This window comes from Lathyrus oleraceus, chromosome 6 (assembly GCF_024323335.1).
Source record: "Lathyrus oleraceus cultivar Zhongwan6 chromosome 6, CAAS_Psat_ZW6_1.0, whole genome shotgun sequence".
NCBI classification, from domain to species: Eukaryota; Viridiplantae; Streptophyta; class Magnoliopsida; order Fabales; family Fabaceae; genus Lathyrus; species Lathyrus oleraceus.
The window spans coordinates 405,513,144-405,585,232 of NC_066584.1; the positions used below are offsets into that span (position 1 = coordinate 405,513,144).

General features: G+C 38.5%; 1 protein-coding gene across 1 annotated transcript; it reads left to right on the forward strand.

Annotated features, from left to right (window-relative positions):
* The first annotated feature begins 4,132 nt into the window (after positions 1-4,132).
* On the forward strand, positions 4,133-17,205 carry LOC127097974 (uncharacterized). Its single transcript, XM_051036473.1, has 16 exons — positions 4,133-4,643; positions 5,629-5,804; positions 10,738-10,903; positions 11,108-11,160; positions 11,520-11,663; positions 11,778-11,882; positions 11,974-12,099; positions 12,293-12,481; positions 12,920-13,026; positions 13,123-13,285; positions 13,447-13,512; positions 14,604-14,697; positions 14,857-14,969; positions 15,262-15,332; positions 16,082-16,232; positions 16,412-17,205. Exons 1-16 carry the CDS (start codon positions 4,337-4,339, stop codon positions 16,856-16,858), a joined length of 2,478 nt encoding a protein of 825 aa, XP_050892430.1. The 5' UTR covers positions 4,133-4,336; the 3' UTR covers positions 16,859-17,205.
* Positions 17,206-72,089: the final 54,884 nt, after the last annotated feature.

Genomic DNA, 72,089 nt, shown 5'->3' on the forward strand with positions numbered 1-72,089 from the left:
CTAATGCAGTAGACATGCGTCGACGGAGGATCCTGCCAGCCATTATCAATATTTTTGTAGGCACTCATTATTGAAGGGTGTCGGTCTGAGATCAAATATAAGTTAGGCTTAGGAGCAACGTGCAATTGGAGATTTTTTAGGAAAAAACTCCATCCTTCAGCAGTCTCCCCTTCAACTAGGGCAAAGGCGATTGGAAAAATGTTGTTGTTGCCATCTTGTGCCACTATCATCAGTAGCGTTCCTTTATATTTCTCGTACAACCATGTACCATCAATTTGTATAATAGGTTTACAAAAAGCAAAACCTTTGATGCATGTTTGATACGCCCAGAAGAGTCGGTGGAATATTCCATTACCAATAACACAAGTCCCGTCTGGGGTATACATTGATAACATTTCCAAATTGACAATAGTCCCTGGAGCATATTGTTTAAGAGACACCAAGTATTTTGAAAGTTGTTTGTAAGACTCCTCCCAATTGCCAAACACTTTTTCAATCACCTTAGTCCTAGCTATCCAAGCCTTCCTGTATGATGGAGTATAGTTGTATTATGTTACAATATGTGAGATTATTATACTCACCTTTAACGATGGATTGTTGCTAATGACAGACAAAATTTCATCACATATTAACTGAGAGTTGAGTTTTCAATGGTCTTGCATTGGGTTCGTGATTAAGCATGTGTGAACTGGAGCCATAGAACCAATCTCCCAAGAATCACTCCTCTTCTGGTAAGATGCTGACAACCGGAACATGCAGAGCTCATTTTGACCATAATTCTTATATCTCGTTGCATTAGTTTCATCAACCCTATAATCAGCTGATAATTCCATATGATACTTTTTAATGGCTCTGACACAATCTTCTTTTGTGCGAAATTGTCTCCTTCTTTCAATGATCTTTGAATTTGCACATAAGGATTGTAAAATATATCTGACGAAGGTTCATCTGCACCCAAGTTCAAGCTTGTCATGTGTTGAGGTGGACAATATACATGACTAGCTGGCAATGACTCTTCTATTTCATCATTATTCACCATTTCATCAACCAATAACTCAACTTCTTCTTCTTCCGCGTCAACAACATTGACTTCAGCTTGTTCATCATAATTAGTTTCACAAAACACTTGTGACGGATCAACAAACTGAGACACTTGATATTGTTGTGTTAATATATATATATATATATATATATATATATATAATATATATATATATATTATATATATATATATATATATATATATATATATATATATATATATATATATATATATATATATATATATATATATAATAAATATTGTTGCAACTTACAACACTCAACATCTTCAACACTCAATATCTGTCTCATCGGATCACATGCTTCACCTTGCAAACCTATCTCATCTATAAATATTGCTGCAACTTACAACACTCAACATCTTCAACACTCAATATCTGTAACACTCAATACCTGCAACACTCAACCTCTACAATACTCAACCTCTGCAACACTCAACCTCTGTAACACTCAATCTCTCTGCCAAGGTCAATCTCTCTGCAACATTATGTCTCTATTGACTATGGATGATGAACATCGAGGAACAATCAATAATATTGTGACATTTGTATGTTATTACTTATTCTTATTCTTATTTCGCAACAAAATGTCTCCATTGTTTATTACTTCTTCTTACTAATTTCTTACTTATGTTTTATTAGGACTTAAAGAGATTTCAATGTCGTGTACATGAATATGTACCATACGATCCTTTGATAGAACCATATATTCGAGGATGCAATTTTGGTAATCTAGTCAACATAGTCTCATACTCGGTTGACTACAAATTTATTCTTGCTTTGTTAGAGAGATGGAGACCCGAGACCCACACATTTCACCTTCTTTTCGGTGAGTGTACGTCACACTTGAGGACGTCTATATGTTGTTAGGTCTACGTATCAATGGTAAGGCCGTAAATGGTAGAGTTAACAAAGATAACTCTATATGCGATGAATTGTTGGGTGCCCCTTTATGTGAAGACACAACTACGAGAGAGATTTATGGTCAAGTTAGGGGTCAAGGTATTAATTTAAAATATCTTAAACAATATTATGCAACTATAACATTAAACAAAGAATCTACCGAGTATGAAAAGATAATTAAAGCTCGATGTTATATTATGATTCTATTTGATAATTTTTTATTTCCTGAAAGTACTGGTAATACGGTAAATATTATGCATTTGTCATTGTTACGAAACATAAATAAGGTAAGCACATATAGTTGAAGTTCGGCTGTTTTGTCTCATCTATATAGTTCCTTGTGTAAAAATGCTAAAAAAAATACTCGTACGTTTTATTCTTTCGCCTATTTGCTACAAGCATGGGGTTGGTCAAGACTGTCGTCACTCACTCCGGTCAACAAGAAGTCATTCATATTCCCCTTTGCAACAAAGTAAGTTTTAAATTGCACCATCTAATTTATTAGACTTTATACTACAACTAACTGTAAATAATATTTTTCAAATCTTTTCAATCTAGGTGGTCAGTTAAAGGGATGAACTATAACAGGTGTCTGAAACACGCTGTAATAGTCTATCACAATCTTTTAGACCACATTGGACCAAACAATGTAATACTACTACACAACCCAATATTTGATTAAAAAAATTACCCAATTACATATCATCTAATCGTGTTATATTCTTGTATAGTTTATCTGGAGGCCATATCTAGGTATTGATCATCAGGTTAAGCATGATGATGCATTTTGGACAACAAAAATACCAATTATCCGGTTCACTACTGTGGAGATGCACCAGAGTAACCGTGTAAAATTGCAGTTCAGCATGCAACAATAAATTCCAGAATCTCCGACGTATTTGGGAGATTGGCATCAAAAAAGAGTTGGTGACCAATGGGATTATTCTGACTGGAGAGACTTCGCAAAAGAGATGTGTTGTCATTGGAGGAATCGACAACAACACATCTTAAACAAACCAGTCATACATGGTGTTAGATCAACTCAACATTATATGACATGATTTAGGTCGGTTACAACGCCACAATTTGTGTCTGAGCCAAGATATTTGATTGATCCACGCCAACGAGCTTCGTCATCAAACGTCCAACAACAAATCCCCGCCCAAAAACAATATCAATCCACCCAAACCCAACGACCAAACTCACACATCACCCTACCATATACACCAAATCACCAAATACCCAACCTCACAACCAATTCATGCCACACACCTAAACTTAAAATCAGGAATCAAACCCTAACCACCAACAGCCATATGTAGCCACCACAACAGTCTATAACCTAGATGATTCATACGATTCAACGTCATGTCATCGTAGCCCCCCGCCAATGAACGCTTAAACATCCTATCGCCACAACACCCAACCATTGTTTGACTTTAGTACACCACATGAACCATTGCTTCGTTTCTAAAATGATTCAATGTCCCAATTCGGACAATCATACCGTCCACAATCCACCCAACCACAATTACCCAACTACGATAACATGGGCATCAAACTCAATTACGGAAGCGTCGTTGGCGACAACCCCCAGCTATTGGGGACAAATGATGACAAATCTATCAAATACCGGTGGACCTTTCATCGGACCTTCACACCAGCCACCATTGCATCATGTCAGCACTCAAATACCCTAAACACCTTAGGAAAATCGTAGGAGATCTCGAAGATAGACTAATGCACCTAGATGTGGAACATGGGGATGTTTCAATCAGACGAGTCATTGATGGTTTGATTGAGATAAAATCCATTCTTCTCTATGAAAATAGCCACTTTTTAAACTTTGCAAAGAGTTTTTTGTTCTTTGAGAGCAAATCCGTCTCAAACCATTAGAAAATCCAAAACCCGCGTAATCCATAAATCGCACAATTCGTTGAAAATAATGGGCGAAAATGAGTCTATGATTACAATCCACGATTTGAGTCGGATAAGAATTTTGGACCCAAACCCGCTGTCCACCCCTACTTAAGACGGTCCACGTATAAATCATATTTGTTGGATAAAAATTAAACTTGTGTTTTTGTTTCAAACAAGTTTGTCTTAGAAAGATTAAATTAAAATTAAAAGAGATTAATAGCACAAACTCTTATGATCACCAAGTTTTGACTTAAGAGTAAGTCCATAGCATTAGCGTGACTTCAATATCATCGTCGTCGCATCGTAACTTTACCCCACAGCCACACATCAACGCACCACTCCACTTCTACCAATCTCTTCTTTTCACTATCACCAATTTCACATGCAACAACATCAACAATAAATGCATCTTCTTCTTCAATTCGCTTTTTGATTCTTCTCTCTCTCCGTCCATGGCGACGCTCACACCACCTCCGTTACTTCCCTTTGCAAGGACCGCAACGACGTCCTCCACCAAGAAGAAGAAGAATCATCAGAAGCATCGAGCACTCGGAAATTTCGGTCACTTCGGGCAAGTCGTTCGCAAGGATATGGATTTCCTCAAAAGAGGGTTTAACAATGGCGTTGCGTGGGCTAACGACGCCTTCCGTATTCCTCAAATTACGAAGAAAATTGATGAAGTTGTTTGGCTTCGCAATCTCGAAGATCCTCTTGCTTCTAACTTTTCCACCCCTTCTTGGCCAGAGCCTTGGTACCCAGGTACAATACCAATTCATATGGTAATTTTGTGGTTGATGCTAATAGGTAATGTGTAATTGGCTTGAAATATTTGTGGGTCACTGTTCCGTTTTTTTGATCTGGCCTAATTCTCTGTGAGTTGGGTATTGGATATTGCTATACTTGATGCATAGCTGCTACAGATTTCAGGGTATTGTTGGGTTTGTTTGGTTGATTAATGGTGATAGCGAGATTAACTGTGTTGGAAATTTTGGGCTGAGAAGGTGCTGTGTGCTAGTGACATGGCTGTAAAGCGAAAAATGTGGTGTTTCTATACTTGCTATCAATTAGCTTATTTGAGTTTATCTATTGACATAAGCACTTGTGGGGCTTTACGAGAAATCATATGGAAACAGTTATGATGTGTCTATAAGTTGTTTTTAACTAGTTGCTATAAGCTCCAAAGGGTAGCTTATACATAAACTGATAACTTATACATAAACTGATAACTTATATGTAAACAGTTTTACTTTGTTTTATCTTTTTTTCTCATACAAGCGCTTAACGAAGATGTTTATCCAAACAGAGCCTTATGCATGTTCTAGGTTACTTGGTGGAGGTTAATGAGGATGATTCCTGTGAGAATGTGATGCTCTTGTGTGAGTTGATCTGATTTTTCTTCTTCTTTCTTTTGTAAATTAGCTTGAACCTGTTCTGCTGGCTGTCCTTTCATTTTATAGGGAAAACGTTGAGTCTCAATATTATGTGAGTGTTGCCTTATATAGTATTTTGCTGTCTACTCATTAGAAGATGACTTCTTTTTTGAACTTTTGGAGAATGAGTTTGAATTTGGAAGGGAGGTGCCAATGTAAATCAAATTACTTTTGTAGATGTCTTCATTGAGTGTAGATTATGGGGTTTCCAATTGCGCTCTTGTAAATTAAGATAATGAAAATATAATGCATTGAACTGGATAATAGCACCACAATCAGAGATATGATTTACTTAATTCTTCTTTGGCTTCCAGGACTGTCTGGAGTAGATTTGCTTATGTCTGATCTGAAGGCCTTAGAAGTATATGCTAGTTACTTCTATCATTCATCTAAGATTTGGTCAAAGCCACTGCCTGAAGCTTATGATCCCCAGGATGTTGCTCACTATTTCAATGCCAGGCCCCATGTTGTGGCCCTTCGTATGCTTGAGGTAATTGGATTGATAATTTGAACAAAAACTTGTTATGTATCCATTTATGAATCTGCCCTTTTCCTTTTTAAATAATTCGGTTAAGTTGTGAAAAATTCCCTCTTAATAGCTTAAAATATTCCTTTTATCAACTTTTCCTTTTAGCTTAAGTCACAATACCTCTATTCTATGTAACCTACTTACTTAAAAATGATTTTTTTTCCTGTAATTTGTTTTACATATCAGCAGAAGATAATTGTGTCCTGCAGATAAAATGGCATAATTATATATAGGGACAAAGGCTCAGGAAGAATTGTAGGACCAAAGTGTCTCATACAGGCAGTCAGTGTTTCTTTATTTTCTTTGTTTCATAAGAACTATACATTAGCCTAAATTGACACTACTTAATGCTTGCCTTTTTCTTTTATTTTAAAAAAAATAATTTGTATATAAAAAGTTTCAAGATTTTGTTTTCTGGGGGTCAACAATTGCAAGTTGAGATGAGTTTGAGCACTTGCATAATAAGAATTGATCTTTTACAATATGCATCTGTTTCAAATGTTGCAATACAGGAAAGGTTTTAATCGGTGTATGAATTATTGGCAAGTGTGATAGATAGGCTCTAGTTGCCCCACTTATAGGATATGCTAAATTAAAGGTTGAATGTTTTCTGATGTATTCAACTCAATTGCATCTTCATATGGTATGATCTTTGTACATGTCTGCATCTATATGACTAATCTTATTTGAATGCATGTAATCATTTTATACTTTTTTTACTCATGTATTTTCTTTTATGGATAAGGTTTAAAGTTTTTAATTTAAAATTGTCTTCGTTATTCAAGGAGACACGCTAAAGATATTCCCTGTGCTATATTGCATGTGTACTGAATGTCTCATATCAGCTGGATATAGGTTAAGTATGCTTTTAATAATTTTGCCAATCCTCCTGTAGTAATGTTCATTAACCAATTCAACACAATGCAAAGTGCAAATATTGAAAACAAAATCAGAAAAATGGAAAAGCCAAATTTTTTTAGTTGGATTGGATTTGTTTTCATATCTAATTTTGAAAACTGATCCTGTCTTGTCAACATATAAATTAAACTCTAACTTATAAAATTTCCATGTTGCCATACCTGCATACAATCAACAACAACCAAACTTTTTTCACTAAACGATATGACTAAATGAGTTAGTCAATGCCATAAACTCTTGTCTGTATTAGGGCCGCAAATAGACATTTGCTTCAAAATCTTTCTTAATGGTTTGACCTATAGTTTTCCTTCGTCTCCCTCTACCTCTAAATATTTGACTATCCTCCATTTGCACTACTATTGTTAGACCTCTCATTAAGGAAGAATGACTTTGGTTGGTTTTGTAGCTACTTATGTTTTTAAGTAGCAATTATCATATTATTATGAGCAGTTACTATTTATTAATTTTGTGTGTTTATGTATAGAATAAATAAGGGAAGATAGGAGAGAGTTTATTATATTGGAATTATTGAGTGGTTAGTGGGAGAGACCCAATTCTTGAACATTTGGGAAAGGGAGAGGTCAAGGTCAAGGCTCTCTAAACCGTGGAGAACAGTTATCCTAGTGTTATTATGTTGTAATTGTATGTACTGAAATTCTTTTTGTATCAATAAAAATCAGAAATTGACCCTATTCTATTTTGAGAAGAACTAGTTTTTATCCATTGGTATCAGAGCCATTCTAATCCAGGAAGATTTTACGGGTGTGCTGGAAATTTTGGCATGATGCTGCAGATTTGATTCCAAGATTTGATGGAAGGGAGGCCTATTGGTGGCTAATCCCGGCAGAGCAATATTTTAGGGCAAGAAGGGTGAAGAGATAGAACTTTGGTGGATTGTTACATTTGCATTTAAAGAGGATGCTCTTGATTGGTGGATTTCTTGGAAAGAGAGCAATCCAAATACTTGTTGGTGGGATTTTTCAAAGAATGAAGAATAAGAAAACCATGGCATATATGAAATTCAAGATGAAAAGCAAGAACCAATAGCATCCCAAACTGAAGAAAACATTTGTGCTGAAGTTGATGGCACACATCCAAAAATACCGTGAAAAAGAAGATTGTACGGTGGATACAAATTTGATCAAGAGGGTGGCAAATTGAAGAGTATGGATTCATTGGCGGGTGCCACTGAAGTAAAGGTCTGGAGAAGTGATGGAGAGTTAGGCATTCCATCACAGGCATTAGACTTGCTACCACGAACAAAAACCTTCAAATGATGGCTTAGCAATTTACTCAAAGAAAAGGCTGGTGATGAAGGCAGAAGGACCTCGTGAGAGAGGTGAGGGACAAGGAAGGAGTACATGGTACAGATGTCGTGCAGATGCCGGTTCCTTTGATGTTAGGCTATTGGTCGACGTCGTCGTTGTCATCACACTTAGGAAATTCCACAACTGCGAAATTAAGAGAAATGAGATTAGGAGATGGACCAAATGAGCGGCCACTGCCAGAATGGTTAGACAACCAGCCATAATTGCCAAAATCGCCCATACGCCGGGTCTCACACAGGGGTTGCTGCTATTCCTAAGATAAATTCTAGAAACGAGAAAGTTCCACGGTTTGCTGCTATTCCATACATAGAGTCTAGGAACGAGAAAGTTCCACTACCGACGTTGCCATCATCCCAACAACCAGTTACTAGAGGATTGACATTAGCGAGCAAATTTGATCCGGGAGAAAATTACCCTATTTCTTGCACAACCCAATCTTTCGGTTTCAAGTTATGGCATCCGGGATCATCTATTTTTTCTTCGGTGTATTTCTTTCACCTTGAGGGCAAGGTGAAACTTTAGGAGGGAGTATTGTTAGACCTCTCATTAAAGACAACTGAAGAAACTGACTGTGGTCAGTTTTGTAGCAGTTATGTTTTTAAGTGGCATTATTATATTATTAGAAGCAATTTAGTGGCATTTATTATATTATTAGGAGTAATTATGTAATATTAAGTCTTTATGTTTTTATGTTTAGAATAAATTGAGGAAGATAGGGGAGATTTGATTACATTGGGAGTGGTTAGTGGGAGAGACACAACTCTAGAATATTTGGGAAAGGGAGAGGCAAGGCTCTCGCAACCTTGGAGAACAATTATCCTAGTTTTATTATGTGTGGTTGTGTTCAATTCTCTGTACTGTAATTCTGTCTGTATCAATAAAAATATGAATTGTCCCAATTCTATTTTGTAAAGAGCTGGTTTCTATCATATTCTTACTTATGCTTCTACTTGTCTTCTCCATGCATGCCTAAACTGCCCAAACACATGATTCTATTATCTTCTCCACTGTGGCCTCTTGGGGATCCTTTAGTTTTCTCTCTAATAGTTGTATTTCTAATTTTTCTCTCTTTGTTGTACCCACTATCATCGTAACATTTTCATCTTTGCAAGACTGCAACACAAGTTTATCTTCTTCTTCTCTTTTTATTGCTCAATAGGTAGTTCCGTGCAACATTGCTGGTCTTATAGGATTCTTGTATTTCATCCAGCCTATGCTTTACATCTCGTCAATTTGTATGGTGGACCTAGGTACCTAAAACGTGAAACTTGTGTGGTATAATGTCATCTAATTTCCACCTTGACATTAGAATTTGTTTGTCCTTTTCTAAACTTACATTCGATATACTTTGTTTCACATCTACACACATTCAAACACTAATATAAGTGTATATGGTATGAGATAAATCCAAATAAGTTCTAAATTAACTTTTACATTTGCCTCCCATTTATTGTAAGATTCTAGCAATTGATTATGGAATAAGGTGTTTACTGTCGGAATTTCCACCTTCATTGCGGTCCGCTCCTAGTCGCCTAAATTGCGGCATTTGACTTGCCTTCATTGCAGTCTCCAACACCTTCACTGTGTTGGGATTGAAGGGGGTGAATTTAGTCCTGCATTACTTAGAGATATGGCCTGTGTTGTACTCCCTCCGGTCCTTTTTATAAGAGAATCTAGAAAGGTGAAGTGTCTCTTATAAAAAGGACCCGATCGAGTATTTATAAGTGGGGTCAATCCTCACCTTACAAGCCGGTTTTATAAGGATGAGTTAGGTCTAACCCAGACATTCTAAGATCACCTGTAGATTTTATTTGAATTAAATTTAGAACAAAACTGATTGAATGGTAAAATAAGAAAGCTGGTGGGATTGGACGAAATCGATTTTCCTCTCAATATTGATCCATTCAAATCCTTGTACAATTTTCCGAAAACTTTTGGAATCAAGTTTGATGAATTCCATTCTCAATTCTAATACGGCATCCAAGTCTATCTGATTCCAGGTTCTCAAATTTCATACTCCAAATGTCTAATTTTGGGTGAGGTGAATGTGTCAAAATCTCACATCAGTTGGGTTTATAGTCAAAGCACCCCTGATAATGACTTTTACAATCTGATGATAGGGACTTGGGTATAGTGGGGATGCCCAAGTCCCACATCAAGTAGTAAGGGATGGTTCCTCAAGTCCTTAGATACTTATCAATTGATATTAGAGTTGACTGTCAATGGCTCAAAAAGGGTTACCTACGGAAGGCTGAGTAAAGCATAGTAGAGTGTAGCCTCTAAAACGTTGGCTCTCAGGGGTGGTGCTATGGTAGGGACTTGAGTGTTATAGGATGTCCAAGTCCTACATTGGGTAGTATGGCATGATTAGTGGAGTATTTAAGTGCCTTGGTTCTTCCCTCTTGATAGCTAGCTTATAAGGGAGGGTTCTCCATGTGCTTGAATAATTTTTCCCCACGAGTAAGCATTTTGTGGTTGAGTTAGACTAAGTATTTTTCTCAATTCTTATTTATCATAATTAACTTTACACAATGCAAAAATTGAGCCTATATTTCATTTTTGATAGATGCGTTTGAAACTGATGATAAGATGCTTTCTTGACTCTTCCTTGAACCCCATCCTAATTGAATTATTTTTCATTTTGGAAGGTATTTTCGTCCTTTGCCTCTGCTGCGGTCAGTATTCGAGCTTCAGGGCTTAGAAAGTTTCTACCTATAAATGCAGAAGGGGATGTGGATGATAAAACATCTGAATATAATTTTGGGTTGGTGTTAAAGGAAACAATGCTTAATCTCGGCCCCACCTTTATAAAAGGTAAGGACTCTGATCTATTTGACATATTGATTGATATTAGTATAAATGTTAAGTTATTTAGTATCATCATTTCAATATTATTCTTTATTTTTCACATTTTGTAATATCTATCATTTCAAGGATTTTTTGTTGGGGCTTTCATTTCTCTTATGCAGTAACAAGATTTCCAATATCCTTTTTACATTCATTTGATTGACGATGCAGTTGGTCAGTCGCTTTCCACAAGGCCAGATATCATCGGTGTTGAGATGTCCAAGGTTAGATTAAACTGTATCTTTATTGCCACTTCTTTAGTGCTGAACATTTTTTTTCTTGTGGTGACCTTGGAAAGGTATTGGCAGTTATTTGTCATGGTAGGGATGTTTTCTTATTAGAGGATGATAAAATGTGGTTGTGTATCAAATTTATTGGTGACTGCTGCTCTTCAAATATGTTCTTTAGCTAGCTTTATACTGATTTGCACAGAAAAATGTATTTGTGTTCCTTTCATGTGGATTCTATCTGAATTTTAAATGAAACTTTCAGTGTCCGGATGGTACATTGATTGTAATGCCGCTTAAGTTTGAATAACTTGATTGACAATGTATGTATATATAATTTGATTGCGTTCTTGTAGGCATTGTCAGAATTGCACGATCAAATCCCTCCTTTTCCCAGGACCGTTGCTATGAAGATTCTTGAGGAAGAATTAGGAGCTCCTCTGGAATCATTTTTCAGTTACATTTCTGAGGAACCTATAGCCGCTGCATCATTTGGTCAGGTACTTTTTGTTATGACAATATAAAATTCTTATTGGATGCATGTGACTCCATTTATTTATAAGTGTTTATATGTTGGTTTATGTCTTGCTCACTATTTTGATTACAATTCATAGGTTTATTTTGCCCGTACTATTGAGGGTGTTAATGTTGCTGTAAAAGTTCAGCGTCCTAATTTGCGTCATGTGGTGGTGCGGGATATCTACATTCTTCGTCTTGGGGTTCGTAGTTACTATATATCTCTATTGGATTTTTAATACATTATTCTATACTACATGGAATTCTTAAATGATTGTATATTAACCATCTCAGTTGGGGCTTCTGCAAAAGATTGCCAAGAGAAAGAGTGACCCTCGCCTTTATGCTGATGAGCTCGGGAAAGGTTTTGTTGGTGAATTGGATTACACTTTAGAGGCTGCAAATGCATTGAAGTTTCGGGTAATAGCTGACATATCAGTTGGAGCTTATAATGTTTACATTTTGATGAGTTCTAGAAATTGGGAAATATGGCACATTGATGAAATCTTTTATTAGTGGTTAAACTTATATTGTGATTCTATGTTGAATTGGTGTCTGATGACAGTGGTTAACATTTTGCTCTTTCAAATGGACTTGTTATTGCTGCATGCAGGAAGTTCACTCATCATTTTCTTTCATGCACGTGCCAAAAATATTTTTACATTTAAGTAGAAAGAGAGTTCTGACCATGGAGTGGATGGTTGGTGAAAGTCCAACTGATTTGTTCTCTGTATCTACCGGAAAGGTCTCTGAATATTCAGATAGGCAAAGAGTAGATGCAAAAAGGCGTCTTCTTGATATGGTACATAAACATAAATGCAATTATCCATTTTTGTATTTACTTAAATATCTTAGATGTTTGATTTTGATAACCTCCTGGCAATTGGATTATGGTAGGAGTCAATGGTATTATTGAATAGGATTGCTATTTTTCCAATATAATCACTAGTATTACATGAAAAAAAACACTTTTGACTTTCTCATACTAGAGTTTCAATTACAGAACAATATGACTCTGGATCTAGATTGAGGTAGTCGTAAACTTTCTTCAGAAACTTCATTAGCTTATTTAACCATTATTATTCAACTGAAAATTGTTCAATCAAGAGTTTCCGATTCTACTAATACATCACGCTGTCTAGTCACTAGTTTATCCGTGTATGATAATCTGAATGTTTCACTATTATGAGAGCATCATATTTGATGAATGTTTACTTCTATTACACATTGGTTGATTCAGGTCAGTAAAGGTGTCGAAGCAACATTAGTGCAACTTCTTGAAACAGGCTTATTACATGCTGATCCACATCCTGGCAACTTACGCTACACTTCGTCAGGACAAATAGGGTTTGTGTCCTTCCTTTTCTTATCCAATCTGAATAAATTATGCTTTCCTTAGCTAACAAAATATAAAAGATTTTTTCAAACTTATGTGTGTGATAGGTTTCTGGATTTTGGGTTGCTCTGTCAAATGGAAAAAAGACATCAATTTGCTATGCTGGCTTCAATAGTTCACATAGTAAATGGTGACTGGGCTTCCCTTGTCCGAGCTCTGATTGATATGGATGTTGTGAGGCCAGGGACAAATATCCGGCTTGTTACCATGGTATAATACTCGTATCTAGGATTTGGTTATCTTGCAATCTAATAATTGAACCAAATAATAACATTCTTATATAAACAGTTTTTGTTGTATAGACTCCATCCTTCTGAAACATATGCTCTCGCAATAACTTTCTAAATCTCTATTCTCTATTTTATTTTCAGGAACTGGAACATGCCTTGGGGGAAGTAGAATTTAAGGATGGAATTCCTGATGTGAAGTTCAGCAGGGTGAGAATTGTCTTTAACAAGATATGTAGTAACTGAATGTTGATGTTAGATTCTTAGAGTATGGGTTTGACCTAAATTAATCATATAAAACTGACTTGTAAAGTGAGGGCTTCCCAAGCTTTATAAATACCACACATACTCTATCTCTAGGCAATGTGAGACTAAATTTACCATTTCATGCCCAACAAAATTAAGGTGTTGAAGGTTGCAATGAAAGCAACCCAAATGCCACAATTAGGCGGCTAAGAGCAAGCTGCAATGAAGGTGAAAATTTCAACATAGATGAAAGTGCAAACCACCGTATGTGAGTGTGGACAAATGGATTGAAAGGACTCTTAATGATTTTGAACTAATCTTGACTAAAATAAAATGCATTATCCTCAACTAGAAATTAGCCCTAATTATAAAATTAGGGCTAGCAACACTCACTTTAACACTCTTTTCAATACTCGCTCACATGCATTTCACCAAATGAGAGAGTGAGTGTTGAAAAGACGGTGTTAGAGTGGATGTTGCTAGCACTAACTCAAGTCTTACAAAACTGACTTGTAAACATATTTTGAGGTCCTATCTCATCTCTAGAAAGTAATAGAATAATATTTTCTTACTTTATTTCTACATTCTGAAATTGCATATATAGGAAAAGGGAGCTTCAATAGAAATAATGTCTCATAATGACTAAAAAAGACAATAAAAAACAAAATAAAATCAAAGAGAATCAATTTTGATTTCCTTTGATTCTTCTAATCCATCCAATGTGGGACTCTCAACCCAAATCCTTCCTCACGCCATGACTGGACATCTGGAGCCTGATCCGATAGCAGCAGTAACTCAACGGATCTTAAACTAAACTCTTAAGACTATATTAAATTTTTACATTGGACTCAACTCAACCCTTATTAAACCAGGTTGTAAGGTGAGAGCTGCCTTCCATTTATTAACATTTTTTCAACCCTATCTCACCAATGTAAAGTGTGGGATGCTTCTCACTTATTAACATTTTTTCAGGCCCTATCTCATGGACAATGAAAATTAGATAGATGATTGTCTTATTCTCTTCAGTTGCTGAATTTTTCTGAATTTTCCTCAAGGTTCTGGGAAAGATTTGGTCTGTAGCATTCAAGTATCATTTCCGTATGCCAGCATATTATACACTTGTCTTAAGATCCTTAGCCTCCTTCGAAGGTAAACTGTCTCAGTAACATCTAACTTATTTCTTAGATTCTCATATCTGTTTTCTTACGCATACTTATATTCAACATGTAGTAGTTTGAAATATTTATATTCATTTTTTGTTTTTTGTTCCCTGTCTTCCACTCATAACTTGCTTTGGAACAATTTCAGGTTTGGCTCTAGCTGCAGATAGAAACTTCAAAACTTTTGAAGCTGCCTACCCGTACGTTGTTCGGAAACTTCTAACAGAAAACTCATCTGCAACAAGGAAAATATTGCATTCGGTATTGTACATTTATACTCATAACAGTGGCCTTGGTGACAATAGTCCATAGAACAGAACTGTAACATATTATCAATATCTGCAGTTCGCTGTTGGTGATAAAACACCAGGAAATAAAATAGATCCTGCGCCCTTTTTCACAAAAAGTGAGGAGGGAAAATATTTTTCATACAAAATTCTTGTTTTTTTTTTCATCGCACCAATCTTTGTAGTTTTTCATATTTATCAATATTTCAATAGCTGAAGTATCATATATTATTCACTTTTTTTAAAACTCTGTTTCTCCTGTTCAGGTTCTTCTAAATCAAAAAAAGGAGTTCCAATGGAAAAGGCTTTCCGTATTCTTGAGGGTGGGGGCAACTAGGTATGTCATGGAGTTTTCCCTGCATGAAGTAGCTATTTTTATTTCTTATCTACTATATTTTATGTTATCCATATATTTAGAATTTTAATCCAAACTCTCCAACCTATATTATCCTTTTAATAGGATCTATCTAACTTGGTGTTTTCAGTTTCATCTGCAGACTACGTCTACTGTGTAATGAACATCAAGAATCTTACTTATTATTATTTTTTTAAAGAAGTGTCACTTGCTATTTGATTAAAGCCAATAAATGCTCGATAACCATAATGATTGATTGTTTCCCAGTTACGGTAAACATTTTGGTCAAAGAGCTTAGTTACTTGTAGGCTTGGTAGAAGGTTTTGATATATCGGGTCACTGTTACAACAGAGAACATAAGTTTTTTACAAAATTGCCTTGGTATTTGGATTTAGTTTTTTTCATTCTGGAGCTCATCAATAATATTTATGCAACTTACTAGGATATAGTATTTTGGGGGATATTAGGTTCAGTTCACTCAATTAGGAAGAACAGAAAAAGTCAGAACTCATATCATATGTCAATATGTACTACTCATCTAAAAATCATCTACACTAACTCTCACAATTATGTGAAGCTAAATTCACTAACATGGTCAAAGATTCAAATATCTATTGCACCAAAATATACTGAAAATTTTCAAGATTTTCATAAAATTACCTCTTTTTATCATGAAAGTTCTCTAACCTGTATTAGTAATACATCATCTCTTACTTCTAATACCTTGTCAGGAAAGCCTTGCAATTAGCAGCTTCAAATAGCGTGACTTCCTCTAAACATTCACCAAATAAGGCCACTGGTACATTTGATATTGCATACTTGATCTTGAAGCTTTTACCATCCAAAGATGGTGCTGCTATAAGAAGGCTTCTCATGACTGCTGTGAGTTCCTATAAACTCTTAATCTTGCTTCATTTTTGTTCTTCAAGATTATGTCACCATTCCTCTTGATTATTTATGTTGTTCTTTTCTGTTTGGCCTTTTCAAAACGAAAGATATGAATGTATGATTTGTTTATTTGTTGTTTTATGGTCAATACTTAATTTGCATGGAATGAACAGGATGGAGCATCATTAATCAAAGCAATGGTTTCAAAGGAGGGAAAGACCATCCGCCAACAACTTTGCAAGGTCATAGCCGATGCGCTGTGCCAATGGATGATTAAATTTTTTGGACAAGGAGTTACAGACACTCAGTATCCCAGGGTGATGTTGGCCAATGGACCTAGCAACAAAGAGTCTACTCGATCTGCTCGATCATCCGCACCTTCATATGATGATTATAACTCCATCTTAAGAGATCGGCGGCTTCGGGTGATATTTTCAAAGGTTGTGAAATCTGCAAGCAGTAGTAAAGTATTGATGCTGCGGTTCTTTTGGTCTTCCCTTGTTATAATCATTACAGCTTCGGCTTTGGCTTGCCATAGGGTTGTTCTGTCTCTCTCTGAGGCTTACTTGGGCCCGATATTCGATGCACCTGAACGTAAAAGATATGCAGTCAGGGCATGATATGTATTAAGAATATTGTCAGTTTTCCTACTGAAAGAGAGAACGTTATTATCAGACAATTTTCAAAGAAAAGAAAGGTGTTATAGCTTTGGAGTCAATTTAGTGCCAGGAAGGTGAAATATGAGTATAGGATAACATTAGGGGATCTTTTGGTTACAATTACAGTTTGTATATGGGGGTACTCTGTATTAAGTGGGCTGATATTGTTGCAGTTCAGATCCAGGTACCCTATAAGTATGTACAGTTTCATGTAAAGTGCTACATATATTTATCTATTTTAGAATAAAGATAGATGTATCATGTAATAAGTTATTAATATTTAAATTGATGAATTTTATTCAACTAAACTGAGTAGCGAGTAAAGTGAGAAAAATCTAGAGTTAATATGATTTAATTTAATTTGTATGTGGGTATAATATCAACCATTGATTTCTTTGTTTGGCAAAAGGTAATAATAATACATAGTCTACATGTTAGCTAGTAACAAATGAACTTAGTGTCCTAAGTGAACAAATCATGATAAAGTGACATGTGACGCTTCAAATGTTTGATACATTTTGGTGATTTAAAATGCTATGTTAATTTATAAACTCTACCAGACAAGTTGCTCGTTTGTGTTATTATTATTTGGTATCAGATTTAATATTTTTATAAATACTATTGTTTACCTGTTACGGTCAGTAGTTTCAATATTGTTGACACGATCGTGTATATCACAGTTTAAATTAACAATGCAAAAGGCAGAACCAAGTAATTTTAGAAGAGTTGGACACCATGATTCTCTATAAAAAAAAGTTAAACTTATAAGAGGAACTCACCGATATGAAATCAAACAAAGTTAAGGCTCGAGGTGAAAACGTAAAGTTTAGTTAAATGGTTGTGTAAAAATTAGTGTTTTAAAAAATTGAAACGAACCGGCCGATTGAATCAGAATCGGAGGGACTATCGGTCTAATCTGATTATTGAATCGAGTAAGCTATTGAACTATTAGAACCGATCAAAATTGATAAAAATAGTTGATTTTAGAAAACCAGCAGATTACATGCTTGTTTTTTTTTCCGACCAATGACTCAGTGATTTGACTGATCAATAAACCAGTGACCCAATACTTTCACTGGTTTGATTACCACTTCTATTTTTAAAACATGTGTAAAAACAAATAAATTTAAATAAAATTTTGTAAGAGGCTAAATTAAACGAATCTTTAAAATTAAATAAAATAAATGTCGCACTATTAATTAAATGATACTATGGGATGTCTATTAAACGAACGTTTGTGGGAAAAAAATATTTTTAGTAAATTGTTTATCTAAAATTAATTAATAATTAAAAGTAAATTGAATTGAATGTAAATTGATTTATTTCAAAATTTTAATATAAAAATCACATTTAAATTTAAAAATTACAAATTTTAATTTTAAATAAAATCAATTCAGGAAGGCCGGAAAAATTCGAATTAAAAAGAATCATACACATTATATCATCTCAAAATTAATTCTACACCTTTCAAATTGTTTTTGCCTCTTTTAAAAATTAAACCAAATATACACTAAATCAAAAGATCTCAAGAAAAAAGAAGAAGAAAAAGCGAGAGGTAGAAAGTAGTAATTTAATGGATGGAAGTGAGAGGTAAGAAAATTAACTTACTTTCATCAAAACACAAGTTAAGAATAATATTATCTATGTTTATTAATATACGTTGTTTTGTCACTTTTATGGATATTAAGAAAGATGAATGTTAAGAACACTCTCTTTAAAAATAAAAGAAAAAAGTTTTAAATTATTTTTATAAAATTATTTTTTATTAATGATATTACATTATTATGAGAATTTTATTTGTCACGCTCTATTTGAACCTGACACCCCCTTCCGCTCCCCCCATTTTATATGAATAGACAATATTGTCCCTGCAATAATTTTCACTCATTTTCTCCAAATTCACCTCTCACACGTGCATTTTTGAATTCTCTGGGGCGATATTAGAAATTTTGATTTACCTATCGGGAGTTTAAAAAATAGTAGGTTTTTTATCGAAAATTATGAAATTTGCACGATTATGAACTGTAAATTTCAAAATTTCCAGTAATTTACCACGAAAATTTTACAATTTGCGATACAAAATGACTTGCAAATTTCCGAAAATTTCAGAATTTCTAATAGTTATAAAAACTTTGTTTTTTTCCCGAAAATTTCAGGCATATCAACTATGGCAGAGAGAGGTATATATATTTTATGTTTAAGTTTAATTTATTTTTCATTGTACCATGAAAGTTAACTGCTAATTTTTTAAAATTTATTTGTTACAAAACCGTCTCCCACTGAAGGTGACATCGCATGGGTCGAAGCTGAAGGGTCTCCCGAAGACTCCGATGCGTGAGGAGGTCATCTGTATTGTACGTGAGTTTGAGCTTTTTGATTTTTCCCACTGCTCCCTCCACATGCTCAACGCTTCACTACTTTTTACTTTTGTTGAGAGATGACACAAAGAGACATCTTCATTTCATCTTCCGTTTGGGGAGGGGACTATCACTCTGAATGATGTCTCTTTATTGTTCCTTCTCCCCATCGTCGATAGATTCTGGATGACTCCTGTTATTAGACAGTCGCTTGCATGTTTGACAACTGTACGAGATTTGGGAGTTTCTGAGGCGGTTGTGCTGGAAGAGTTTGGCTTTAACATGGGAGTTCACCTTCATATGTCCTGACTTCGGGATATGTACAAGGAGCTTGTTGATGCTACATCTAGTAGTATGTACTCTTTTTGCGGATAAGTCAGGTGTTTATATCAACGTCCTGTACATGTGTTTTCCAGTAGCCTCGATATTACCAGTTGGGCTTAGGGTTATGTTATGTGGACCATCCTCTATACAACACTTGGACTGGCGACATTATTTGAGACTAGACAACTTGCTGGTTATTTGAGTATATTACAGGTATACTTGAAATTATCATTTATTGTTGATTTCTTATTTAATTGTTACGAATAACATTTCTTAATTATTATTTGTTGTCTCTATGTTATGATATCAGGTTTGGATATACGAGCATTTTCCCAACATCTGTGATATGATGGTGCAACATTTCCTAGTGGGGCCCACGAGTGAGGAGATAGAGGGCCAGACAGTCACATCTCGATGGTGTTGTTGAGTACATGAGAAGGCTAGATGCGCTGACTATATATGATGTCATCTGGACATCATACACTGATCATAAACTCCACTGCGAGTTTGATGACTCTTCTTTGTATTCGGGTTATATACAGGGGAGACCATGGTCGCTAGACAATTGTCTGAGAGGTGTCTGCGACAATATGGTTATGTTCTGAGTATTCCATAACCAGTTCCGAATATACCATCTGTGGGCATTGACATGTGATTTCAGAGTAACATCATCATCTCTGGTCGTTCCATTAGAGATCGGCAGTTTTGGTTCAGCATGCATCGTAGTGTAATGATGGTTACTTAGAGTGGAACCTCACTGTATCACACCCACACATCATCACACATGTCGAACATATAAATGATGTTGAACCTTCAGATGCTAGGGTACTTGTCGATGACGTGTCTCCGCCTCCTACAACTGACGTTGATAACCAGTAGCACCTCTAGATGATTGCAGTTATTATGGATAACCTCATGGGTTTGGTAAACCCAGATGACGAGGTTTATACTGGATCATCTCATGCTGCACACATAGCCCGTGGGAGGCCTATTTAGACATTATTATTATCTTTATGTATTATTTGTATATTACATGTAACATTATTCATACATCTTCATCAAAACTTTTTATTAGATAATATTTTTTATCTTCCATTGACACAACATCAACATAAACCAACATTTGACAATGGATTACATAACTTAAACATAACTTAAAAAAACGATGATAAATAAGAAAATCTAGACACTACCAAATGATTCTGGACGTTTCATCATCTTAATAATGTCGTCAACAGACCTTAAAATCTTAGCATCTAACTCAATCAACCCCTTTGTTAACCTACAGCGAAATGATCTCTATATTTTTTTCACATCTTTATCGGTCTTCAACTCAATAAGGTTGTATTTCACCCTTCTGTTAGTACCAATCCAATCTTCATGAAACTCAATTTTTCTCACTTTTTTATTTTCTATATCAAACAACAATTCATTCAACTTGGACGTCAAGGCGACAAGAGATGTGATGCTATCCGGAAGCTGGAACTCTACATGAGGTGAAACTCCATTGAAGTACACTTCTGCCTTAATAAAAAATTAAGAAAAAATGCATTTCAGATGTTTTTATCAAACAACAACCGATCCCCCTATTTATACAACTTTGCATTTATTCTGGACCATACAAAATTATTAGTGCAATCACAACCGTCCAAAACCGTCAACAAAATCCCGAGCGTTTCAAATTTCAAACAAATAACATTACCGTAAATTTAATCTTGATTGAAATTTCCGATATAAAATGGTAATTTTAGAATTTCCGGTATTATTTGTAAATGCTCAGAAATTTCATAAATTCTAGTATACCAGAAATTTAAAATACACTACCAAAAATTCAGTTTGTACTAGAAATTTTGATTTGCCTACCGAAAATTTTGCATGGAAATTTGATTCAGTTTTTTGATAGACAGTTTTGGAATTTTGAAACTATTGGGGTGCCAAGTATAACTGAGGGGTGACAAGTTAAATTCTCGACTATTATGAACATTGCAACACATTGGCCACATGTTAAAACAATCTTAGCCCAATATCCTAAAATCATGTGGGACAAATAAAAGGTCTTAAATAAGAGGAAGCGAAATGATCATAATGAAAAGATGAATACATCACGACACTTTCACAGAAGCATGCCACATACCACTATCCTTGATGAAGCAGAGTCAAGGTGACTGAATTTGATGTAATATCCTGAATGCATGGTACATTTCACTAAGTCTAAAAGGTCATATATATATATATATATATATATATATATATATATATATATATATATATATATATATATATATATATATATATATATATATATATATATATATATATATATATATATTGTTTGATAGAAATAGCGACCCTTAAAAGAAAGTCACATTCTTCAACATAAATATGACGATTATAGGTGTGACAAACTCACTCAAATGCATGTTCTTCTCTAGAACCTTGAAGGAGAAGACCTTGCATTGGAACATGAGTATTCCAAGATTTTTTGTGACTAGTTACTAGTACCTAGCTAGGAAACTAATCCACAGATTCTTGACAACAAAACATAGAAATGTTTCCACCACAAGCCTTTTCAACGTGATACAAGGGAATTCCGAGCCATTACATGAGTATTTAACACGTTTCAATGAGGTTTCCATAAAAATGGTAAATCTTAACCAATATATGTAAGTAAGAGCCTTTCACAATGGGTAAAAAGTGGAACACTTCAACGAGCCCCTACCTAAAAACCCATAGATTCAATGGTAGATATAATAACAAGGGAATAGTTCCACATAAAAGGTAAGAATTGTAAATAAGAAAAAGGGCCATATATTCCAAGGAAACAAACATCAGAATGCCAAACTCCTTCACTAAGTGCAAGAGCAACTACCTTTAACTAACCACAAAGAAAGGAACCTTCGAACCACCACTCATAAGGCATATGGAAAATCAAACGCCACTAAATACAAAATGAGAACAATTATGGTAGAGGGTTTATCACATAAGAGCCACTCTTAAACCCCTAGGCTAAAGATGAGAGACTATGGAAATGAGTCAAACAAATGGTGTAAGTCCCAAAAGGTGAAAGGTCATCATACAAATCACTTAAACCATCTAAAAAAATTGATAAAATGCCTCATTCAAGAAGAACACCTTTAGAAAACACGTTCAGGGCATACCAATTCAATCTAGAATAGACAGAGAAATTGAAATAAATAATAGAAATGGGTTGGTACACCATTCCCTTAATACCATAGCAAGAGGATTCACTAGGGGAGGCAAGGTGAGTTCCTTACGTAAAATATACACTCTATAGGTGACGCACATCAATTACTCGCTCGCAAAATCCCATTCATCTTTTTCTCTCAAGGCCACTTTCTCACATATGGATATGTTGGGGATCTTACCCCACGAAGATGACCCCATGGTCATTAACTTTCAAATGTTTATCTAGAACATAAAGTGAGTCCTCATAGACCCAAACAACTATATTCACATTCTTTACTAGGATGCTTTTGAATGGTTGGAGTTATACCTTGAACGCATACATCCCTTTATATGAGGGCAAAAATCCTTTGTCCTTATTTTAATGATGCCAAACCTTTTTAGTTGCTCATAATGTGTGCTTTGGACGGTGTCATCATATCAGAGAATACATTCATCCTCCAACATGCTCAAAGTATAAGTGAAATGAGTCCATGCATATAGGAGCATTTCATAGATGTGAATAATGCACTTGATCATCATTGGTACCTTAGCTTCTTAAGAAAATGGTTTGAATTGACCAAAATATCAAAAACTCATTTTTGACAATTTAAGAATTTTGAGTTGACTCATGACTTGGAGCGTAACTCTCAGGTCTGGACAGGTCGAGTCAATGAGTCGACTCATGACTTGGAGCAGTAGAACTGTGAGTCGACTCATGACTAGGAGCGTAACTCTAGGGTCTGAACAGGTCGAGTCATGAGTCGACTCAACTCTGGAAAAACCTGTTTGAGTTGACTCATCCCCTATTTGAGTCGACTCATTGGCTGTTTGAGTCGACTCATTGGCTGTTTCATTTGAACCATGTTGCCACGGGTCTGAACAGGTCGAGTCATGGGTCGACTCAACTCTGGAAAAACCTTGTTTGAGTCAACTCAACTGTGTGAACAGGTCGATTAATCGCTGTTGGCACTCAATTTTCTGTTGTGCATTTTTGCAAAATTATTCTGTAATGTCTGTTACTTAGTCCATGCATCATATAAATATTCTAGAGTCTTTTCTTCAACATTTAACAATAAAAGTGAAATATATACACCAAAGTGCTCATCATCTTCATTCTTCATTGCATTTCTCAATAATCACACATAATAATCTTTGTTGAGTATTGTGCATTGTTGTTGTGATAACGTCCAAATAAGATTGGATTATCTTAGTTTGGGTTGAGGCTTTGTGTGGGTTTTTCTTGAATAAAACCATTGGGGGTATTCTCCTCCAAGAATTTGGGGTTTTTGCACTAACCTTTGCTTCGCAGATTCAGCCAAGTGAAAAGTTTGAAGAACGGAAGGTTCGGTCAAACAAGTAACGGTAACCGGAGGATTGTGAAGAAAGCTTAGGGTTCAAGCTACTTGCGTACGAAATCAGCCGAGTGTAGCAACCTGAAAAATACAGTGCGCGAAAAAACAACCGGCGAAAGAAAATGACAGAAGAGTCGCCACCGTGCGTTATTCATCTCAAAGGAGGGAAAGGAAACGCTCGAAGTAAAACTGAAAAAGGAAAGGACAAGACGGGGTCTCGCAACCAAATCTTGGGTTCGGGAGTCGGTTATGCGAAGGGAAGGTATTAGCACCCCTACGCATCCGTAGTACTCTACGGGATCCACTTTTGTAGTTCTTGTCTAAAGGGTGTGAGTTTATCTTGTGCTGTTTACAAAAAAAAAAGGGTTAAATGAAAATGACTCGCGCGGTCCACTGCATACGTATCTCATATGAATATGAGAATCAGAGTCTTCGTAGCTCGGCTGACCTATGGGTTGGGGGGATGTGTGCTCGCTAAGACATCACGTCTTATGCCTACGTATCTCATCTGGAATGAGAATCAGAGCAAGCCGTAGTTCGGCTGACTACGGGGTTATGGAGTGGGTTTTGGACGAACGACGTTACTACGCAATCTACCGGATTCTCGACCTTTGGAGACTTACTCACCTGTAGTAGAAGGAGTAAACGTATGTTTAGGAGAAGAAAAATCAATGAAGGGTTAGGGTTTGGTGAACTCATGCAAAAAGGCAATCCTTGACGAAGGAACCTGTAAAAAACACACACAAAAACATTGCCTCCTATCGAGGTCTTCCAGCTAGGAAAGCAGTAAAATGCGGGAAAAATCTAAAAGTACCACGCGGATAAAGATCCGAAGTAACAACAGTTAGAGGAATGGGAAACCCAGGGATCCTTCCAAGCTAAACACCATCAAAGAAAGTGAGTCAGTACAGGTAATCGGAATGAAACCTCCAGGGGGTATCCCACAAATAAAGTGGAAAACCACGCAAGTTATCCCTGCAAAAGTCATGTGAGCCCTCACAAAAACTCAACAAACAGGTTAAAAAAAAAGGGTAATCAAGGGTTGCCCCCAAATCAAAATGTAATCACATGAATCATGCCATTAAAATTCACAAAAAAGACATGCATCAAAAGGGTATCAAATTCACCCATAATACCTCATACATTTAGAGCATTCAAATTAAAGGCATAAAGATGATGGATATAGGGCAAACCTAATTGGAGAGCTTGATTGAAATTGAGTTGCACCCGTGAGGTTTACAAAACAATCTTTAGGGTTTATGTGAGGCAGAGGTGATTCTGTGCAGTTGAGTTCCCTTCAGGGTTTGGAGGCTGCTCTGAACTCTGTTAGCTCTTCTCTCACTATCTTTTTCCTCAGGGTAATAGGAATAGAAATCTTTGTTTCACTGAAACTCTAGTATTTATAGCCTAATATTGGTAGCTTAGTGGGTTTTTGAGAGAGGTCCAAGTCTGAGATTTTTTCTTTTATTTATTTATTTATTTATTTTTATTTATTTATTTATTTATTTTATTTTTATTTTTTTATTTTATTTTTCGTTTTTTATTTATTTTATTTTATTTTTATAAATAAAGCTTCTTGGATCTAATTCTGATTGACATGATGAAATGCAATGTATCTAATGTTAAATGACCTAAAAATGAATGCATGCATGAGGTGTAAAGCGTATGCTTCCAGGAAAAATGAAGGATAAATTTTGGGGCATTACACCGAGCTGAAGTTTTGGAGAACGTGGCGCTCTTGCAATAAGGTAGAGATAACAGGAGGTTTGTTCGAAGCGCTTGAATGACTTGGTTCAAGTCGAATCAATGGGAGAGAATAAAATAGGATCTGCAACAACTCTAAGGGTTGATTGGTGGTGATCATTTGTTCTCTTGTATTGACTTTGCTACGTGTTAATAAAAACATCTCAATTCTAGATTTAGAATTGAGGGCAGACGTACCCTAAGCAAGGACGATATGGGAACTACCTCAACAAATTCGGTCTTGTTCTCTCTATCTCTTAACTCTTTAAATTCAGTATTAATTAATAGTAAAATCAATATCGCTTGATTGTTGTGCATAGTAACTGTTCGATAAATTGTTGTTATCACTTTGATTGCAACTGAGCAAAATTCTGCACATTCAATTTGAGTGAAATTGAAACTTGGTGTGGAGTGCACACCAAGTGTTCGATAAAATTAATCTCACACAAACATAGTAATATTTTACTTGATCTCTTATTGTGTTTAAGAATTATTAGAGGTAACGATATCAAGGATTATAGTGGTTAATCGATTGATTTAGATAGTGGTTGATAATCTCTATCTTAGTAATTCCATTCGGTTTCACGCATATATGATCTTTCCATTAACGCATCATTTAGACGATTATAATCTAGGGTGCTTCCGCAATCGTTGAAAACAATTTTAAAAAGCTCTAAATTTCAAAACTGATTTATTCAACCCCCCCTTCTAGATCGATACTATCGTCTAACAAGTGGTATCATGAGCGTCGGTTCCTCTAGTGCTTCGCATATAACTTTTTAGAAAATGAGTAACGATCCTAGAGGAGCGTACAATAGGGCACCTATTTTTACCGATGAAAACTATAGTTATTGGAAAGATTGTATGCATATCCATATCAACTCTATTGATAGGAAAGTATGGAAAGTCATCCAAGATGGTCCTATGGAAATAACCATGACCAATGCGGATGGTTTTGTTATACCTAAACCTGAAGCACAATGGAATGAAGAAGATGAGAAAAAGTATAGCTATGATTGGAAATCCAGAAATATGCTCATTGCCACCTTAGGTGTTGATGAGTATTATAGGGTTTCCCATTGTACTAGTGCTAAAGCTATGTGGGTTTCATTGCAAATTACCCATGAGGGAACCAATGTTGTCAAACTAGCTATAATCAACACTTTAACTCAAGAATTTGACCTTTTCCATATGGAGGATGGTGAAACCATTTTCGATATGCAAAAGCGATTTTCTCATCTAATCAATCGGTTAAATTATCTTGGTAGAACTACCCCTAATGATGTTGCTACTAATAAAATCTTAAGATGTCTTAACAGGGATTGGCTACCAAAGGTCACCACGATTAAGGAAGCCAATAATCTAAGAACATTGGACATGACTGAAGGAGAATTTCCATCCAAGGCGCAGCGGAATTTAAAAATTTCTCCATTTATTGATCCTTACGAATGGGCATGATCAGTGATAGAATCGTTACCTCTTGTGATGATTGAAACCTTTGGTGCAGATCTCTTGTAACGATCAAAACCTTTGATACAGATCCACATAGCGACCACAAACGTTTAACGATGACAACGTCTCTACTCAGTCCACACGAACGGATTCCTTCAATCTCAGTGCTAGCTGGTCCGAATGAAGGCTTTGAGTGAGAGAGAGAGAGGGAAACGAAATTCCAAGTCTTCACTTGAGTTTTAGTCTGAGTTACAATGCTTCTACCCAAGGGTTCTATTTATAGAACCACTTATGTGGGCTTCAAGCTAAAAATCCCACTTAAGTGTATTTTGGCCCATATCTTATAATATGCCAAAATCACTTAAGTATTTGGTACCTTACAATATTTCGTATTCCACTTAAGTGCATCGTACCTTATGGTGTTCCTTAGTTACTCTATCTCTCATCAATCCGCCCTTTGTGTGTGACCTTGTAGGTTTTCACGACGTTGGCAATTATATTAAATCACGCATTTAACATAATAAACAGTAAGCGGTATCTAGCAACACATCACTGCTACCCAAGACACGAAAATATCATGTGATCTGACAAAACCTCCTGTGATAATAATTATGTGTATAATTACCCCTTTGCCCTTATGTCTATATTGAACACAAGGTATAGACCGTGTCATCCTTGTCCAGTTCAATATTGGGCCCATAGACATTTATCCTGTTACGCAGGATGGGCAAATTCCATCTAGGTCACTCATGTCCCTCAACATGCTTTGTGGAGTAACCATCAACTGTCTTTATGGTCATCCAGTTACGGATAACATTGGATCAGCAATAAAGCACTCGACTCTACATCTAGGGTCCATAGTGGTTTCAGGTCGAAGAGTGGTATACACCATTATCACCATGAGAATAACTTATGACACTTTGCATAACTTTCTATATAGTATTCTCATAGCGGGTCAATCCGGTATAAATATTACTCTTAATATTCATACCTATGTTTAAGACTTGATAACTCTTTATCCATGATCCATGAGATGTGATCATCAGTCTACAAACATAATAGTCTTAATGCTTTAATGTTATCCCACTTCACAATAAAGCTCAACTACGGATACTTTAAGAATAGTGTCCTTATGTTTAATGTGATCTCATGATTAAGTCATACTTGATACATTAAACGGACTAGCTATTCTAGGGACTTTATTAAATAACCATAATAAAGAAAAAGCCTTAAATGATTCGATACAAGTACCAAAAGTATTGGCCTCTAGGGCTTACACCAACAATGACAACATTGTTTGGCAAGCTTCAAGAGCATGAGCAAGAGCTCATGAACCTTGAGAAACATGAGAAGAGTTAAAAGAAGGAAAAGAAGGAGAAAGCTAAGGACACCTAAAGGAAGTATATCACTTTAAAGACTTCAAGATATAAGTCATCCACCAATGATGCGTGTGAGAGTGAATCAAGTGATGACGATAAAGATTTGAATGAAGACATGAGGTTGTTCGTAAGGAGGTATAACTGATACCTTAGAAAAAATGAAGTCCAACATTCGGATGAAAATCTTATCAACTATAGAAGACAATCAAAATTCCCAAATCAAGAGGAAGGTAAGACAACTAAGTCAAAAGGATCATGCTTTAATTGCGGAAAGGCCGGTCATTATAAGCCGGATTGTCCCTTGCTGAAGAAAGACAAAGGAAAAGACAAACGTCACAATAAATCTAGCAAAGCTAGAAGAGCATACATTGCATGGGAGAGCGATAGTGAGTCCTCAAGCAATGATAACTCAAGTGATGAAGAAGAAAACACCAATATTTGTTTTACAGCTCGTCGAAAGAAGAAGAAGAATGTAAGTCATTCTAAATATGATCATGTTGATAAAATGTCTTATTGTGATTTGCAAAAAGCCTTTAGTACTCTACACAATGAGGCCAAGGAAGCTTTCAAACTCATAGCCTCAAATAAGAAAATTTTCTGTTATTTAGAAAAGAAGATTTCTGATTCCAAAAAGGAATTAGAAAGTCTCAAGAAATCTATGATAGAGGTTACTAAAGGCAAAATAGAAGATGATAAGGGATTTTGGTTTGGATGGTCTGGATGTGAAACTTGTCACATTTGGCAAAGATAGGTTAGAACTCTTCAAGCCAAATAAGACAAGGCTTTATAACCTAAAGTTACCTTTGCTATTGATCAATCACATTTTAGAAGTAACATGAATAATCCTTATAAAAAATACACTTATGTGGTAAAGGATCAAGTTAGCAAAACCAACACTCATCCTAACTTAAATTGTTTATATTGTTTGCAAAATGGGACATACTATTGCTAAATGTCAACTTAGGAGATTTCTAGTCCATAAAGGCATTTTAAATGGTTGCCCAAATACAACCAAAGTTTCACTCACACACTAGGACCCAATGAAAATTGGGTACCTCCTTCCCTTGTTTAAATTTTTAGGTGGAATGTTTTGAGGATACGGAGAGAACATGGGTTCTCGATAATGGATGCTCAAGACACATGACGGGTGACACTTCCTTGTGCTTTGACTTTGTGGCTAATAAGAAAGGGTTTGTAACCTACGGTGATAATTGAAGCTAACGGAAATATATCTGAATGTATCATACGCCCAAACATACAACAAAGTCACCATCAAACTTTATTTATTCCAGAAGGAAAGGGAAAACATCGATAAAACTCGGGGAAAGAGATATGATGGGTAAGGAAGTCGGTTATGCAAGAGGAAGGTATTAGCACACCAAACATCCATGGTACTCCATGGGAACCGTTTTAATTGTTCTCACTCGAAAAGGTGTGATATCTAAGATTACTCACAAAGGAATGAGAAAGGAAGATAAATAGATAAAGTGCTCGGTGAGGATTGGGGCCCTCATGCCTACGTATCCTCATAGTGCAATGAGGAATTCAGAGCTTCGTAGTTCAAGGAACTAGAAGTTAGAGATGAAAAGAATTGTGATAAAGGTATGGTCTGTGTAAGACCCCAATTTTGGCCCTAAGATCCCTCATGGCATCATAACATTGCATTTGCAAAGCCTCAAGAATCATAAGCATCTTGGTTCCCTTTGCCTTTGGGTGGGACCTCTTGTGAGTGGTTTGAGATCACCAAGCATGCTTGAATTGTATATCATTGATTTTTCTCATTTATTACTAACCAAAAGCACAAAAATATGTCACTAACATCTTTTGTTTGTAGCTTGAGCAGTCACAAGATCTAAAAGCTTCTAGGTGATCCTTTGTGCAAAGATGTGGCCAAGAGAAGATGAAGGCAAGCATGTCAATGATTCCCAAAGCTCTCATCCATTAAATATGCCTCCCTAGTGTCTCAATTTATCATTTTGATCAAAGCAAGTCAAAGGCTTTGAGGTTTTGTTTCTCAGGGAAACCCTAATTCATCTGATCATCAACAATGCCTTGCTCATGAAGCAACCTCAGCCCATGGTCAAATACCATCAAGGGAAGTTCTTTAATTCATCATCCCATGCATATTTGAACTTATTTGAGTGTCCTCAATCATCAATTCATCAAGATATGAGAGGTGGACTTGAGAAGTTGATCAGTTAATTCATCTAACTATGTTGAAATGCACTAAGACCTAACTTTTTATGTGTTGGTAAAATGGAGATGACCCCAAGAGAAAAACTGTTCTTAAGAACAATATGAACAACTTTAATGTTCATCAAAAATTAATTTGAAGCTTGGAAGATCATCATCCATTCCAAAACATTATAGGTCATTTTGACTAAAACCTTAATTTTGGGTCAACTTCCCAAGAACATAACTCATTCATTTTTTATGATTTTGAGGTGGGACCAAATGAATTGGAAATATTATTATGTCTACTTCAAATGTTATGTTGAGAAAAATTTCAAAATCTAAAAATAAATACATGTGATAATGCAAAACATTATAGGTCACTTTGGGCCAAATGCATTGAAATGGAAAAAAGTCCAACTTCAAGTGCCCATAACTTCTTCCTCAAAAATCCAAATGATGAAAACGTTAGGTCCAAATTTATTGTCTTGGAAATATATACAATTTTCATGTTTAAGGTTTTATCATTTGGAGCTTGCATCATTGAAACAGAAGGACTTGAACATTGGCCAAATTTGGAAACTTCACTTATCCATGTTTTGCACCTTATACTTTAAACTCAAAATTCACTATTTTCCAAGGCCCAATTGAAATTTTGGTCAACATATCATTTGTTTCTTATGCAACAAGCTTTCTAACCATTACTCATGAGGTAGCATTTGGAGTTGGGAAGCACCATTTTTGAAGGCATGAAGATTTAATGCATTTTGTAAAATTCAATTCAAATTGCCATGCATAAGCTGTTTATACTCAATGTACACGTTCATATGCAATTCACATGAGTTCAGTAGGTCATTGCAATCCTCATTTGGCCTTCCATATGATCATACAAGCCCATGCAAGAAAAATCCATTTGCCATGCACACGAGTAAACTCATTTGCTCAGCCAATTCCAGCTATAAATACATGTGCTATGCTTCATAATGAATCAACCTAAGGGCGTCTGAAATGCTGCAAGAGTGAATTCCCAACCATACCAAAGGAACTAAATCCATTTTCTTCAAAAAATTCAGATCTGAAATTCAATTGAATTTGGTTGAATCTTCACATCTAAAGTTCCTAAACCTTCATCATTTGATCCATAGAAGTTCTGTTTTGCAAAAGGAGCCAAGGAAAGGGACTCAAAGCTTCACTATCCAAAGGTTTTGGTCAACTGTTTTTTGCTTCGAATCTCCTATTTCTTTGATCTATTGAACTGGATATTGTGTTGTCTGAAGTCCTCTCTATAGAGGCATCATTGCTGTGTGTTTAATTTTTGAAATCGAGCAAGTTCATGATGAACACCATCAAGCTTCCATCTCTGATTTCTCCATTTATAGGAATCTAGAGTGGAAGTGAGTGGTACAGGAGTGATGTACATCACTTCCTCTTTCGAACGGTACCTAGATCGTCCATTTTGATGAACATTTGCATCTCTGCATTTTTTGAGCCTCGCCGGAGCTCATCGGAGAAGACGGTGGCGCTGGCCACCGTCTCTTTGCCAGATCAAATCTGAGCCATTGGATGCATTTTCAAGATCTAATCGTGGCCATCAATTGTTATGACTTATTTTAATGCCTTGTGTGTCTCATTGACTAAGGCTTATGGTGAGCGCGCGCATGTGGAGCGTTTGATCCTCCACGTCAATTAATGAAATCACATCCAATGCCTCCTGATTTTTGCTATTTTTCATTTTCTGATTTTATTTTTCTTTATTTCCTCAAAAATTCATATCTCTTTTATAATTGGTCCAAAAAATATGGGACCAATTGCATTATTTCTCTTTTTAATTCTAGTTTCTAAAAATGATTTTTAATATTTTTTATTTTATCATTTGATATTTTTTGTGATTTTTTTCTTTTCTGGTTATTTTAAATTCATTTTAAATAGTTTTTGATATTCAAAAAATACAAAAATATTTTCTCAACCTATTTGAATGATGATGGATCTATTAAAAATATTCTCATCAATTTTTAATTGATTTGAGATTTATTTGAGATTTTAGTTCAAATTAGGTTATTTTTATTCATTTTTAATTGATTAAAAATAGTTTCTGACTTTTAAAAATGCTGAAATTTTTTGTCAAACTTTGTTTGACCTTGTTAAGCTTAGGATAAATCACTTGGACTTTTCAAAGTTGATTTGAAGTGATTTTGAAGTTTGACCTCTCTTTAATATTTTAATTCAAGTTTATTTTCAAATATTAAAAATGCCAAAAAATATTTTGTTCATTTTTTTAACTTCCAATCTTCATCCCACTTCTATTTTTGATAGTTTGACCATGATCCTCAATATCATTGGTCAACATTTGTTGATTGGTATATTCCATTCCACTTAATACATCTTATGTTCTTCATTTCCATTCTCCATCTCCTTTTTCTTCTTCTTCTTCTTCTTTTCTTTTTGATCAATGAGTTAAAGGTTGATCAGTTAGCATTGATTAGGAAGGTTTAATCTTCCTTGATTCAAATCTAATTCATCTTGATCAAATGATCAAGTGAATGACTTTGCATTAAGGATAGGTTGTCTTCTAAATCATGCAAAGAACTTAAACCAATACAAGATCATTTCTCTTCTTCTTTTTGGCATGGCAAGTTGTTGGAACTTGGTTCACTAATCAAGACTTCTAACTTATGTTGTTGCCTATATTATTATTGACCGGCCTCAGATAGTTGTGACTTCTACATAAGTCCAATTACGATTGCTTAACATACCGCTAAATTTGCCTTATGGCACACTAACTACTAACATTAACCATTAACAATTAACATTTACTTATTGCTCTTTACTTTTATGCAATTTACTATTCTTGTACATATTATTCATTTGCTTTTCCCTTTGCTCACTTGAGCCCATGTTTATGTTAATGCAATTTGCCTTTTGCTCACTTGAGCACATTATTGTATATATATTATTGTGCTTGTGCTTTTGTTTTGATTGTTGTGGACCAAAATGCAAAGAAATGGACAAATGGACTTAGTTTCTAGGACTTTCCCTATGCAAATTGGAGTAAAAGGACCCTAATGTTGAAGATGGATTAGAAGGACCAAACCTCTAAACTCACTCTTGTCCATTCTTGATTTGTTTCATAAAACTTTTGATGTGTGTGCTCTTGTGCTAGGGGACTCTATGAGAGCTCAAATTGAAGAACCATTGTCATGTTCATCCAAAGTGAAAGATACAAGATGCATTGAGGATCTCTTAAGAGACTTGTTTGATTGTTGCTTGAGCTCACTATTATTTTGCTTGCATATTCCAAAGGATGAGAGCTACTTGGATCATCAATATGATCTCAAGAGAGGAACTCCATTTGTGGTCTTGTTCTCTTATCCCTTATCTCTTGTATGATTAGGACCTTAGCCATTCTTCTTCTTCCCTCCACTCTAACCCAAGCCAAAACTTTATTTGCAAACATTTAACACTTCTTTTCAAACATTAGAAACCTAAGCCTTATGCTTTTGATTTTCAAACTTTCTTTTCATAACACTTATTTTTTAATTGAACTTCTAACTCAACTTTGACCATATTTTGTAAATACTCTTCATTGGTAAATATAACTCATTCAAATGCTTTTTTATGGTTTCAATGGCCACTTCCTTGATCAAATTTTTCATAACCTTTAGCTATTAGGTTTGAGTTATCCTTGAGGTAGATGTAATACTCACCTATATCCTTAGTGATGGACAATGAGTCTTCCATGCTTATTATAGGGTTAACCCCTCACTAGCATGTTGAAGCTATCCTCACATGGTGGATTTGTGGTTTTAGGTTGAGTTTTCTCCCTTTGATAACAAAAGACCTTAAGGATTTTGGACCAATCAATTCACCAACTCATTTTTGAGATTTTTACCCCGAACTACGAGGTTTTGATCCTAATCTTTTTTAAGATGGTACGTAGGCAATGGGTTTATCCATCCAAACACAAAATGTAAATAAACTTGTATATTCTCTCCTCATCTCTTCAATCATGTTTGCACAAATAAATTTTCACAAAATACCAACTTTACAACAAATATGAAAAGGGCTCCTTAGGAGTACCTAGGATGTTTTGGGTGCTTAAAACCTTCCCATTGCATAACCAACCCCCTTACCCAGATCTCTGGCATTTTTACTAGTTTTTGATTTGATAAAACTTTTAGGTTTTTGTTCGCTTTCTAACCATTCCTTTGGATAAATAGAAGTGCGGTGGCGACTCGACTTGTATGGTTTACCTTGGATTTAGTCAATATCTCTAATGGTAACGAATACCCCGCTACAGCCTGAACCAAAGAATTGTGTTTTGAACTCCAACAAGGGTGAAAATATGAACCCAAGAGTAAGGTGGCTATTACCAGTATGTGGTCCAGTAAGACCGCCACTATAGGGTAAAGCCAAAAAGACGAAGAAATAGGTGTTTGAGCACAGTCCAAAGCATCTCTTAGTTCACAAGATGACGCAAGAAGGAGCACAAAAAGGTAGTGTATTTGGCTCAAATGTAACTGATATATCACATGTATGGTTTACCTTGGATTTAGTCAATATCTCTAATGGTAACGAATACCCTGCTACAGGAAAGTGGCGACTCTGCTGGGGAGGCATTTGCCTAGTGGGTTTTGCCTACTTTTCATATGTGTTGTATTGTATTGTATATTGTTTTGTGACATATTTTTGTGCAATTTGGGATTACTGTATTGTATGTAATGATTGAATTGCTTGAATATTAATTCCTTGTATGTTTGGTGATCTTTGTGAGATGAGTTCTATACCCGAACTCGAGTGCATTTAGGATAGGAGAATGGCATAGTCTTGTTGACTTGTGTGGAGTTATTCCTTAGCAAGTTGATTTGCAAGTTCATTCACTTGGTGGAGGTCATGTTGGGATCAATAATGTCACACAAGTAGTTGTGGTTAGACATTACTCTTTCCAATATATACTTTAGAAGCCAAGGACCTTAGTTTACCAAGCCCATCTTGGCCTATTCTTAGGGTGTAGTGCGAAAGTCGTTCAAATGTAAGATTTGATACGATTGTTACGCGATACTACACTCATAAGAGTCTCTCTTGAGAATATTTTTGGGATACGAGTAGTCGTTTCTCCGATAATATCCAAAAGATGGGATGATGACTATGGGAACCTCTTGTAGAACATGTTTGGCAGGTTTAAACCCTAGTATACTCCCTTTGGGTGGTTCTTAACCGAGACTCCATGCTCGTGACTTGCAACAAACCCTTGATTCATGGTTGATCCGTTTTTGTATCCTTAATATCAATGGAACTTGGATGTTGATAAGGTATAAACCATAATCCACCAAAATGGATGATTGATATTAAGGATGACATGATCCATCCCATGACCTTTGCTTGGTGTGCTTTGATTGATCCTTGAGTGTGATTGTTGCATTCATGCACCCATTTGCATCCATATCATCAAATAATAAGAAAATTTTCAAGGAACTTAAGAGGTCTATTTGCAAATTTTTCAGACATGGAAAGACCAAGAAGGAATACAAAGAAGTACAGTTTCAGACAACCCGACTTGAAAGAGCTAAGGAATTTGACATCCTATGTACTAGATCCCTTGGGTTTCAAGGCTCGTTTTGGGAAACTTCTTCCTCTTCTGACTACTCAAGTGGACGAAGGATTGATGAGTGTGTTGGTGCAGTTCTACGACCCTCTGTATAGGTTCTTCACTTTTCCGGATTTCCAGCTGTTGCCCACACTTGAGGAGTATGCCTACCTTGTGGGTATACCGATTCTAGACCAGTTACCGTTCAGTGGCTTGGAGAGTATTCCTACTTCTCAAGAGATAGTTGATATGTTGCATATAGATGAATCTCTGGTTGGTGCTCATATGACTACCAAAGGTGGAATTCAAGGTCTCCCTTCTGAGTTCCTCATTGCTCAAGCTACCATGTATGGGAAGGCCATGAGTGAGGACGCCTTTGAGGCCATATTTGTACTTCTCATCTATGGGTTAGTGTTGTTCCCCAACATCGACAAGTTTGTGGATGTGAACGCTATTAGGATTTCCTCTGCTCTTAATCTCGTTCCGACTCTGTTGGGTGACACTTATTTTTCTCTGCATATGAGGAAGGCAAAGGGTGGTGGTGCCATTGTGTGCTGTTTGCCTCTGCTGTATAAGTGGTTTATTTCTCACTTACCGCAGACGGTCGCCTTCAAGGAGAACAAGGGATGTCTACGGTGGTCCACGAGACTTATTTCTCTCACTAATAATGATATCTCCTGGTACAACCGTGTATATGATGGTGTGCAAATCATCGATTCCTGTGGTGAATTCTCCAATGTGCCTCTTCTTGGTACATGCGGTGGAATTAGCTACAACCCCGTTCTGGCATGTCGTCAACTTGGGTTCCCCCTAAAGGATAAAGCCAATAACATTTTGTTAGAAGGTGTATTCTTTCAGGAGGGTAAAGATCCCCAGAGCTTGAAGGACAGGATGGTCCGCGCTTGGCGCAAGATTCATAAGAAAGGAAGGAAGGAGCTAGGACTGAAGAACTGTGTCGCTTTAGAGCCTTACACTTCTTGGGTTAGGAGGAGAGCTTCTGAGTACCTCATGCCTTATGAGTATCCGAGACCTACAAATTTGGTTGAGGTTGGGTCTTCGACCCTCCGGGACCAAGGAGCAGAGGAGTTGAGAGATGAAGACCGTTCACGTGCTTGGACCCGTGAACGAGAAGAGTTGCTTCAGCAGATCAAGGAGAAGGATGCTTTGATTGAGTTTCTCGAGCATCAGGTTATTGATGATCCTAATGATGCATGGAATTCTCTACTTCCTCGGTCTTCCAGGTTTTGGAAGAGGAAATACGATCGACTCGCCAAGGAGAAGGCAGATATGGAGGCAGCCTATGAGGAGGAGGTGAAAAGGCTTCGTTCATCTTACCTTCCTGTGTCCCGAGATTTAGATGATTGTTTCTAGAGATCCGTAGGATGATTATTTTCCTTTTCTCTTGTATTTGGTTATCAATGTTGTACTTCTTCGGTGTAAAAAATATTTTCCAGATATTATGAGATGTTTCCATATATGATAAAAGTGTAATGATGCCCAAAATTTGCAAATAGAACTCTAAAGTTCCTCTGAAGTAAAAACAAATCATATGCACAGGCATTGCATGCATCATGTGCATAAGCAGGTTTTGTTCCCGACTTCTTGTCCTATGGTCTAACTCTGTGTTCTTCATTTATTTCAAAGACAAGTTGACTCACTGGTACTACACCAGAGCCAACTCCTCAAGACTGATGGATCATTTGGCACAAGAAAACCGCGAGCTAAAGGAAGAAGTAGCCAGACTGACTGCCCTGATGGAGTCATTCTAGGCTTCCCAGAGCCAGTCTTCTCCAACACCTGCAACTCCTCCCCAGAGGACGGTCATTTTTGAGATCGTGACATCTATTGTGCCTGCCGCAACAGCCCATTTTGCATCATCCATGCCAGTCGGGTTCCCTTGGGGAATGCCCGCCAATTTTATGCCAGAGGGTTTCGCTCCTACTCTTGCTTCTTTGCTGGCATCTAGCCCGGTCCTCTCAGTGCCACCTCCCGTCGTGCACACACTACCAAGAGTTGAAGATACCATCTACCATTCTGAGCCATCTAAGGGCCTACACGTTTATGAGAAGATGGATGACATGAAAGACCAATTCCTTAAGCTTCGTAAGGAACTAAAGACTTTGAGGGGGAAGGACCTCTTTGGTAAAAGTCCTGCTGAGTTGTGCCTCGTGCCCAACGTGAAGATCCCTATTAAATTCAAAGTACCTGACTTTGAGAAGTATAAGGGAAACACATGCCCTCTCAGCCATCTTGTGATGTACGCTCGCAAGATGTCGATGCAAACTGATAATGACCAACTGCTCATCCACTATTTCCAGGACAGTTTGTCCAGTGCCGCTCTCCGGTGGTACATGGGTCTGGAAAGCTCGAACATCCGCTGTTTCAACGATCTTGGCGAGGCCTTCGTCAAGCAATATAAATACAATGTGGATATGGCTCCTGATAGGGACCAGCTGAGGGCAATGTCCCAAAAAGAGAAAGAGACCTTCAAAAAGTACGCCCAGAGGTGGCGCGAGTTGGCAACTCAGATAGTGCCACCCCTTGAGGAGAAAGAGATGACCAAGATCTTTATGAAGACCTTGAGTTCATTTTACTACGAGAAGATGATAGCCAGTGCTCCCTCAGACTTCATCGAGATGGTGAATATGGGAATGAGGCTGGAAGAGGGGGTCCGTGAAGGACGTTTGACTCGAGAGGAAGGCTCTTCAACAAAGAGATATGGAAGCTTTGCAAAGAAGAAGGAGGGAGAGGCACACACTGTGTCTTCCCATGACAAGAGAAGACCCTCTGTGAAGAGGAAGATTGCCCGCCCAGTCAGTAACCAGCATCAGGTGGCTCATATAGCACCTGTTTTCAGGGAAGCCCAGCATTGTCAACAACAATCTCAGCAATATTAGCAACAACAACAGTGTTCGCAACAGCAGGCCTACCAGCCTCGAAACAATAACAACAATTCCAACACTAGCTATGAGAGGAAGAGGGTCACCTTTGATCCAATTCCGATGACTTATGCTGAACTCTATCCATCATTGATTGATAGAAAGTTAATTACTCCGCGAGACCCTCCTGCTGTACCTGCTAACCCCCAGTGGTGGTACAAGCTTGAGTGTCGCACCTCGAAAAAATGGGGATACGACTTCAAAGTGAAGCGCGATCGCACGCTCGCAATGATGGACTAAACAGAGTCGCCATCGAACTTTATTTATTCCTAAAAAGGAAAGGGAAAATATCGATAAAACCCAAGACAAAGGAAAGGATAAGATATGGTCATCGCAACCAATATCAGGGTTCGGGAGTCGATTACGCAAGGGGAAGGTATTAGCACCCCTCACGTCCGTTGTACTCAACGGGAACCATTAGGTCAGTTGTGTGCGTTAGTGTTAGCTTGAAATGTTAGGCTTTTCAGTTTATTAGGTGGGAAAGAATGAATAAAAGAGAGAAGAAATGTTTTTGGATTTTTGACGAAAGACTAAACCTAAGTTTTTTATTAGTGGGCCTGACAAGATTTACAAATCCTGCTCCTACGTATCTCAACAGAGAAATCAAGGCTTACGTAGTTCTGGGTAGAAAAATGTTTGTTTGTTGGTCGATTTTAGCGAAAGCTATACTGTATTAATCGACGAAAACATTGTTTTACCCAAAACAGATGAGGAGTGGACGCATACCACACATCGAACGGATTTATAAATCTACATTCGGAAAAGCGTCATTTATCTCTACTCAACAATCGTGGCCGAAACATTGTTTTGTATCTCTTAAGACAATATATCTTTCATTTATGAAAAAGGTTTTTGATTAATCGCACGGCGGCGAGAAAAGAATTTGATTGGTTGAATGTATTTTGAGTGATGGCGAGAACTTGGATGAGCGAGATATACATCTCGAATCCTAGCCTCAGGAGTGCATGGTATACACCATGTTCCATTTCCATCTTATTTGCAAAGATGTTTAATAAAGATTAGGTATTTTAGAATTTGATTGAGAAAGGGTTTGACGAAACCGCATTAACAATTTTTAGACGATGGCGAGAGTTGAGATTGGCGAGGCATACGTCTCGAATCTTAACCTCAGGAGTGCATGGTATACACCATGTTCCATTTCCACCTTTATTGAAAGAGTCTTAAATAAGATTTAGGTGTTTTGAGTTTGTTGTGAAAATGACTTGACCTAGATCAAGTATTGATGGACGTTTAAAAGAAATTTGGATAAGTGTTTGAGAGAAAAAAGTGGGTAAATTGGATGATGGCGAAAGCGAGGATTGGCGAGATATACATCTCGAATCCTAGTCTCAGGAGTGCACGGCATACGCCCTGTTCCACTTCCATCTTTATTGAAAAAGTCTTAACTATAAATTAATATTTTTTGAGTTTTTATTATGAAAATGGCTTGACATTGGATCAAGCATTTGCTGAAGTTTTTGAAATGGGATGGAATAGGAGGGAGAAATGAGTTGGTTCGTTTATTGAGAAAGCACTCGACGTTGAATCGAGTCATACTTTTGTATTTTTTTGAAATTTGTTGATTTTATTCTTGTGTTAGTAGCTAATTAAACAACCAAACAATAAAAGGAATAAAAAGTACAAAATTATTACACATTGGGGGAGTGGGGTACATCTTGTCAAATGGGGATTAAAACAATCATGAAATAAATAAAATCGGGCCCAGACAAATAATGCATGAGTGTAAGTGCAAGAGAACCGGCTCATTGTAAGAAAGCCCAAGAGTAAGCTATGTGAGGTCGATGGCGATGCTTAAAAAAGCAATCGACTTACACGGGTTTGAAAATGGGACTCGATATTAAATCGAGAAAAATATGATTTTTATAATTTTAAAATGGTTTTGAATGTATGATGAAATTAATAAAGAAGCATGGACATAAAAAGATATTACAAGAAACAAAATACTAAAAGACAATAAAATAATAAAAGATAAAAGCTAAAAGAAAATGAGATACTAAAAATACTAAAGAAAAATGAAATACTAAAAAAAATGAAAAAAAGCTACGTATGAGTATCGAACTCACTCCACCTAAGACTTAAATACCACTCCTCTCCACCAGGCCACTTAACAACTAATTGATATTTAATGCTAACTTAAATGTATTAAACTAAGATAATTAAAAAAGAAATAAAAATAAAACTAAATAATAAAAAAACTGTTGGTCTGCTAGTAACTGAACCCAGCCGCTTGGCTGTTGGGTTGTCAATGGGGAATGTGTATTGGAAAGGAGGAAATAAATTGAAAATATAAACAACATTTAACTAAATACCTAGGAAAATTAAAATGAATTTTAATAGTTTTTTTTTTTAAAAAGGCTTATTCTGAAATACAACAAATAAAAGAAAAAATAAATAAACACCTCACTCGAATTAAAAAAAAATGAAAAAACAAGAGGAGACAGACTTCGTCGTCCTCGTCTAGCTCTCTCGCTCTCTTCTCTCGCTCAATCCTCATCATCTCTCCATCGCCCCAACCTAGCGTTTCTTTCAGTCGCTCTCAATCGCACTCAATCGTCTCTCTCGCGTCCAAACTCTCTCTCTCAAACTTTATTCTACATGCAAACAGAGGCAAGGGCGGTTGAAAAGGACTCACCTTCGACGGTGACGGCGAGCTCAGGTAACGCTTGAGTTCTCCTTTCCCTTCTTTAAACGCTGGTTTTTCTGATTTGTGATTTAGGGTTTTTTCTTTGAAGCCGCTTCGCCGTTTTTTCCTTCTCTCCTTCTTTCTCTCTCACTCGCTTCCTTTTATGCTTGCACATTAGGGTTTCGGTTGGTGTATGAAGATTCAAAAGAGAAAGCTCCAGAAAATCTTTTGGATGCTCAGAATTGGAGTTTAGCCTGTTTGATGATAGATTCGGAAAGGTAATCTGGGTTTATGATTTCTTCTATGTTTTTGTCTTAATCCCAAATTGGGTAATTTTCTGGATTTCTACAGTTGGTAATTAACCCTACTTTTTACTGCAGTGAAAATTTTGGGGCAACATTGTTCATGTAACATAGGCTCAATCATTTCTGGAATGTTAACTATACCATGAACCTGTGTTTCTGTTGCAGGTTAGGGAGAGTGAGTTGAAACCGGTTCCTTCAGTTGGTATTGTTTGGCTTGCCATCATAGCGTTCCTTCTCGCCTGTTGCAAAGCTCGATTGCGTTTCCCCAACTTCTCTCTCATAAGTTGAGACTCTTCAAGAATTGCAGCATGGAATAGAGCTACAGCAACTTGATCAGCAACCACCTTAATTATCTCCAGCTCCTGATTGCTCCAAGATCTAGGCTCTCCGGCGGGAAAAATCAAGACCAATATTGCATAACACGCCTGAGTTAGCTCAGGTGTTCCTCCTTTGAAATTACAAACCCGTAGTATTGGCATTCGGATTGCAGCAACCGGTCCTGCATCACCAGAAACCACACAACTGGAAACAGCAAGCGCCGAGTCAGAGCCAAGTATTTTCACTACACTGCTTCCCTTAATCTTCTTATTTCAGCTAACCGGTATGGAGGAAACTCTTTGATGTCCACTGCCAAGTCTTCTTTTCAAATAACTTTTTCTGTAATTGCACTTGCAGATTTCACAACATTGAGTGGTTGCTACAGCGGATACCAAAACCTTTGGCATCACAAAATGGAGGGCTGTCTGGTGCGTGTAGTGAGACTGCCAAGTTCAAACCAGGCAAATCAATGTGAAGCTTGTTGATAGCATGAATGATGCCAACCGTTGAGATGGTAATCCTCTTAAATGACAATTGAAAATGGTGACCCGGTCATGGTACGAACAGGTTATACCACAACAGAATAGTTGTTCAGGGGCTTCATTTTGGACTTGTATTCTAGTTCTTGAATAATTTCCCGAATAACATAATAACTGCCGCCAACTCCTTTCTGGTATGTCTTATTGCAGGGAGTGGACACCATAATCGCTTTCAATGAATGGATCTCCAAGGTTGTTTATGGAAAAGTGCTGAAGTTGAGAGAGTGCACCGTAATCAAAATCCAAATTATAGGGGTAGCCTAAATGATACTTTGTCCTTTCAGTTAAAGATTTTCTGTATCTGGCCAACACACTTGCCATATGAGCATCACGATCCCCAGCAATGTCATCATCATCTTCTGGCTCCGTGACTTCAAGACACGAGGTATGAATATTTCTTCCCAAAGCTATTTCTCTTTTCTCATTTCCTGCATTTAAACTGAGCCTAAACCTTGCCAAAATTGCTTTGAGTCTTGTTGTAGTCGTATCTTCTCCCATCACCAACAACATGCTCTTCCCAATCGGATGCAGAGTCCGGGTTAGTGGTATTAGCTGCAGCATCACTTGATGCAGTACCAAAGGGTCCTTGTCGTGCAGCATGAATGAGAGCATTTTCCCCATCATCATCTCTCGAATCAATTTCGAGCTTCAAATCCTCCAACAGGTATTTACAAATCTCAGTTTGTCATTCAAAAGCAACAAAATGAAATCCCCCATGCTTGTTTGCACCTTCAATTGCTTCCACTGTTTTCATTGAATTGTATCAATCTTTTGCCGAGAAAAGGTTTGTGATAGGTAGTTTGAACAATGCATTCAATTGGACAAATTTGCCTTGAATTTCTTTGCCATTCGCACGTTTTGACTTTCACGTTGCTGTTTCAATCTGTTTGCAACTGCGTTTCAACTTGTTGCAATTTTCATTTTGAGCTGTTGCGCTAACGTTTTTGTTTACGCTTGTTGCAATTTGCCGTTTGGATGCAGGGTGCAGCTGGTGTTGTAACATTGTTTTGGATGCCGTTTCATGTCGTTTGCAGCTTGCTATTTGTATTGCATTGGCGTTGCTTAGTGTAGCAGCTTTGGTTTTCGCGTACTCTTGCAGGTCGCATTGTCGGTGTCGCCGTTGCGGTTTGTGGCTTGGCTAGCTTTTCTTGGGTTTTCCTCCAGTTTTGAAGCCAGCCACACTGAGCTTGCAGCAACTTTCTTGACATTAAACCGTGCAAATGACTTCTTGCAATAGAAACGATGAAATAGAACCTGCCCAGTGGCCACGACTGCCTGTGGTAATCTCAGCAAAATGCCGCTTTCTTGGATGAGATCACAGCCATAGATTCCAAGGGTGGTTTCAGTAGCTTCATCAATACCATCTTTCTGGAAGGTGAGTTTGTTAATTGCTCATCTGTTAGGTAAAATGTATCAATTGCTGTGTAGATCATCTTTCTATGCTCTCTTAAGCCTTAACCCTTAATGGTTTCAATGTTGAAGATGAATGCTTCTAAATTGACAAGAAATCGCAAAGTAGAACGCAAAATCACACCCGAAATTGACACAAAATCACAGGTGGAAGCATGAGGGAGTATGGTGCACTGTTGCAGAAGAAGAATACCACGTGAATGTGCAAGCATAAAAGGAAGAGACTAAGATTGAACGTGGTGGCTGTTGTGTTTCAAAATATACTTAATAGAAACACTAAAAATATGGTTTGTTTCAACTGGTTTTGCAGGTGGTTGCTGCTGGATAATTAAACAAACTGCTTTTGGAACGGGGAACAATGACGGATGTTCGTCGGTGTTTGAATGGGTCTCATCTTTTTCCTTTGTTATTCTTTTTTTGCAAAAATGATCACAAATATTTGGAATATGCCATGTAGCATAAGAGCTAGTGTAGGATTATGACCTCTTTGTAAGAACAACATGTAATGTCACATTTTATGTATCAATGCTCATTCTCATGGATAAATACTAGCAATGTATTGATATGGGAATGGTTCTTTGTTGATTTTCATGGAAAGTTATGAATGAAAATGTAGTTGAATGTATGGAGTGTTATGAATGAAAATGTAGTTGACTGTATGAAATGTTATGAATGAAAATATATGGGTTTTGGATATTTGATTATAAAATGGATAATTGAGAAGTTAGTTTATAAAATGGAAATGATTTTTAGGCATAATCCAAAACTAACTTAAATATCTATTTGAATAATAATAACAAATCAGTAAAAAATCAAATTTAAAATCAAATTAATTTATAATTCATTTAAAATTACTTGGATGCCAACTCTAACATTCATTTGGAAATAAAAATCGATTAGAGTTTTAGTCGTTAGTAAAAATAAACAATTAAGATTAAATTGACAATTGGAATTTAAACTTAATTTGAAATTAAAATCAGATTAAAAATAAAAAGGAGTCAAGATATTAAAATCCATCTTATAATCAAAAGCACCATGATCAAAAAGGCATAGGCAATGACCAATGTGCAACAAAAATATGGAGTTGGGAATGAATGTATGCAAATGAATTTTAGGCCAAGTGTCAATCAAAAATAAAAAAAATTCAGGGTCAAAATCGGGGTATGACAGTTGCCCCTATTTAAGTATCTTCTACTAGAGAATATGAAGCAGTACACTCTTCATATGATCATAGTGGGAGATGGTTAAATATTAAGAAGACCCAGATTTTGATCCTGAATCCCTATGACATGATGTGACATGATATGATATGATATGACATGATATGATATGATATGACGTGATATGCACGGATGCATGATTCTTTTTTTTTTGTAATTTTATCTGCTAGGGATATGATGGACCCTTAACAGGAGATGCTACTAGACAGACCAAAACTGTGGGGAATGCTGATGATCCACAGGGGGGCAGACAAACGGTAAGAAACAACTTGCTGGGAAAACAGTCCTGCTGGCGAATCAGACACACACTGGGGAGTATTCAAAGTGAGATTTGATAAACGGCACTTAGAATACAACCGAATAAAGAAAAAGATGCTATGACAGGTTCATATAAGACCTGACAACGCTGGGGAATAATCAAGGAGAAAACTCTTCAGAACAGGTTCATGTATGACCTGACACCGGAATAAGGGTTCAATGACAGATTCGTACATGACCTGAATAGGATTGAACAAAGAATCTTCAGAGTAGGTTCAAGCATGACCGGACCCCGGAATAAAAAGGTTCAATGACAGGTTCATATAAGACCTGAATAGGATTGAACAAAGAATCTTCAGAGTAGGTTCAAGCATGACCGGACCCCGGAATAAAAAGGTTCAATGACAGGTTCATATAAGACCTGAATAGGATTGAACAAAGAATCTTCAGAGTAGGTTCAAGCATGACCGGACCCCGGAATAAAAAGGGTTCAATGACAGGTTCATATAAGACCTGAATAGGATTGAACAAAGAATCTTCAGAGTAGGTTCAAGCATGACCGGACCCCGGAATAAAAAGGTTCAATGACAGGTTCGTATAAGACCTGAATAGGATTGAACAAAGAATCTTCAGAGTAGGTTCAAGCATGACCGGACCCCGGAATAAAAAGGTTCAATGACAGGTTCATATAAGACCTGAATAGGATTGAACAAAGAATGGAAAAACTCTTCAGAGCAGGTTCAAGGATGACCTGACCCCGGAATAAAAAGGTTCAATGACAGGTTCGTACATGACCTGAATAGGATTGAACAAAGAATGGAAAAACTCTTCAGAGCAGGTTCAAGGATGACCTGACCCCGGAATAACAACAATTGGACTCTGACCGTAAGCAATGGACTACAACCAGCTTTTAACGGATTTTGCCAACAACAATTGGACTTGAAAATGACTGCGAAAACCGGATGTTGGTTTAAGGGCAACAAATACAAACTGGAATTAGAGGTCAAAGGATCTAGGATCGACAACAAGACCTGGGTCAATGGAAAATGAGCACGAAGTACATTTCGGCTATGCATGATTTGAATTTCCTTTTATGCATGATATATGAATGATCATGATTTTGAGGATGCTGACACTTGGCAGACTGGGTGTTTGTAGGGACAGAGATTCTGATTCCTCAACACCAATAACTCATACTCGTACAATCAACAGGCGCATCCATAGGAGCAACTATCATGAGTGACAGTTATAAATAACCAAAGGTCCATCCTCCTAGAGGATTCACAAGTTGTATTCCATGGGGACTTTTGTTGGTGATCCTGGAGCATTTATGCAAACTTTGAGCCTTTCGGGGAAACAAATGATTTTCCCTCGATTTTCACATGTATCAAAGTAAATTTGTTCTAAGTTTCAAATTCTTTTTCAAGTTTCAAAATTTCATTATTAACAAATAAATGACATTTTGCATAACAAAGAAAGTATAGATGAACACAAATTAACAATGGTTGGGAAAACTGGTATTTTATTCAAGAATGGTAGCACACCAATGGCGTAGCTCCATAGAGTGTTACAATTTTTTTTGAAAATGGCAATAAGGAAAGGTTTACATTGAATTCAGTGACCACTAACATCCTTAATAGGTATGATTCCCCCAAAAACCTTGCTTCTAAGGGGAGTGACTGGATTAATCTTCCACCTCAAATTCTTCGGTGTAAATCAGTAACAACTGATGCAGTTTATGCCTTTGTGCCCCTAACTTTTGCCTGGATCGCCCTTTCGGGTTTTCAATCCACCGGGACGCTCTTTTTTGCCTAAGTCGCCTTTTCAGGTTTTCAACTTAGCGAGCTACCATTTTTATTCATCCCTAACTTTTGCCTGGACCGCCCTTTCGGGTTTTCAGTCCACCGGGATACCCTTTTTTTGCCTAAATCGCCCTTTCAGGTTTTCGATTTAGCGGGTTTTTATTAGGCATAGTATTTTTTAACTGCATCAGAGTTCACGGGATGTGAGAGTTCTTCATCATCCATAGTTGTGAGAATCAAGGCTCCTCCGGAGAAAACTTTCTTTACAACATATGGGCCTTCATAATTGGGAGTCCACTTCCCACGTGAGTCCTTGTGTATTGGCAAGATCTTCTTAAGCACGGGTCTCCTTCTCTGAATTCCCGAACACGTACTTTCTTGTCAAAAGCCCTTTTAAGCCGTTTTTGGTATAATTGTCCATGGCACAAAGAAGTCAATCGCTTCTCATCTACGAGGTTCAACTGATCAAATCTGTTTTGAATCCACTCAGCCTCTTCTAGCTTGGTCTCCATCAAGATTCTCATTGAAGGTATCTCTACTTCAATTGGGAGAACTGCTTCCATCCCATATACTAAAGAGAACGGGGTTGCCCCTGTTGAAGTGCGGACGGAAGTCCGATATCCATGCAATGCGAAGGGTAGCATTTCGTGCCAATCCTTATAGGTTTTTACCATTTTCTGCAGGATCTTCTTGATGTTTTTATTAGCGGCTTCAACAGCGCCATTCATCTTTGGACGATATGGTGAAGAGTTATGGTGCTCAATCTTGAAGCTCTCGCATAATTCCTTCATGGTCTTATTGTTCAGATTCGTCCCATTATCTGTGATGATCCGGCTTGGAATTCCATAACGGCAAATGATCTCTTTCTTGAGAAACCGTGCAACCACTTGTTTTGTCACATTAGCATAAGAGGCGGCTTCTACCCATTTGGTAAAGTAATCAATGGCAACCAGGATGAAGCGGTGACCATTGGAAGCTTTAGGCTCGATGGCGCCAATCATGTCGATGCCCCACATTGAGAAAGGCCAAGGTGACGTCAAAACATTTAGTAAGGTCGGAGGCACGTGTACCTTGTCGGCATAGATTTGGCATTTATGACATTTTCTAGCATAATTGAAACAGTCAGATTCCATGGTCAACCAGTAATAACCAGCTCTCAAAATCTTCTTGGCCATGGCATGTCCATTGGCGTGAGTCCCAAAGGATCCTTCATGAATCTCCTTGATCAACATGTCCGCTTCACGTCCATCCACGCATCTGAGCAGAATCATGTCGTGATTTCTCTTGTACAACACACCATTGCTCAAGAAGAATTTGGATGCTAATTTCCTCAATGTTTTCTTGTCAAGGGTTGTGGCATCTGTTGGATATTCTTGATTTTGCAAAAAGCATTTGATGTCGTGAAACCAGGGTTTACCATCGGCTTCCTCTTCAACTGACTGGCAGTAGGCAGGCTCAACTTTCCGCTCGATTTGAATGAGAGGTGCTTCATTATGGAATCTGACTTGGTACATTGAAGCCAACATAGCCAAAGCATCGGCAATTTGATTCTCAGTTCTCGGGATATGACGGAAAGTGATCTTGTCAAAGTATTTTATCAATTCCATGACATGGGCACGATATGGGATCAACTTGGTATCACGGGTTTCCCATTCGCCCTTGACTTGGTATATCACCAAGGCTGAATCTCCACATACTTCAAGGATTTTGATTCGGAGATCAATTGCTGCTTCAATGCCTAGGATGCACGCCTCATATTCTGCTATATTGTTCGTGCAATCAAAACACAACCTTGCCGTGAAAGGAGTGTATCCACCATTTGGATTTAACAGGACAGCTCCTACGCCATGCCCCATGTAGTTGGAGGAACCATCAAACATGAGCTTCCACCGAGACCCGGGTTCAGGTCCTTCATCAGGTCCTGGGATTTCACAGTCTTTCACTACCATGATGTCTTCATCCGGGAAGTCAAACTTCAACGACTGGTAATCTTCAACGGGCTGGTTTGCCAAGTAATCAGACAACACACTTCCTTTGATGGCTTTCTGAGACACATATTGGATGTCATACTCAGATAGTAACATCTGCCAACGGGCGAGTCTTCCAGTCAAAGCAGGCTTTTCAAAGATGTACTTTATTGGATCCATTTTTGAGATCAACAAAGTAGTGTGGCAAATCATGTACTGTCTTAGACGACGAGCGGCCCATGCTAAAGCACAACAAGTTTTCTCCAAGAGTGAGTATCGGGTTTCACAATCGGTAAATCTCTTACTTAGATAGTAGATAGCATGTTCCTTTCGACCGGTTTCGTCATGTTGTCCTAGCACACATCCCATTGACTTTTCAAGCACAGTTAGGTACATAAAGAGTGGTCTCCCTTGAACAGGTGGAATTAGAATAGGGGGCTCTTGCAGGTACTGTCCGATTCTCTCAAAAGCCATTTGGCAGTCAGCATTCCATTCAACTGCTTGATCTTTTCGAAGCAATTTGAAGATAGGCTCACATGTGGCCGTCATATGTGAGATAAACCTTGAGATATAATTCAAACGCCCCAGGAAGCCTCTAACCTCTCGCTCGGTGCGTGGAGCAGGCATCTCTTGTATAGCTCGGACTTTGTCAGGATCTACCTCAATTCCTCGTTGGCTAACAATGAAACCAAGCAACTTTCCGGATCGGACACCGAAGGTGCATTTAGCAGGATTCAGTCGTAGTCGAAATTTTCGAAGACGCTCAAACAGCTTCTGCAAATGGTCTATATGATCCTCTTCACTTTGAGATTTTGCAATCATATCATCCACATAGACCTCAATTTCCTTATGCATCATATCATGGAAAAGAGTGACCATTGCTCTTTGGTAAGTTGCCCCAGCATTTTTGAGACCGAATGGCATTACCTTGTAGCAAAATGTTCCCCAAGGGGTGATGAATGTGGTCTTTTCCATGTCCTCTGGATCCATCTTGATTTGATTATAACCCGAGAATCCGTCCATAAAGGAGAAGACTGCGAACCTAGCAGTGTTGTCTACCAGAGTGTCAATATGTGGCAGGGGGAAATCGTCCTTTGGACTAGCTTTGTTTAAATCCCTATAATCAACGCACATCCTGACCTTGCCATCCTTTTTGGGTACTGGCACAATGTTGGCTACCCATTGAGGGTACTTTGCAACTGCTAGAAAACCGGCATCAAATTGACGTTTCACCTCGTCACAAATCTTTAGAGCCATGTCGGGTCTTGCTCTTCGGAGCTTCTGCTTCACTGGCGGACAATCTGGCTGTAGTGGTAGCTTGTGGACAACAATGTCAGTATCTAAACCTGGCATATCCTGATATGACCAAGCAAATACATCTACATATTCATGTAGCAACTTGATCAATCTTTCCTTGATGCTTGCCTCAAGCGTAGTCCCGACTTTGACCTCTTTCTTGTCTTCCTCGGTGCCAAGGTTGATTGTTTCCACTGGTTCTTGATGTGGCTGAAGGGCCTTTGACTCGTGCTCGAGCATCCTTTCCAGTTCTTCAGGGAAATCACAATCTTCCTCACTCTCCTCTTCCGCTTGGTAGATGGGGAGTTCAAAATTATAGGACGTAGCGGGGTCATCGAATTCAACTGGTTTATTGATTATTCTGCATGTTTTTTAATGATGGTTTTTTTTTAGAAAAATGGAAATAAAATGCAAAAAGAAGTAAAAAATATTTTTGTAGTTTTTGAAAGGATTGCCATTTTAAGAAAAACAACAGATAAATGGACGACAAGAATTTGAACAAAATGTTCTTTATTTGTCATAATGATTTTTTTGAAATTCAAAAGGGGCCCTACAAATGATCCATTAGCCTTGGGCAGAGCTAAGGATTTTCAAAAAACACAAAGGAAAACAACAATTACTTTGACACAGGAAAAACTTCTGGAATCTCAACCGCTTCCCAGTTTGTTAAGGCGGCTTCACACCGGTATATCAGATTCGATGCTTCCTCATCTCCAGTGTCATCTTCCACTGCACCAACTTGTTCTCCATGGATAAATCCTTTGCTCAGGAAAACTTCTTGAATGCTCCGCACACGGTCCTTTGCAGGGACCAGGGCTCCTCCATTAGCAGAAGGCTTGTACCCCAAACCAAAACGGTCATTCTTCTCGTTGACGTTGATAACCTGCCCCCAACCTGCAGGGCCTCCACTTTCAACTGCTAATTTTGCACTCTTCAAAGAAGCGAATGACAAACTAGCTTTCTCAACAGGATCCTTAACCTCTTCAAGTGTAGCATTGGATATTTCAAGGGCTTGAAAAGAGGTTTCTAAGGCATCCTCATCAGCCTCAATATAACGGAAAGAGGAGAGTTGACTGATGATAAAGTCCTCTTCACCCGAGACAATGACAAGCTTGTTATCGACAACGAACTTCATCTTTTGATGCAAAGTAGAAGTTACTGCCCCAGCAGCATGTATCCATGGGCGTCCCAAAAGGCAGCTATAAGCTGGATTTATGTCCATGACTTGGAATTGATGGGGAATACATGCGGTCCAATCTGCATCGGTAACTCTACCTCCCCAACTACTGTCCTTCGCGAGCCATCGAAAGCTTTTACCACAAGCGCACTAGGTTTCAATTCTGAACCTTGATAAGACAATTTAGCAAGTGCCCTCTTGGGTAGAACATTGAGGGATGATCCAGTGTCAACTAAAACTCTGGCTAGAGCATCTTCTTGGCACTTTATGGACACATGCAAGGCGCGGTTGTGATTCTTCCCCTCTTTGGGCAGCTCTTCATTACTGAAGCTTAGAGTGTTGCAGGCTGTGATATTGGCGACCACTCCATCGAATTGGCCGACCGTTATATCCTGGGTAACATGAGCCTGAGCAAGCACTTTTAGTAGAGCCTCCCTATGAGCTTCGGAATTCAGAAGCAAGGACAAGATAGATATTTTTGATGGCGTTTGATGCAATTGATCAACTATCTTGTAATCAGATTTCTTTATTATCCTTAAGAACTCACTTGCTTCATCTGTTTGTACAGCCGGCTGTGCCCCTCCACGTTCTGGGGTAGGATTTACATTTGTAGTTCCCCTTGCTGGCTCTTGAGGGTTCACATCAAAATTGGGAGTATAAATCCGACCACTACGGGTCATTCTGCTTGTTCCTGCGATATTGGTGATGTCGGCGTCAACATTCTCCACACCTTTCTTACTTTCAGTGGCCTCAGGTTTTCCATCCACCACTCCATCTACCACTGTTATGCCGTACTTCCAGGGTACTGCCTTGGTACTTTCAAAAGGAAATGGTGTAGGCATGCATACCACCACGGGTGACGGATGAACAACGTCTCTTCTGTGATAAGTCACCTCAAACGGTTCCGGTATGTTAAAAACGGGTTCAATGACCGAAATCTCCTCATTCGTTGTCGGACCACAAATTTGCAAAATGCCTTGATTCATCAAATTCTGAATGTCATTTCGTACCACTTTACATCCTTTCGGCTGAATGGCACATTCCTCACAACTATCGTGACAAGTATCAATCAATCTAGCCCTCACCAATCCTGCATGAAGCGCTAGCAGCGGAGTTTTAACATCTTCCACATTCTTGATTACACACACATCAGAAGCATCTTCAACGGCATTGACATCACCATGTGCTGGCAAAGGGTTGTTCTTGACATTGGGTCCGACGTCTCGAAACGACAGAATCTTCTTTTCAACCAGGTCTCGCACAATATGCTTTAAAGCATAACATCCTTCTAAATCATGTCCAGGGGCACCCCCATGGAAAGGACAATGAGCATCTGGATTGTACCACGGAGGTAAAGGATTTGGTGGAGGACCCAAAGATCTGGGCGTCACTAAACCTTTTTGTAGCAATGATGGGTACAATTCAGTGTATGTCATAGGGATTGAAGCAAACGGAACTCTATTTCTTGGCACCCTATTTTGATTTGGAGGATTTTGTGGTCGAGGAGCCTGTGCCCTTGGCTGTTGATAAGCAGGTGGCGCGGGCGCTTGCTGATATATCGGCGCTTGTTGAGCAGGAACAGGTTGATAAACTGAAGCTTGTGGTTGGTTAAAATTTGGCGTGACAGCTGCCACATAAGGTTGTTGGACATATTGTACTGGATAAGCTGGTTGTTGTTGAGAAAATTGGTGTTGTTTCTTCCATGAATGACTTCTTCTTTGGCTGGTTGACACTGCATTCGTATCCCCCTCCTTCTTTCTTTGAAATCCTCCAGGAAACTTTTTGGCATTACCACCAGATGTTTCAGAGGTAGTCGTCATCTTTCCATTCTTTAATCCAAGTTCGACCTTTATGCCTACAGCGACCAGGTCAGAGAAACTTGCAGATACGCTACTTACCATTCTTTCATAGAACACAGGTTTAACTGTATCCATGAACCAATCCGCTAATTCCTTCTCAGCCAGAGGTGGTTCGACTTGCGAGGCCACTTCCCTCCATCTTTGCGCGTATTCCTTAAAAGACTCCTTGTCTTTCTGGGACATACTGAGTAGTTGTCTCCTATCCGGGGCCATATCCATGTTATACTTGTAGTGTTGGATGAAGGCATCAGATAAGTCCTGGAAACACCGAATCCTACTCTGATCCAGGCTTAGGTACCACTTGGAGGGAGCACCCCTCAGGCTATCCTGGAAGCAATGTATCATGAGCTTGTCATCCTCTACATGCGCAGCCATTTTTCGATAGTACATAATGAGGTGACTCTTAGGACACGAGTGGCCCTCATACTTATCGAAATCTGGGGTCCTGAACTTTGCTGGGATCACAAGACCGGACACCAGGCACATCTCCTTAGCCGTAGCACCAAAAACTTGGTCACCTTCCATAGCCCTCAATCTCTTCTCAAGCAGCTGGTAGTTCTCCTTCATCCCTCTTAGGTCCTCCTGCCTTTCCTCATCTTCATCTGAAAAGTCTGGGGCGTGTTGTTGGTCCTCAAAGTAGGGTTGCACGTGTGCACGAACGAGAGGAGGTGCGAACGTGTGAACCACCGGATGGTTTTCATTGATGGTCGGTAAAGGAGCTGTCTGCTGAGCAGATGGTGCAAAACCAGGGGCACCTTCAACTGCAGGAGTGAAACCAGGAGGTAAACCATAGGTGGGCCAGGTTGTTGGTACCGCCCGCGCAGGTTGGGGTTCAATCGTTGGACCTGCGATTTCAGAAACAACCGTGGTTTGGGTGTCTAGCTTTGCCCTGATGACCTGTAATATCTCCATGACCTGCCCCATGTTTCCACGCAGGTCTTCGAGCTCTGAGCTCACTCGCTCCAATTCATGCTCTTGATCTGCCATCCTTTGACGAGCTCGGGCACGAGTATTGTATTGGTGTTGAAAATTCAGCATGAAACTGGAGGAAGAAAGGACAGAATGAGACTCTGTTTTGAAAAATGCATGAATGCATGTATGGATGCATTTTGTTTGCAAAACTCTTGGTTAGTTTCAATCATTCATTTCAAAATGTCACAACACTTGTTTGCAAATATTTAAAATAATAAGGCAATGAAACACAATAAAACGAATCTCAAAAGCGATTTTTCATTAATCTCATATTCAAGTTCAAATACAAACAACGTGCTCATGGTTTATGGGCTTTCCGAACCGTAGCAAGGTCGGTAGTTAACCCTTCTAACATTGCCTTACAAAACTTAATGAAATTATAGACTTGATGCGGTGTGTTCTCTGGACACATGCACCAATCAGCTTCTTGCAGCTTCTCAGGTAGCTCACGCATGATGGAACTCGCAAATCCGGACAGCTTCAAAAATTTGCCCTTCCACTCAGTGTAGAGCCCTTGGAGATCTTGGATAATGCGCACATCTTCAGCCTTAGTCGCCTCTATGTCCCTATAGAGGTTCCTCCAATATCTGCATTCATTCAGTAACACCATATAGGCAGCATCTTGATCCCCACCTTCAAGTGCCTGGATTCTAGCGTCGGCTCGATCCAAATGATGTTTCAATCGTGTGCACACTCTCTCTGACTCTTCGGTCTTCAGCTTCTCACGTTCCAGAGTATCCTTGTACTTCTGAATTGTATTCTCCAATTCACGAGTACGAATCTCAGAAATCAACCGTGCTTCCCTTTTCATCTCAAGGGTCAGCTCCAAAGTCTTGTTGAGCTTTTGAATCCGGAGTAAAGCTCTATCCAACTCCTCTTCCTTTGATTTGAACACAGATTTAGTGCTAAAGAGCGCTTGTCCAAACTTTTCTCTCCTGGCTTCAGACTCTCTAGCTCTTTTGTTGGAGACTTCAAGCTCTTTGTCCTTCTTTTGTTGATCGTCTTTCAAGTTCCCATTCTCCACCGAAACTCGGCCAAGCCTAATTCTCAAATCAGCATTTTCCAATTCCAACTCCTTGATACGGTTGTTGAGCTTCTCCACATCTTCAGGTAATATGGGCTCTGGCTCAGGAATCACTGGATAGATAGAAGGATCAAATGGATACGGGAGTTTAATCATCTGAACCCTCTCTCTAACCCAACAAGTGTAAGGCTCTTGGGCAATGACATTTCTCCTACCCAACTCCTTACCTTTTCTGATAACTGCTTGCCAAGACCTCTTGATCTTTTTCACCATGGGATGATCCATTTCAACACCATGTAGGATGAAAGGCTCTAGAGCTTCAACTTTTGGAGGGCCATTCATAGGGTACCCATGCTGCCTCAGAGATAACATGGGGTTATAGTTAATGCAACCCTTGGTTCCTATTAACGGCACATTAGGGAAGTCTCCAATGCTGACAATCACATTCTCGGTTTCCCAATCTCGGATATACCACTTAACGTGACTGGAGGTGAGGGAAGCCAACTTCTGGAAAGGCTTAAGTTCTTTGGAGACAAAAGGACCTTCTTCAGGCATGTGGGATCTGAACCAAGCATGTAACAACTGTGCACAACACAAGATGATTCCTCCCTTCCTCTCATGACGATCATGGAGAGTGTAGTAGAGATCTGCCAAGAGGAACGGTACAGGGTTACCAGAGAAGAAAATTCTCACCGCCAGGTGGTCCACAAAATGGTCAATATTTGGGAAGAGGACTATCCCATATACCAACACGGCTAACACAGCATAAAAGGCTTCCCAATTCCCTTCTTTTTCCATCTTCTTGGCCTGATCTTCCAAGAACTTCCTAGAGAAACCACTGAAAGGTCCTTTCACATCCCAATTATCCACTACTTCGGAAACTTTCAGACCCAACGCTGAAGCTATTCTCTCGGGAGGGATATCTTCATCGAGCTTAGGAAATGGGTTATGGTCCTTCAAGTTCCGGCCTATGATCCTCTCAACTTCCTCCAAGGTAGGAGCCAACTGGAAGTCAGAAAATGTGAAACAACGGAGAGGTGGATCATAGAACTGAGCGATAGTCACTGCGGTCATCATGTCCATCTTCTCATTTAGGATGTCAAGAATTCTTCCATAGTTTTGTACGAAGCTGTTGAGTTTGAGGGGTGTTACTTTAGCACTCAACTTCTGTAGGCTGGTAAGGTCCACGTTCTTGTATTTGAACTGAAAAGTAACCCTTCTCTCAGGATTCATCTTGCTAACAAGTCTTGGATTCCTGAAATAATGCGAAACAACTAAGAGTTTTGCTTTTTATGCATATGCAATGAACGAATGGATGCAATGCCTTTTTTTATTTTTTTTATTTTTTTTGGATAGGTTCAACGGTTCGAGGTATGGATAAATTTGATTGCTTTCCAAAACGGGGTTCTCACCGGGTATGGTCTAGGGCTTTGTTACAAAGGATCCCCAGAGTCATTGATTCACAAGACTGTTTGACGCTTACGGGAAATACTTCCCGGTCGTCAACTCCATCAAGGGAATCTATTCTGGGTGAGGTTCTCGTACCGACTCTTACGAAGCATACACCTCGCGAGTCCGTACTACGTAACCATCGACTGGGTTCTAGACAGGGTACTCAGAGTCCTGGATTCAAAAGACTGTTTGACGCTTACGGAAAATACTTTCCGGTCATCAACTCCATCTAGGGAATCTATTCTGAGCGAGGTTCTCGTATCGATTCTTACGAAGCATACACCTCGGGAATCCATACTACGCAACCATCATTTCTAGTCGGCCAAAGGTTTAATGTTCTAAAAGGTTCTTAGAGTCATGGACCCCTTTGAAACATCGCCGCTTACGAGGTATACACCTCGGGCGACAATATTTGCAAAAGGATCTACTCTAAGTGAGGTTCTCGTACCGACTCTTACGAAGTATACACCTCGGGAGTCCGTACTACTCAACCATCGTCCTATCTTATGTTTTTTCACTCTAGACTCGGGTGTAGAGTCTTTCCCACATGGTTTGCAATCAAATACCCAAGTACCAACAATCACAATAGAACCAATATACAACAGATATCAATATAACAATAAAGATATTAAAAGCAATAAATAAGGAAAAGCCACACAATTAAACAAACAAAGGCACACAAACGTCCTAACTAGGCTTGACTCGCTTAGGGATTGGTTCTCCCCAGCAGAGTCGCCATCTGTCGCACCTCGAAAAAATGGGGATACGACTTCAAAGCGAAGCGCGATCGCACGCTCGCAATGATGGACTAAACAGAGTCGCCACCGAACTTTATTTATTCCTAAAAAGGAAAGGGAAAATATCGATAAAACCCAAGACAAAGGAAAGGATAAGATATGGTCATCGCAACCAATATCAGGGTTCGGGAGTCGATTACGCAAGGGGAAGGTATTAGCACCCCTCACGTCCGTTGTACTCAACGGGAACCATTAGGTCAGTTGTGTGCGTTAGTGTTAGCTTGAAATGTTAGGCTTTTCAGTTTATTAGGTGGGAAAGAATGAATAAAAGAGAGAAGAAATGTTTTTGGATTTTTGACGAAAGACTAAACCTAAGTTTTTTATTAGTGGGCCTGACAAGATTTACAAATCCTGCTCCTACGTATCTCAACAGAGAAATCAAGGCTTACGTAGTTCTGGGTAGAAAAATGTTTGTTTGTTGGTCGATTTTAGCGAAAGCTATACTGTATTAATCGACGAAAACATTGTTTTACCCAAAACAGATGAGGAGTGGACGCATACCACACATCGAACGGATTTATAAATCTACATTCGGAAAAGCGTCATTTATCTCTACTCAACAATCGTGGCCGAAACATTGTTTTGTATCTCTTAAGACAATATATCTTTCATTTATGAAAAAGTTTTTGATTAATCGCACGGCGGCGAGAAAAGAATTTGATTGGTTGAATGTATTTTGAGTGATGGCGAGAACTTGGATGAGCGAGATATACATCTCGAATCCTAGCCTCAGGAGTGCATGGTATACACCATGTTCCATTTCCATCTTATTTGCAAAGATGTTTAATAAAGATTAGGTATTTTAGAATTTGATTGAGAAAGGGTTTGACGAAACCGCATTAACAATTTTTAGACGATGGCGAGAGTTGAGATTGGCGAGGCATACGTCTCGAATCTTAACCTCAGGAGTGCATGGTATACACCATGTTCCATTTCCACCTTTATTGAAAGAGTCTTAAATAAGATTTAGGTGTTTTGAGTTTGTTGTGAAAATGACTTGACCTAGATCAAGTATTGATGGACGTTTAAAAGAAATTTGGATAAGTGTTTGAGAGAAAAAAGTGGGTAAATTGGATGATGGCGAAAGCGAGGATTGGCGAGATATACATCTCGAATCCTAGTCTCAGGAGTGCACAGCATACGCCCTGTTCCACTTCCATCTTTATTGAAAAAGTCTTAACTATAAATTAATATTTTTTGAGTTTTTATTATGAAAATGGCTTGACATTGGATCAAGCATTTGCTGAAGTTTTTGAAATGGGATGGAATAGGAGGGAGAAATGAGTTGGTTCGTTTATTGAGAAAGCACTCGACGTTGAATCGAGTCATACTTTTGTATTTTTTTGAAATTTGTTGATTTTATTCTTGTGTTAGTAGCTAATTAAACAACCAAACAATAAAGGAATAAAAAGTACAAAATTATTACACATTGGGGAGTGGGGTACATCTTGTCAAATGGGGATTAAAACAATCATGAAATAAATAAAATCGGGCCCAGACAAATAATGCATGAGTGTAAGTGCAAGAGAACCGGCTCATTGTAAGAAAGCCCAAGAGTAAGCTATGTGAGGTCGATGGCGATGCTTAAAAAAGCAATCGACTTACACGGGTTTGAAAATGGGACTCGATATTAAATCGAGAAAAATATGATTTTTATAATTTTAAAATGGTTTTGAATGTATGATGAAATTAATAAAGAAGCATGGACATAAAAAATATTACAAGAAACAAAATACTAAAAGACAATAAAATAATAAAGATAAAAGCTAAAAGAAAATGATACTAAAAATACTAAAGAAAAATGAAATACTAAAAAAAATGAAAAAAAGCTACGTATGAGTATCGAACTCACTCCACCTAAGACTTAAATACCACTCCTCTCCACCAGGCCACTTAACAACTAATTGATATTTAATGCTAACTTAAATGTATTAAACTAAGATAATTAAAAAAGAAATAAAAATAAAACTAAATAATAAAAAAACTGTTGGTCTGCTAGTAACTGAACCCAGCCGCTTGGCTGTTGGGTTGTCAATGGGGAATGTGTATTGGAAAGGAGGAAATAAATTGAAAATATAAACAACATTTAACTAAATACCTAGGAAAATTAAAATGAATTTTAATAGTTTTTTTTTTTTAAAAAGCTTATTCTGAAATACAACAAATAAAAGAAAAAATATAAACACCTCACTCGAATTAAAAAAAAATGAAAAAACAAGAGGAGACAGACTTCGTCGTCCTCGTCTAGCTCTCTCGCTCTCTTCTCTCGCTCAATCCTCATCATCTCTCCATCGCCCCAACCTAGCGTTTCTTTCAGTCGCTCTCAATCGCACTCAATCGTCTCTCTCGCGTCCAAACTCTCTCTCTCAAACTTTATTCTACATGCAAACAGAGGCAAGGGCGGTTGAAAAGGACTCACCTTCGACGGTGACGGCGAGCTCAGGTAACGCTTGAGTTCTCCTTTCCCTTCTTTAAACGCTGGTTTTTCTGATTTGTGATTTAGGGTTTTTTCTTTGAAGCCGCTTCGCCGTTTTTTCCTTCTCTCCTTCTTCTCTTCTCTCACTCGCTTCCTTTTTATGCTTGCACATTAGGGTTTCGGTTGGTGTATGAAGATTCAAAAGAGAAAGCTCCAGAAAATCTTTTGGATGCTCAGAATTGGAGTTTAGCCTGTTTGATGATAGATTCGGAAAGGTAATCTGGGTTTATGATTTCTTCTATGTTTTTGTCTTAATCCCAAATTGGGTAATTTTCTGGATTTCTACAGTTGGTAATTAACCCTACTTTTACTGCAGTGAAAATTTTGGGGCAACATTGTTCATGTAACATAGGCTCAATCATTTCTGGAATGTTAACTATACCATGAACCTGTGTTTCTGTTGCAGGTTAGGGAGAGTGAGTTGAAACCGGTTCCTTCAGTTGGTATTGTTTGGCTTGCCATCATAGCGTTCCTTCTCGCCTGTTGCAAAGCTCGATTGCGTTTCCCCAACTTCTCTCTCATAAGTTGAGACTCTTCAAGAATTGCAGCATGGAATAGAGCTACAGCAACTTGATCAGCAACCACCTTAATTATCTCCAGCTCCTGATTGCTCCAAGATCTAGGCTCTCCGGCGGGAAAAATCAAGACCAATATTGCATAACACGCCTGAGTTAGCTCAGGTGTTCCTCCTTTGAAATTACAAACCCGTAGTATTGGCATTCGGATTGCAGCAACCGGTCCTGCATCACCAGAAACCACACAACTGGAAACAGCAAGCGCCGAGTCAGAGCCAAGTATTTTCACTACACTGCTTCCCTTAATCTTCTTATTTCAGCTAACCGGTATGGAGGAAACTCTTTGATGTCCACTGCCAAGTCTTCTTTTCAAATAACTTTTTCTGTAATTGCACTTGCAGATTTCACAACATTGAGTGGTTGCTACAGCGGATACCAAAACCTTTGGCATCACAAAATGGAGGGTTGTCTGGTGCGTGTAGTGAGACTGCCAAGTTCAAACCAGGCAAATCAATGTGAAGCTTGTTGATAGCATGAATGATGCCAACCGTTGAGATGGTAATCCTCTTAAATGACAATTGAAAATGGTGACCCGGTCATGGTACGAACAGGTTATACCACAACAGAATAGTTGTTCAGGGGCTTCATTTTGGACTTGTATTCTAGTTCTTGAATAATTTCCCGAATAACATAATAACTGCCGCCAACTCCTTTCTGGTATGTCTTATTGCAGGGAGTGGACACCATAATCGCTTTCAATGAATGGATCTCCAAGGTTGTTTATGGAAAAGTGCTGAAGTTGAGAGAGTGCACCGTAATCAAAATCCAAATTATAGGGGTAGCCTAAATGATACTTTGTCCTTTCAGTTAAAGATTTTCTGTATCTGGCCAACACACTTGCCATATGAGCATCACGATCCCCAGCAATGTCATCATCATCTTCTGGCTCCGTGACTTCAAGACACGAGGTATGAATATTTCTTCCCAAAGCTATTTCTCTTTTCTCATTTCCTGCATTTAAACTGAGCCTAAACCTTGCCAAAATTGCTTTGAGTCTTGTTGTAGTCGTATCTTCTCCCATCACCAACAACATGCTCTTCCCAATCGGATGCAGAGTCCGGGTTAGTGGTATTAGCTGCAGCATCACTTGATGCAGTACCAAAGGGTCCTTGTCGTGCAGCATGAATGAGAGCATTTTCCCCATCATCATCTCTCGAATCAATTTCGAGCTTCAAATCCTCCAACAGGTATTTACAAATCTCAGTTTGTCATTCAAAAGCAACAAAATGAAATCCCCCATGCTTGTTTGCACCTTCAATTGCTTCCACTGTTTTCATTGAATTGTATCAATCTTTTGCCGAGAAAAGGTTTGTGATAGGAAGTTTGAACAATGCATTCAATTGGACAAATTTGCCTTGAATTTCTTTGCCATTCGCACGTTTTGACTTTCACGTTGCTGTTTCAATCTGTTTGCAACTGCGTTTCAACTTGTTGCAATTTTCATTTTGAGCTGTTGCGCTAACGTTTTTGTTTACGCTTGTTGCAATTTGCCGTTTGGATGCAGGGTGCAGCTGGTGTTGTAACATTGTTTTGGATGCCGTTTCATGTCGTTTGCAGCTTGCTATTTGTATTGCATTGGCGTTGCTTAGTGTAGCAGCTTTGGTTTTCGCGTACTCTTGCAGGTCGCATTGTCGGTGTCGCCGTTGCGGTTTGTGGCTTGGCTAGCTTTTCTTGGGTTTTCCTCCAGTTTTGAAGCCAGCCACACTGAGCTTGCAGCAACTTTCTTGACATTAAACCGTGCAAATGACTTCTTGCAATAGAAACGATGAAATAGAACCTGCCCAGTGGCCACGACTGCCTGTGGTAATCTCAGCAAAATGCCGCTTTCTTGGATGAGATCACAGCCATAGATTCCAAGGGTGGTTTCAGTAGCTTCATCAATACCATCTTTCTGGAAGGTGAGTTTGTTAATTGCTCATCTGTTAGGTAAAATGTATCAATTGCTGTGTAGATCATCTTTCTATGCTCTCTTAAGCCTTAACCCTTAATGGTTTCAATGTTGAAGATGAATGCTTCTAAATTGACAAGAAATCGCAAAGTAGAACGCAAAATCACACCCGAAATTGACACAAAATCACAGGTGGAAGCATGAGGGAGTATGGTGCACTGTTGCAGAAGAAGAATACCACGTGAATGTGCAAGCATAAAAGGAAGAGACTAAGATTGAACGTGGTGGCTGTTGTGTTTCAAAATATACTTAATAGAAACACTAAAAAATATGGTTTGTTTCAACTGGTTTTGCAGGTGGTTGCTGCTGGATAATTAAACAAACTGCTTTTGGAACGGGGAACAATGACGGATGTTCGTCGGTGTTTGAATGGGTCTCATCTTTTTCCTTTGTTATTCTTTTTTTGCAAAAATGATCACAAATATTTGGAATATGCCATGTAGCATAAGAGCTAGTGTAGGATTATGACCTCTTTGTAAGAACAACATGTAATGTCACATTTTATGTATCAATGCTCATTCTCATGGATAAATACTAGCAATGTATTGATATGGGAATGGTTCTTTGTTGATTTTCATGGAAAGTTATGAATGAAAATGTAGTTGAATGTATGGAGTGTTATGAATGAAAATGTAGTTGACTGTATGAAATGTTATGAATGAAAATATATGGGTTTTGGATATTTGATTATAAAATGGATAATTGAGAAGTTAGTTTATAAAATGGAAAGGATTTTTAGGCATAATCCAAAACTAACTTAAATATCTATTTGAATAATAATAACAAATCAGTAAAAAATCAAATTTAAAATCAAATTAATTTATAATTCATTTAAAATTACTTGGATGCCAACTCTAACATTCATTTGGAAATAAAAATCGATTAGAGTTTTAGTCGTTAGTAAAAATAAACAATTAAGATTAAATTGACAATTGGAATTTAAACTTAATTTGAAATTAAAATCAGATTAAAAATAAAAAGGAGTCAAGATATTAAAATCCATCTTATAATCAAAAGCACCATGATCAAAAAGGCATAGGCAATGACCAATGTGCAACAAAAATATGGAGTTGGGAATGAATGTATGCAAATGAATTTTAGGCCAAGTGTCAATCAAAAATAAAAAAAAATTCAGGGTCAAAATCGGGGTATGACATTGAGCTTCACTGCGTGTATCATTCCGGTGCTCCCAGACATGGCGTGGAGAATTGTTATCCCTTGCAGACAAAGGTGCAAGACCTTGTGAGAAGTGGGATTCAGTTTTTCGAGGATGTAAGTCTGAATGTGAAGAAGAACCCATTGCCCGAGCATGGGAAATCTGTCAATATGGTCCAGGGCTGTCTTAGCAAGTACAAAGTCAAATATGTCAGTCATATCCGACAATCGCTGGTTGAGATGCATCGCTTGCTATGTGATTATAGCCATTATGAGCATGTGTAACACCTCAAAATTTGCCCTCCTCTCTTGGGACTAGCATATCATGTTGCATATCATTTTTAGGTCATTAGGCATTGCATATTGCATATCATGTGGTTACATTGTGCAAGTCATCCTCTCAAGTCTTGATCAGAAGATAAGAGGTCATGTGCAAGCTAGGGTTTCATTGGACTGGTCATTAATCATCTGAGGATGGAGGTCCAAATTAGGGTTTTGTGGCTCTCAAGGAGATTGGTCTTCATCTTGTTTGAAAGGATACATCATCATCATGGTTTATCATCAGAGGATTCAAGTGTTGAAGCATATTCCTTGAGATTAGGGTTTTGACCACTGGTCAACCCTCATCAATTGCATTGGGCCAATCAGGGCATGACTAGGAGATGGGGTCTACAATGGAGATGGGGATCATGTCATGATTGTATTGAGCTTATTGAGGCTAGGGTTTCACCCTTGGGCCATTTCATCAGAGGATTGGAGCTCAATTTGATCTATGCATTGCCAAATTCATCTATCAGTTAAAAAGTCAACTGTGGTCAACTGTACATGATTTTATGGATTTGGAGGTGGAAGAGAGTTGGATACACTTCATTCATGTTGGAACAAGTGTTATTTGACATTTCAAAGCTCAAGAATGGAGAAAATCAAGTCAGGACAAGAATTGCCAAAAATAGAAAGTGACTTGTAATGGAAGTTTCCAAAAATGGAAAGTTTTTGACCTCAAAATTACATGTCCAAGGAAGCTTCAAATGAAAATTTGTTAAACATGAAAGTTGTAGATCTTGGTCTAACCTTTCCAAAAAGTCCAAGAACTTGAAAATCTCATGTATGGTTGGCAAGTTATGGTCCATTCAATTTCAAAAATGACCCATAATCAGAGGGGCATAACTTCCACATGGAGTGTCCAAATTGGGTGATCTTTTTATGCACAAACTCCATTTGACATGTACTTTCATGGTGCATAATTGGATTTCATCAAAAATGGTCAATGCAAAAAGTCAAATTTCAAGTGTACAGTTAAAAAACCAGGGGCAAAATGGTCCAACTTGAGAAATAATGTGAATTTTTGAGTGGGGATTTTTGCAACACCTCACAAATGATATTTGGAAATGGTTTGAATGCTCATAACATGTCAAGGCCTCATGGTTTGAGAACTCACTTTTGAAATGGACTTGAAAATGTATAAAAGTGCCATGACATGTGGAAAATGAGAAATACACATCCAATGAAGATGAGACAAGTTGCAACAGCTCACACATGTCATTTTGAGAGTGTGTGAGCTGTCAATGAGCTGTCATTGGCTTGCATAGGAAAGTACCATTTTGCCCTTGCCTTGAAAATGACACATTTGCTAAACACATTCTATTTTGTTAATTAAGGTGATTAAGTGTGGATTAAGCTGGGGTATAAGTTCATAATCCTAACTAACTCATAACAGAAAATCACATTTCCCCAAAATCACAATCTCTTTTCCCTCCAAATTCACCAAAAACCTCTCAAGAACACATCAAGCAAAACTCCATCAATCTCTTCCAATTCTCCATCAATTTGTGTAATTCTTTTTGATCCGATCTTCATTCATCACATCCTTGAAATGTTTTGGTAATTCAACATCAAACAAGCTCCAAATCGCGACTGTCCAAGTGTGATGCATCAATGGTGAATTGGATTTTTGTGCATTAGAAGCAATTTCAATTGATCCTGAGCACTGCATTCAACTTCCACAAGCTTAAGCTTCATCTGTTTTGGAACTAGAAGCGCAAACACTACACGATCCATCACTGCCATCTCCAGGTGTGAATTATTTGAGGATTTTTGGAATTATTTTGGTATGCTTTTGATGGAATTCATTCTGTTTGGACATTGGATGTTGCATTTGACCTAGTTTGTGATGTTTTGGTCATGAAATGAATATGATGAATGATGTGAGTATGGGATCAATTGCATTTGCTTTCTATTTGCATTAATTTGGTTTTGGTTGAGAATTGTTTGCTGTTTAGAACTTTTTCTCCCTTTTGGACCCTAGGCTTGGCCTAGTGGTCCAGTTTCTCACATTTGGATTGACTTTTCAGGATGAAATGCATGGTGCTTAAGGAGAATGCTTCAAGTCAATAAAATTGAGATTGTTGGATGTTTTGAAAACTAACATGAACTTTGTTTTGTAGGTTGTGAAGCTTGAGCTTGAGCTTGTAGCTTGCATTTATGTGCTTGTGTTGTTTGTATAGTCTGACTGATTAACATTTGCTGTTTATTGTTTGTTTGTCTGAGTGCTGATGATACTTGATTGATTTCAGGTACATTTAGTCGCTTACAGTTCTTTAAGAACTTGCTTGCTGCTGCTTGGTTTTTAAACCACTTGAGGTAGGACTTCTATTCTTCATGTAGTCTTGAGACCCGGTCTGTTATTTGGCCGGGCAAAATGTCTGAAGTCCTCCTTAAGAGGCGATGTTTGTGATTGTTTAATATTGTGCCTAAGCAGGTGAAGTCCTCTATGAGGCAATTGGTGGAAGCCAAGGGATATGCAATCTATCCCCCACTATTCTGTGAGTCGTCCCTCTGCTCACACGGCTGTGTGTTGATGCATTGGGGCACAAACCCAAGATCCTGTGCTGTTGCACAATCGAGTCAGAGTCTTTGAGCGTAGAAGGGTCCCTCCATTCTGGACTCACGCTCCTTTGTCTAAAAGCTCTCCCTGGTCAGGGATAAGAGCTGTGAGGTCTCATCCTCACTTCACCTTTTCATCTGCTTCACCTTAGCCTCGTAATGGCAAGGTTAAGAGCGAGCAATACCCATGTACAGATGAATTGCTTCGGCAGTTAAACCCATTGTTTGAACCCACTTGACTGGTTATAGTGTGTGCTATGTGGATACTTGCTTGAAATGCTTGTTTTGATCTGTTGATGCTTGTATGCTTGTATGCTTGTCTTCCTGGATAGGAGTAGCTTGCAGTTGTGCAAGTAGGTAGAAACCTCAACGTAGGGTAATGATGCATGACAACACTAGGCTCGAGTACAGCTCCCTGGTAGTGTGTCTTCCCGTGGTTTCTGGCTAGATTTTCTTTCCCTTTAGGGGGAACTACATCGCCCTGATCCTTGTTCCAGACGAGGTATGTAGGCAGGTGGTCGTGCGAGACCACTCCGGGCACCTTTTCTTCTTTTTGTGTGTGTTTGCTTGTCATCCAATTGTGTGTTTTGGTTCGGATGCCGACGTAAGCCCAGTGATTGGCGGTCGGGCTCCAAGTTTGCCGTTTTGTGCGTGTTTTGGTTCGGATGCTGACGTAATTCCATTGAGTGGTCGTCGGGCTCCATGTTTGCCATCTGTTTGTGCGTTTTGTGTTGTTTGGCGTGCGTAAGCCGAACTACAGTGGCTCTGATTCTCGTTCCAGACGAGATATGTAGGCATAGGATGCGATGTCCTATCGAGCTCCCTTCTCTTAACCCCACCTGCGTTCCCTGTGTGTGTGTGTGATGTTTAGCAACCTACTCTTTATTTTAGAACGTGGATCCCGTCGAGTACGACGGACGTGAGGGGTGCTAATACCTTCCCCTTGCGTAACCGACTCCCTTACCCGTTCTCTTTGGTCGCAAGACCATTTCCTTTCCAGGTTTCTCTGAGCGTTTCCTTTCCCTATTTTGGGATAAATAACGCGCAGTGGCGGCTCTGTGTTGTGTTTTTATTTGAGTCCCGCCGGTTGTTTTTTCGCGGATGCGACAGCTGGCGACTCTGCTGGGGATTCGAAGGTGTTGACCTGTGCTGGTCCATCTTCCCTAAGCGAGTCCTTCCTAGCGTTCTAGGATAGTTTAGGTTGCTTGTTTTGCTTTATTTATTGCATTTATTATTCTAACCAGTGTATATATTTGCATAAATATTTGCATGCATCATACTATCATGTTGTTGCCGTCCTCTGTGCAGGTGGTTCCTCTGTTTTGGGGTGGGTGTTCTGAGTGGGGCTAAAACCCAGGCCCGAGTATACACCTAGGATTAGCGTGGTCTCACGTCGCTCACATGCCGGTTGGGCACATTGTTGCGACGTGACATACCACAAGCCGGACGAGGTTCATCTGAGAAGTGCTCTTCCAGTGGGGTTTTCCACTTTGGTTGGGTTATCTCTTTTGAACTATTGACTCTGGTGACCGATCATTTCCCGGATCTTTGGTTTAGATGATCTCAGGAGAGCTACAATGGCACACCCGAAAGGGCAAACCCATTGAGTATCTCTGCCCGATTGTCGAGACTATTATCCGCCTTAGGATGACCTGATTAGAATTTACCTGTGAGGGGAGGGTGATTCTTTCAGATGCATGTTCAGATGGTGACCTTGATGGTGACTTTTGGTTCCGTGGATCAGAGTCATATTTATAAGTCGGATTTATGGCCAGTTGTGTCTGAGACGCCGGAGTGTTGTCCGAGTTATTTATCAGTGGGGATCCGTTTATTTCAGGATTCCCCGGGCCGAGTTATTTATCAGTGGGGATCCGTTTATTTCAGGATTCCCCGGGCTGCTCAGAGATGGTTTGGTGATGATGATGATGATGATGATGTATCTGTCTTCCGTTTATTTCGGAACCCGTGAGGAGGATTGGTGGTTACATACTCATCAGATGGTTGTGATCAGTTCAGAGATCCGAGTTGTGACTCAGAGCAATAGATGATCAGATGACTTGGAGGATGGCATAGTGCATTGCATTCATACATCATTCTCATTTTGCATTCATCTGCACCAAACCTACGTCTAGCCATATGAGGAGTATTATGGATTGAGAATCTGGTTGAGAGACATCTGGATGTCAAAATGTTATTGGTGAAATATTATCTGTCTCGATGAAACCAGGATCGAAAGACAGAATCTTCCTCATATGGATAGACGTTGCATTCATGCATATTAACCTGTTTGCTGTTTTGCAGGAATCATTGCTCGCGCTCGTAGAGTTGTACCTTTGCACTCAACCCGTCCTCACAGATACTTCACCAGACGCAATAATCCAAACTGATGGATTCTCCCAACGCCGACATCCTCGAACTGAAAGAGATGGTGAGGGATTTGTTCAGTGTTGTGCAAGGGCTTGCCTTGGGGCAGAAAGCCATGGCCGAGAGATTGGAAAGGATTGAGCGCTGGATGATCAAGGAGAAAGTTCAGGGAAAGGCTCTGTCATCCGAAGTAACAAATCCCTCTGGCTCTGTAGTGAAGAAATACCTTGACGGTGGTCAGCCCAAGAAGAAGGGAATCAGGTGGTGCGCAGACTAAAAGAGAATGCGGTAAGGATCGTTACCACCCTTATGCTGCCACCGTAACCATTCCTGTTGGTGATTCATCTGCACAACAGCGGCAATCACCACCTCAACAGAGGACACAGAGAGTTGTGGGCCAAGTGAGAAGGAGGACGACAGATCGTCATTTCAATAAGCCGCCTGTGACTTACGCTGTTCTATTTAAAAAGTTGAAGGATCTTGGATTGGTGCAGCCGAGGATGTTGACTCTGTTGAAACCTGATCAGAGGCCTGCCAGTTATGATGAGAATGTCAGGTGCGAGTTCCATGCTGGGGCACCCGGACATCATGTTGAGGATTGCAAAGCTTTTAAGCATGTGGTCCAAGACTTGGTGGATTCTAAGGCAATCAACTTTGCACCGATGGCAGATGATAGTGCTAACCCCGTGACAAGGCATGGTCCTGTAAAAGCGAAAATGATGTCGAAGGACAAGAAAGGGATAGAGGTGACTGAGAAGGATCAGTTAAAAATGCCAATGTCCGTGGTCCCAAAACGCCCGACGAAAAATGGAGCTTTCCCTCGTGTTGATGATTGTTGTGCAGCCATCGCTACAAAAGGGTATGTGGTAATTGGGGAAACGGTTCAGAGAAAGATGAAAGTGGAAATGGATGATGTAAGACGTAAAGCACCCAGTCTGGCAGTTGAAACCATCAAGGTGAAAAATGCCGATGGTGTTGAGAAAGAGAAAAAGCCGTCCATTTCTTCTTACAAACAGGCGGTGGAAGTGGTGAGAAATGGAGGGATCCCAGGCTGGGGACAGATCATAGGCATTATGGTAAAAGCGGATATGTTTGGGATTGGTTATCATCCAGGTCAAGACTCGTCTGAGCAGAACAGAGGACGTCGTCCGTCGTTCACCTTTGTCAGTGCTGGAATGCTAGATTCAGATCACGCCTATACAGTGGGTAAAGAAACTGACAGTGACTGGGAGATTGATCAATGGATAAAATCGTGCGTACCAGGAAGCTGGAAGGCTTAAAAAGATCAGCACCGCCACTCGTCCGAAAGAGTAATATTTCTTGTTTTCAGTTCTTATCTGCATGAAAGCCATATGTGTTGCCCGACACGTATTGGTTCATTGTAAGGGCCACCTCATGTTTAAATTTTGCAACATTTTGCATCATAAATAAATGGATGTTTTTCAGTTAAAAGCGGTGTTCTCTGTTTTTCATTTATTTTTGCAGTTTAAAAACAAATAAAAATGGCAATGTTTATTTTCATTTTTCTTTTTTGATTTGTCTCGTCCCAAAGTCGAAAAATAATTCTCCGGATCTCTTTGATAACAATTTGGTTACACCTCATATGACTTCGACAAACCGATCTATCTTGCTGAAGAAGAAGGCGAAGAAGATTGTGATCTGCTGGAAATTAGCCAGGTTGTCAAGACAAGAGGAGAAGGTGATTCAGCCGCACGAGGAGCGGGTTGAGGTTGTTATTCCAAGCACCGCCGAGGTCAGGAAGGAAGTGAAAATTGTGGCCGCTTCAGAGGCGAATCGAGAGCAGAATGGTAGCCTTGTTAAAAGAGCATGTGGATACCTTCACCTGGTCATGTCAGGATATGCCAGGGTCGGATACCGATGTCGTTGTGCACAAGCTACCATGGAGAGAAGATTGTCCTCTAGAGAAGCGGAACGCCGGTGCTACTTATCAGAGAGCTATGGTGACTTTGTTCCATGACGTTGAAATCAAATGCTACGACATGATAGCAAAGTCCCAAACAGGAGAGGGGCATCTGGCAGACCGGGGCAGGTCGTTTGACCAGTTGAGATAATTCAAACTGAGGTTGAATTCAAGTGAGTGCACTATCAGAGTGCGGTCCGGTAAGATGTTGGGGTTCATTATAAGAGAGGAATCGAGGTTCATCCTGCAAAAAAAAAAAAAAAAAAAAAAGAACAATAAGAGAAACGCCTGAACCGAGAACATAAAGGAGGGGTTCGTGGTTTCATAGATAGATTGAACTAC

Bases quoted from the DNA above. Each gene is read 5' to 3' on its own strand.
- LOC127097974 (XM_051036473.1), top strand. From the start codon at position 4,337: ATGGCGACGCTCACACCACCTCCGTTACTTCCCTTTGCAAGGACCGCA. The intron at 4,644-5,628 runs GTACAATACCAA...TTTGGCTTCCAG, and splicing joins GCCAGAGCCTTGGTACCCAG to GACTGTCTGGAGTAGATTTG. The intron at 12,100-12,292 runs GTAATAGCTGAC...TGCTGCATGCAG, and splicing joins CAAATGCATTGAAGTTTCGG to GAAGTTCACTCATCATTTTC.